The sequence below is a fragment of the Pogona vitticeps genome, chromosome 9 (assembly GCF_051106095.1).
Source record: "Pogona vitticeps strain Pit_001003342236 chromosome 9, PviZW2.1, whole genome shotgun sequence".
NCBI classification, from domain to species: Eukaryota; Metazoa; Chordata; class Lepidosauria; order Squamata; family Agamidae; genus Pogona; species Pogona vitticeps.
The window spans coordinates 17,563,235-17,618,804 of NC_135791.1; the positions used below are offsets into that span (position 1 = coordinate 17,563,235).

The 55,570-nt window shown below is 44.1% G+C and overlaps 1 protein-coding gene across 2 annotated transcripts; it reads right to left on the minus strand.

Moving 5' to 3' along the window:
• Positions 1-15,054: 15,054 nt before the first annotated feature.
• On the minus strand, positions 15,055-42,228 carry TYROBP (transmembrane immune signaling adaptor TYROBP). 2 transcript variants are annotated; one of them, XM_020777415.3, is made up of 5 exons: positions 41,636-42,228; positions 31,637-31,657; positions 21,276-21,413; positions 17,982-18,016; positions 15,055-16,160 (listed from the first exon to the last, which is right to left on the minus strand). In XM_020777415.3, the coding sequence occupies exons 1-5, from the start codon at positions 41,694-41,696 to the stop codon at positions 16,095-16,097; spliced, it is 321 nt and encodes a 106-aa protein (XP_020633074.1). In that variant the 5' UTR covers positions 41,697-42,228; the 3' UTR covers positions 15,055-16,094. The 2 variants fall into 2 exon arrangements, with proteins under 2 accessions (XP_020633074.1, XP_020633075.1); XM_020777416.3 differs by lacking the exon at positions 31,637-31,657.
• Between the last annotated feature and the right edge of the window lie 13,342 nt (positions 42,229-55,570).

Consider the following 55,570-nt stretch of genomic DNA (forward strand, 5'->3'; position numbering starts at 1 on the left):
TCATCTTCTATCAATTTTGCAAGCCCATCTCTTTTACCTATCATTGCAGGGGCACCATCAGTAGCTATGCCAGATATGTTAGCAAATGACAAAGAAAATCGCTGTAATGTATTTTTCACAGCTTCATATAAATCTCTTGCTTTAGTTGTGTCTTTCAGTGGAACTAAAGCAGCCATTTCTTCAGTGATATTATATTTGTCATCAATGCCACAAATAAAAATTGCCAATTGAGCTGTATCTGTAGCATCTGTCCTTTCATCTATTGCCATAGCATAAAATTTAAAATGAGCAGCAATACTCTTCTCAACTTTTTTGATGGATTTTCCTATATCTTGAATTCGCCTGGCAAATTTCTCAGCATGTCTTGTCATGTAATGCCTTTTCAAATTGTAGTCTTTGAAAACTGGCGCTATTTCTTTGCAAATTAAGCAAATTAAGCAGGTTGCCTTACTATTGGACTCAATAAAAAAAGTATTCATCTGTCCACTTTTCTTGGAACACTTTCCCATCATCTATAATTTTTCTTTCTTTCTTTCTTTCTTTCTTTCTTTCTTTCTTTCTTTCTTTCTTTCTTTCTTTCTTTCTTTCTTTCTTTCTTGACATTTCAGGAGCCATGCTGGAATGTAAAAAAAGGACTTTTAGAAAGCTTGTTTTAATAATCAATGTGATTACTGCATTGTGCAGCAACCAGAAGATGACATGACTGTGAAAGAATACAGCCCCCCACAGCTGGGTCCCTTGGCTAGGGGTTATTTTTTAAAACCTGGATGACCCATCCTGGGTTATTTAAGATCCCTTATTAACTCGCACAAACATCTGGGAGGTTAGAACACACTGAGTTGTGCCAAAACGTAGCAACCAACCCAGAATAAAAGAAACCCTTTCTTTCATTTGCTTTCTTGCAGCATCAGGCCCCCTCCGTGAGAAAAATAAAATATATTTTTAAAATATATATTATTATATTGCAATCTTATCCTCTTTGGGGGAGGGTAGCAAAACCAAGGTCAAACAAAAATCTGCCGCACATAGCAGGTTTTTGCATTGTGTTCCCCTAAAATACGGGGCTGGGGGGTGAAAGACGTTTTCCAAATCGAAAACTGGCCCTAGATTATCGGGTGTGTGTGTGTGTGGAATGACAGTGCAATTAAGCAACCTGGCTAACAAAACTAGGCATAGATCCCAGACAGCGTCCAGCCGCATCCATAGGTCCGATCCAGAACCCAGCTACGCCAGAACGCGTCGATCGCTCTACTAACCTCACTGCCCCCCCCGGCTTCAGCTCATCCGGGATCGCGCTGCGCAGCCCACACGCGCTTCGCTGCCCCTCCTCCTCCTCCACAACCCCAATCAATTCCACCTGCACAACTTGGGATGGGGGGCAATTCACGCGCGGGGGTTGGAAAGGAGGGAGGCAAACTGGCTTGCACATTTTTAAAACAGCGCCATTTGCCATCCAAGCCAGCGAAAAGGAAACAAACAAATGGGGGGGGGGGGGAAGGCCAAGGTTTTGCAAACACCTTCTATGGGGCTTCTGCGGCTCCGCACCCACGGCCTCTCAACTCTGGACCCTGCCCTGTTTTGCAAAGAGGTCAAACCTTTTCCTCCCCCCTCCCGCAAAAGGAATAAGCGAGGTGCGTGCTTGCATGGGGGGGGGCAGCCCTAGCCGTCCTCCACAGCCCTGCTCCAAGCGCGTTTAGCGGCAACTGCGATCTCAGATAGCAGAGGCTGCTAGCTTCGACTCCGGAGGCTTTATGGGGCCGGGAGGGGGTCCACCTATTGACGGGGATGGCAGAATGTAGTCACGCAGCCCCCCTGACACCTCCCCTCCCACTCCTTCCTTCCCTCTCTCCCTCTCTACTGTTGTGACATGCCCCAGCCACATTTTGGCCGCAAGCGCCGGCAGTGTAACTTGAAACTTTGGAATTTCTTTAAAAATAAAAAATTGCACTGGGCCGCATTACGAGCCGACCTGGGCCGTATGCGGGCTGCGGGCCATGGGTTGGACAAGCCTGGCTTAGAGAGTTAGGCATCTGACTATGGAGGCAGCGGTCGGGCATTCAGTGTGCCTGCTGAGAGAAGAGTCAGCCTGTGTAACTTTGGGCAAAGCTGCACAGTCCAAGGGTGCTCCTAGAAGAAGGGGAATAGTAAACCATTTCTGTGTACTGTACTTTATACCTAGAAAACTCTGGAACATGTCACCATAAACCACAATTGACTTGACTACATGTAAGTATCATTGTTATGGGGCCTATACCTGCAAATCACTAAAACAAAACATTAAGCTTGCAGACAATTTACATTCAGTAATTCATGTTTATGCATGCACATTTGGAAGTAGTGGCTGTAACTTGAACTGAAATACAATAGCTCACCATAATGGAGAATATGAACATGTCAGGTGTGTGCATGTTTGGCCTGGCTAAGGTGAAGAATCAGAGAGAGAGAGAGAGAGAGAGTTAGGACACAAAGATGAAGACCAACAGAACCAGAGGAACGATGGGACTTTGTATTTCTGGCTAACAGCCCTCGTGAGAAATTCAACTCTTGAACTGAACGTTTTGAACGATGCTTTCAATAAGTTGACCAAAAAACATCTGCTGCTAATTGAGAGAGTGGAGCAAACTCGGGGGGGGGGGGGGTTAAGAAGACCCTGGTACAAGGAGCCTCCCGAGCAAGCAGATTCCACACCTGTCCACAAAGGGATGGAAGACACATGAAGCATTTCATACTTCACAATAAGTGATAAGGGCCATATATCTAGGGGAGAACAAAGAAACATCTAATGTGCATGCCCAGCTAGCAGCCTGCCTAAAAGGAATATAAAAAGAGGGGTCTGGGCAACCGTAATTTGTCTGCTGAGACCAAAAGGCTTTTGGAATTAACTACTTTCTTTGGAACTTGGACAATGCAAATAAAGAATTCTTCTCTCCTCGGTGAGTATGTATGTGGTGTGAATGTGCTGAATTAATGAAACCCCTTTATTTAGAATTGTAATCAATAGGTAATAAAGTACAGTGGTGCCTCGCAAGACGAGCACTTCGTATAACGACGAAATCACATCACGAAGAAGTTTTTGCAATCGCAAAAGCGATCGCAAAACGATGTTTCCTATGAGCTTGCTTGGCTTTGCGATGATCAGTTCCCTGTTTCGCTAACCGATTATCGCAAAACGAAGATTTTTGCACAGCTGATCGGCGGTTTCAAAATGGCCACCGGGTAAAAAATGGCCACCCGCTGTTTTCTGGGATGGATTCCTCGCTGCATGGGCAGCGAAAATGGCTGCGCTATGGAGGATCTTCGCTGGACGGTGAGTTTTAAGCCCATAGGGACGCATTGAAAGGGTTTCAATGTGTTTCTATGGGCTTTTAAAAATCGCTTTACGATGTTTTCGTTCTACAGTGATTTTGCTGGAACGAATTAACATCATAATGCGAGGCACCACTGTATATTCATTTCGCATTTTTAAATGTGTCTTGTGAGGTCCTTTGCTGTCTAATATTGTTCTTCTTGCGATACAAAAGATCCAGTAGTCACCCTTTTGTGACAAACAGGTCCCCTACGTACCTGGACAGCTGAGTTTGCTGTCCAGATGTTAATGGTGATGGGCAATTTACCTTTCAGACAGAGGCAGGATGGGCAACCACATGTTTTTTGAACCTACAACTCTCTTTGGCTCTCAGTAGCATAACCTATGAGGAAGGATTATGGGAGCTGCAGTCCTAAAACATCTGGAGGGCTGTAGTAGCCGGGACCCAGAACAGAAGGTGTGTTCAAACTGAGGACTGCTCTTGTTAAAAACAGAACACCTGGCCATCCTACAGATAAGTTTTGGGGTGAGCTGATTGGCAAGTGAAAGGGAACAATAGGAGAATTTGGTAAGACTATGGCTGGAATCTGATTAGTTCAGTACTGAGAACAAACACACGTGCAAATATAATTGCAACAGTAGGTCAGTCCCTAAGTTTATTGGCTTTCGAGACCTCCTGGTCTAGTGACGTGAGGGAATGCAACTGTACTTGTCAGACTAGTGAAGGAACCGCTAGTTAGCAATTGTGGGGGTGGGTGTAGTGGTGAGGAGACTGTAGAGCAATGCCTAGATGCTTCTCCTTGCTATTGCTATTTTGCTTGGAGCTGTAATGTAAAAGAAAAAAAATTACAATATGTGTCTATTATTATGGATAAGATGTTCAATTTCTTGGAATACAGATTCCATAATCCAGAAAGAAAGCTCCCAGCTAGCACCAAGGCAGGAACAGGAAACTTGGGTGAAACTAGGCCTAGCTAAACCTCAAGGTTTTCTAATTTAGGCCTTTTCTCCCAAGTGAGCTACATTTGTTGTTGTTTAGTCGTTGTGTCCGTGACCCCATGGACCAGAGCACACCAGGCCCTCGTGTCTTCCACTGTCTACTGGAATTTGATCAAATTCATGGCAATGGTGCGGCTAAAAATATTGTAAATAAATAAAAATATTGTAAATAAATAAATGTTGGTAGCTTTGGTGACACTGTCCATCCATCTCCTCCTCTTGCCTTCACACTTTCCCAACATCAGGGTCTTTTCCAGGGTGTCTTCTCTTCTCATGAGATGGCCAAAGTACTGGCGCCTCAGCTTCAGGATCTGTCCTTCCAGTGAGCACTCAGGGTTGATTTCCTTTAGAATTGATAGGTTTGTTCTCCTTGCAGTCCAGGGGACTCTCAAGAGCCTCCTCCAGCACCACAATTCAAAAGCCTCAGTTCTTCGGCGGTCAGCCTTCTTTATGGTTCAGCTCTCACTTCCATACATCATTACAGGAAAAACCATAGCTTTGACTATGTGGACCTTTGTCAGCAAGGTGATGTCCACCTGGAGCAGGAACTGGCAAGCCACTCCAGTATCTTTGCCAAGAAAATCCAAAGGACAGAGCCACATTTAGGTGTCTGTAAATCAGGTAGAGCACTGGTTCTTAACCTTGGGTTACTCAGGAGTTTTGGACTACAACTCCCAGAAGCCTTCACCACCAACTGTGCTGGCTGGGGTTTCTGGAAGTTGCAGTTCAAAAACATCCGAGTAACAAAGGTTAAGAACCACTGAGGTAGAGCTGCTAGAGTGGGAGATTATGGGATTTGTTCTCCAGAAAATAAAAAATAAAAAAAATCTGAAAAACCCATTCCTACCTATTACTGAAAAGATTCCCATGATGTGTACCTGATGTGCACAGGGTATTTTAAGTTGAAATACAAACATCTGCCTTAGGCCAGGGCCTATATCAGCACCTGTCATGATGTGGCAAATGGCAGGGCTTCTCACAGGCTGTTGTTAGCATGAGGTAATCAATTGAGATAGTTTCAGGATTTAAGAATGGACCAGTCACATCCAATCAAATGAGGAAGAAAAGAGAAGCATCTTACTGAGTTTGGACAGCTCAGTGATGATTTAGGCATCTGGCTACAGAACCAGAGGTTAGGTGTTCAATTCCGCACTGTGCCTCCTGGACAGGGGCTGATTCATTGGGACTCTTCCAGTTCTGCAGTTCTAAGCTTAACCTAAAGTGAAAAGGTATTAGGGTCAAGAGCAGGTAGGCCTCACTATGGACACCATTGACAAGGTGGGAAGGCCATCCTCAGAAAGCTGGCAACTTCCAAAGTAGGGGCTACTCCGGTCAAAACCGTGGGAGTCCATACCTGTACAAAAGCTTGAATCTTGCCTTACTTACAGTACTTGCAGAAATGTTCAGATCCCAGTGATGCTTACTGATAAAAGGTTCAAATCTTGTCAGTACAGTACTTAGTACAATAAAGGATTAGCTCCTACGGTCACCTCCTTGTGTTCCGGTCCTGCTCCCATCCTCTCCTGGTCAAGACGATGACCACCATGGAACCACAGCCTCCTCCCACTTCCCCAAAGGTAGGCTTATTGGGGGTTGTTTCAGGGGTTGAGTGATATTAACCAAGGTGGGACTCTTATGTGGTATAAGCCATATTTTGGAACACCTCCACCATAGGGTTGGAGGGGTGGCACAAACTACAGGTTGATATAAATAAACAGTCTGATTGGATAGCTGTCTTTTTCTCTTGTGACTGAGCCAAAGATCATGGAATCATAGAATCAAAGGGTAGTGAAGCTGGAAGGGGGCCTATAAGGCCATCAAGTCCAACCCCCTACTCGAGGCAGGAATTCAAGGCAAAGGATACCTGCCAGGTGGTTGTCTAGGTTTCTCTTGAAGGCCTCCAGTATTGGAGCACTCACCACCTCTCAAGGTAATTAGTTTCACTGTCTTACTGCTGTAACAGTTACCATGTTTTTCCTGATATCCAATCAATATCTGGCTTCTTGTAACTTGAGTTTTGCGTCCTGCACTCTGGGATGATCGAGAACAGATTCTGTCCCTCCTCTGTATGACAGCCCTTCAAATATTTGAAAAGTATTATCATATCTCCCCTCAAGTCTTCTTTTCTCGAGGTTAAACACGACCAGTTCTTTCAGTCTTTCCTCACAGGGCTTGGTTTCCAGCCCCCTGATCATCCTTGTTGCCCCCCCTCTGTTCCAATTTGTTGGCATCCTTCTTGACGTGTGGTGTCCAGAATTGGACGCAATACTCAAGGTAAGGCCTAACCGGTGCTGAATGAAAGGGAACTAGCACCTCACGGGATTTGGAAACTATACCAGTACTAAGACTTGTACTTCTGTTAATGCAGTCTAAAATAGCATTTGCATTTTTTGTAGCCACCATCACACTGTTGGCTCATATTCAGCTTGTGATCTACAACAATTCCAAGATCCTTCTCACTTGTGGTATTGCTGAGCCAGGTATCCCTCATTTTGTAACTCTGCAATTGTTTTCTTTTTCCGAGGTGCAGTACTTTGCACTTATCCCTGTTGAATTTCACTCTGTTGCTTTCGGCCCAGTGCTCCATCCTATCAAGGACATTTTGAATTTTGTTTCTGTCTTCTAGGGCAGTGGTTCTTAACGTGGGGAATAATGCCCCCCCAGGGGGCGATTTCATTTTTCAGGGGGTGGTAGAACGAAAAGGGGCGGTGTGGGGGCGGCAGAACAGAAGGGGGGCGGTAGGGGGTGCTGGAGTGAGCCAAACCTGTGAAGGCGACTGCAGCCGCAGTGCTGGCAGTAGATCCGGTGCTGCTGCTGCCGCCAGATGATCCAGCTCTTTCTACCTGCCACATCTCGCCTTTCTCCTTTATGGGAGCACTGAGTGTGGATCGGGTGGAAGGAAAGGGTCTCTTGGGTCCTCATCCTCGCCCCGTGAAGCGCTGCCTCGCACACGGGTGGGGAGGGAGACAAGGTAGGTAGGTTGGTGGGCAGGCAGGCAGGCAGTCAGGTAGGTAGGTAGGTAGGAAGGAAGGAAGGAAGGAAGGAAGGAAGGAAGGAAGGAAGGAAGGATATCATCACCTCAAGGAGGGGGCGATGATAACTTCCTCAATGGCTCAAGGGGGCGTTTCTTTCAAAAAGGTTAAGAACCACTGTTCTAGGGAACTATTCCACCCAGTTTGATGACATTTGCAAATCTGACAAGCTTTCCCTGCCCTCCTTCATCCACGTCATTAATAAAAATGTTGAAGAGCACTGGGCCCAGGAGTGAGCTTTGGGGTACCCCACTTGTTACCTCCTCCCAGGTGGAGAAAGAGCCATTAATCATCATCCTCTGAGTATGATTCAGCAGCTGATTGTGTATCCACCTGACACTTGATCTATCCAGCCCACACCTAGTTAGCTTGCTAATCAGGATATCATGGGGCACTTTGTCAAAAGCTTTGCTGATGTCCAGATATACTACATCTACAGCATTCCCTCTGTCTATCAGGGAGGTTACCTGATCAAAAAATGAGATCAGTCTGGCAGGATTCGTTCTTGACAAATCCATGTTGGCTTCTAGTTAGTGCTTTGTTTTCTAGGTGCTTGCACAATGACGGCTTAAAGATATGTTCCAGAATTTTGCCTGGGATTGATGTCAGGCAGATTGGCCTGTATTTCCCAGGTTCCTCCTTTTTGCCCTTTTTGAAGAAAGGGACAACATTGGCCCTCCTCCAATCCTCTGGCACCTCACCCGTTTCCCATGATTTCAAGAAAATAAGGGATAGAAGTTCTGAGAGTTCTTCAGCCAGTACTCTTGGATGCAGTCCATCCGGCCCTGGAGATTTGAACTTGTTCAAGGAGGTAAGGTGTTCCTTGACTATTTGTTTATCCGTCTCTAGCTGCAATTGTGTCCCCTCCACGTGCACTTAACGATTGCCTGGAGGGTCATAGTGTGTCCTGTGGGAAAAGACGGAGCTAAAAGAGGAATTGAGCACCTTTGCCTTTTCTTTGTCATCTGTTATCATTTTCCCATTTTCATTGAGTAGCTGTGCCACTGTTCCTTTTCTTAGCCTTTTCCTTCACACATACCTGAATACTGCTTTTTAAAATTGCTTTTAGATGCAATTCTACAACTACAGGAGCAAGGGAACAATAACTCCTTAATAGAAAGCCAATGTGGTATAGTAGTTACAAGAGTTGGACTATGACTCAGTATACTCTGGTTCAAATCCCCATGTGGCCATGAAAACTTGCTGGGTGGCCTTGGCCAATTCCAATCTTTCACTGTCTCTCAGCTTGACTACCTCAAAGGGTTGCTGTGAGGATAAAGTAGAGGGATGTATGCCACCTTGACTGCATTGAGGGAAACTGTAGATATAAGAGAACAAGTAATAAAGATAGAGGGGGCTTCCAGACAAGATGGTCATTGTGTTTTTGCCTTGCCACAAACATGGAATGTTACAATGGATCCATACATTGCCATCCTCCTGGTGATCTATAAAGCCCTGGATGGTTTAGGATCTCACTACCTATCACCTCAAACCTCCCAGGCTGTGATATTGTGAGTGGCCACCCCGAGGGAGGCCAGGAGGACTATAATTAGGAGTCAGGTCTACTCTGTGGTGGCAACCTCTTTATGAAATGCTCTACTTGTGGAGGTGTGCCACTCCCCTTCCCTCCTAATATTCAGAAAGCACATATAAACATTGCTTTTCAGGAAGGCATTTCAGTATATCTTCCCTTCAAACCTTAGCCTGCCCCCCCAACCATTATACTGTATTTTGTATTTTGTATCTTGTCTATTGGGTTTTTGGGCATGTTGTTCTTTTATATTATATTTTTATATTTGTGGGTTGGTGGGATTTGGCTGTGTTCTTTATGTTTGTCCTACTGTTGGAAACCACCCAGAGTAGTGCCAAGGCACCTAAATGGCATTGTATGTATGTACGTATGTATGTATGATATGAATGAATGAATGAATGAATGAATGAATGAATGAATGAATGAATGAATGAATAAATAAATAAATAAATAAATTTCATTCATTCATTCATTCATTCATTTATTCATTCATTCCTCTTATAACTCACTCATGTTTTCTTAGTATTTCTTTATCATGTTTTTAACTGCTACCTTGCTATCCATTAGGAAGAAAAGATGGTATCCATACACAATGTGAGGACTGGATCACCTGGAAGCACCTGTTGTTTGTAAAGACAATGTTGGTGGCAATTGCCTATCATTAATATACTTGATCTGTTCCCAGACTGATTGTAAGTCTGTTTTGGAGTCCTGTTATAGACAAAAAGATAAATGCAACATAATAGTGACTTCTGACTCAGGGGAAAAATGTCTCACTTGGTGATCAGATATTTAGCAAACACTGTCCAGTTGATTCACAGTCTTGTCTTTCTCAGTGGCCTCAGAGAGTAAGTGGCCTTCTGGGTTGGATAAGGAAGAGTGTTAGCAATTGGTTGGTTTGTGTGTGAAAGAGACAAGACGGAAAAGACGGAAACTTCTCACACACACACACACAAAATCCGATGGTTTGTTGAGTCACTTTGCATGCTGGTCAACTGTCTGCAGCTTCGATGGAGACTGTGCTGTGGATTGCGCCATGTTTGGAGAACAGAAAGGAAATGTAGTAATTCTGGAGATGATGCGTGACACAGAACGAAGGCCAAACTGCATTCCTGGGGCCTCAAGAGGGCACTGCAATACTGGATGTTGCATAGTTCATAGTGGCTTCTGATGTTAGAACCCAACTGAAGACTTCTACATAGGGGACACATCCTACTGCTTGCTCCACCTTCTCTGCTCCTGGGAGCAGCCCAAGCTCTCGTACTGCTTGAGAAGGAAAGCATAGCGCTGCCTTCCTGTTTTATACTCCCACTGTGGCAGGAAGAGGAGGGTGAACACTTGGCAACAGCAACCAATGCTTCATACATCTTGGTCCGGAAAGAAAGCAGAGTAGCTGTGAACATGAACCCTCATGCTCTGGATATAAAAAAAGTCATGCCATGGCCTTTATCGCTTGCCCCACCACAGAAGAAGAAGCTGTCTTCTTTTTTCTCAAGAACAGTTCTTTCAGTCTTTCCTTACACGGCTTGTTTTCCAGCTCCATGATCATCCTTCTTGCCCTCCTCTGAACTTGCTCCAGTTTGTCAGCATCCTTCTCAAAGTGTGGGGTAAAGAACTGGATACAGTACTCGAGATGAGGCTTAGCCAGTATCAAAAAGCGAGGAGTTACATGTTCCGAAATGCTCATGTTTGTTAAATGGCAGGATCTTTTCCACTTTTTCCTGTGACCACCCCCATTTTTTGCGTCCTCTTCTAGCACTGGTAAGTGGGGGCCACTCATGTTGAAAATGTTTGACTTCCACTGAGCAAATAGCATTTTGATCAGAATAGTGACACTCTAGAGAAAATGGTTCTCCAGAATCTTTTCTTATTGCCTTCCCCAGCAAATGATGGCTTTAAAGTGTTTTCTTCTTTTTATCTTTAAAGGGCCTAAGACTTCAAGGTCTGCTTAATATAATGAAACTGGAATCTGGAAACATTTTTCTATGGCCTCTCCATTGATGGCACCACAGCTATGGGATTCTGTTTTCTAAAGGAGATCTACCAAGCCACTGATTTCCCCATTTTTACATGGGCTGAGAGGACATTTTTCTTTCAGTCTGGAGGCTTTTGTGGATTGAATTTAAAAATGACTTGAGGATTGTTTTTTGACTGTTGTGTTTTGGTTTATTTGTTTTAGACTGTTTTATGCCATATTTTGATGTCACTTCTTGCAGGTCCTCCTGCTTCACATAATTGGTCACAGCCAGCCTTGGCATAACAGCCACATTCAATTCTACTAATTGGAGAGCATGGCTATTTTTGTAGAATGGGAAGGAAAAAAACATGACTTTCCTCCTCTAGTCCAACACTTCTAGCAGCAAGAGGGCAGGAAGTGATCTGTGGTCTTGCATTCATTGTGTGCATTCCTGAAAAATATCAGATTAAAAACCAAGCATACTCAGAACTATTGCCCAGCCGTTTTATCCCATCATCTTCAGGAACAGACTGTGTAACCCATTTTTAAGCTGAACATCTCCTATTCTCCTTAGGGGATTACTAAATGTTGCCCGGTCTTAAGCTTTGTCCTCCAGACTTAAGCTTTGGGGTCCATTCTCCAGATCTCAGGCTTTGGACATGATGTTCAAGGAAGTGGAGTGCAGCCATCTTGGCAACTGTAGATTTGGGGGGTTATTCTCATGGCTTCCGGACATGGTTGTTTAGGTATGCTCAGACGCACCCTTGTCTTTTTTCCATTCTTTTGGAAGTTCCAGAGCTGGTCTTGGAATTCAGACTTTTGCCTTCCAATCAATGAGTTGGTCCATCAAACACTAGTCTTCAAATCGTTCTGGATATTACAAAGGACCTGCCATCAGGTCTTTGGCCATGAAAACTCAGGGAACAGATTCTGCTGACTTGGCCATCTTACTGTCAACAAAAGTGGGTGGAGGAAGAGAATACAGCAGAGCCTAACGTTTGCCCATGCTATTTGGTTTAGGTCTCCGGTTGCGGAACCAGAAACTGGGAGTTTGATTCCTCATTGTGCCTCCAGGCGGAAGAGCCAGCCTGTGTGGCCTTGGGCAAGCTGTACAGTCCCAGGATGCCTACAGAAGAAGGGAATGGGAAAGCATTTTTGTGAGTATTCTCTACCGGGAACACATTGAAAAGGGTCACCATTAAGTCAGAATTAACTTGACGGTAAGGTAAAGGTTCCCCTTGACAATTTTTCAGTTGTGTCCAACTCTAGTGGGCCCATCCCTGTTTCCAAGCCGTAGAGCCAGTGTTTATCCGAAGATAGTTCCCATGGTCACGTGGCCAGCGTGACTAGGCACGGAACACCGTTACCTTCCTACTGTAGTGGTACCTATTTATCCACTTGCATTTTTACATGCTTTCAAACTGCTAGGTTGGCATGATGATTATTAATTTATATGGGCTCAGGCACATGTTTTAAAGAGAGAGACTTCTCTTAAGTATAGAAATCCCCGCCCTCATTGTAAGTTAAACTGTGCACCTGCGGCCAAGAGCTGATGAATGATCCCGAAGCCCTGCCTTTGTGCTTAGGCATGGTATAGAAACAGCTTCTCTTTATTGACCCTCACACAGGGAACTTTATGAGCCAGCCAGATGTAATGTATTTTTAACCACATCAAAACTGATTTGTGCATCTTCCTTCCTCTTAGGCAACTTGTGTCACCTCTTATGTGCAAGTATATTACTCCTCTACTCTGATGCTTCGCCTCTTCCTCTTCTAGCTTGGCCTCTGTAATTCCTATTCTACTGTTACATATTCAGGCATAAGGATGTGAAGAAACCGGGCAAACGTCATTAGTTCTGGGCACAGACAAGAAGCTGGTTGCCACTCCAGACTTTGCAACAAACCACCACAACACTCTTGTGAGGTATAAAACCACCAGTCTGGTCTTGCAGCGCCTCACAGCAAACTTCACCTACCTCTGAAATGTTGTCAAGCCAAAGTTTGGCCAAACAAAACATGTTATTTTCAAGGTGCCACAAGGCCCTGTTGTGTCTTTTTGCTGCAATTGGCTACAGAGTAACACAGCTACCCTTCTGAAAATGTCATTGAAAGAAAAATATCTCATGGAAGATGAGAAACAACACACATTTATATGTAAAACACCTCAGTCATAAAAAGGGGTAAATGCCATAATCCTCAACAGGGTGGATTTAATTCAAATTTAAACTCATAATTTAAATCACTAGTACGGTGCATAAAATCAAGGATTTTTTAAAAAAGAAAAAAGAACTTTTAATATTTAAATGGGATTTTAATTTTTATTAAAAAATCATTGATTTTTATTCACCCTGCTAGTGATTTAAATCAAACAAACATAATCTTCAAATGCTAAAGTTAAAGCAAAGGGCACAATCCTCCAGTACAATCTTCCCCTTTCCCCCTCACCACTCTGGAATTAGTAACAATTGTGCAACAGGGCAAAATCTCAGTTGTACAGCATCGACTGCAGAAGTCCACCGGTTCAATTTCCATCAACTCCCAGAAGCCTTCACCACCACCTCTGCTGTCCAGGATTTTTGGGACTTGAAGTCCAATAACACCTGGAGGCCCAAGGTTGGGGACCACTGGTCTAGGGTATCTGCAAAGCTCTCCTCTAGCATTGCCTTTCAAATCAATCAATACATACATGGTGATCATCAGAAAGACATGAGGGTGGATGATCTTGGTCTTGGTGTCTAGAGATACATCCTGAGACTTGATGATCTTTTCCAAGCAGACAAGCTTCAGCACTATTAATTCTAATTAATGTATGTGTCATGAGTGTAGCTGAAGACCTGGAACCAGAAGGGTTAACTGAGGCCAAGGAGAATGCTGAGCAATCGGAAACACCTGAATTGCCTCCAGATTCTCCTTCCCCAGCAGACAAGCTTCGGGCCAGGTTTCGGGGAAGACTTATGGCAAAAAGGTCAGAGGATCGCTGGAAGGCTGTCCACAGAAACATCTGTTCAAGTAGCCCTGAGTATTGACAGGGTGATCATCAGAAAGACATGAGGGTGGATGATCTTGGTCTTGGTGTCTAGAGATACATCCTGAGACTTGATGATCTTTTCCAAGCAGACAAGCTTCAGCACCATTAATTCTAATTAATGTATGTGTCATGAGTGTAGCTGAAGACCTGGAACCAGAAGGGTTAACTGAGGCCAAGGAGAATGCTGAGCAATCGGAAACACCTGAATTGCCTCCAGATTCTCCTTCCCCAGCAGACAAGCTTCGGGCCAGGTTTCGGGGAAGACTTATGGCGAAAAGGTCAGAGGATCGCTCGAAGGCTGTCCACAGAAACATCTGTTCAAGTAGCCCTGAGTATTGACAGGATGAAAAGGTTTCCAGCAGCTCAAGGGACTGTTTTACTATAAAAACAGCTCCTAGTCAGCTAGAATTTCTGTGGAAGCAACAAGTCAAAACTCCTGGCTTGCATCCACACTCCTACAACCTTGATCTGTGTTCCTGACTCTGGACTCTGACCTTGGATTACTTTGTGTGACTCTGACCTTGAACTATGTTCTGTAAGTTGGTTCGGTAATTCGATATCGGCTTTGCATTCTTGGTATTCCTGACCTTGGACTGGTTTATCGGACTTTGGCTGTTGTAACCCCCAGGGACGTGACAGTATGAGAAATCTGAATGGAACACCTTGGGTTGTGGGCTTAGAAGGGACATAGTGTGGCCCATCTTTTTTTTTATTTGTGGTGCTTTATGATTCAGATTTAACCATCCCTCTGCATGATGTAACTTGGGTTTCAGCACAACCGTGGCTGTGGTTAAGCCCATATACACTGGGGGACAGGGCTCCTGCTTGTTAAAAAAAACCCTACACAAATTTAATAATGAAAGAACTGAATTCATCTCCTTCCCCAAGAACTTTTCATTTTCTTGCATCCAGAGAAACATGCCTTTTGTGGCCTCTTCTAGCACTGGTAAGTGGAGGCCACATGTTGAAAATGTTTGGCTTCCATTGGGCAAATAGCATTTTGATCAGAATAGTGACACTCTAGAGAAAATGGTTCTCCAAAATCTCTAGCTTTATTCCTCTAACATTGCTTCTACATTCCATATGCAGAACAATAATTCGAAGTTGTTGAAAATATAAAAAAAATCCTACAGCTATGAAAAAAGCGGTATGCACAAATATTTATAAATATGTATAAAAACTAATCTTAAGTCACAGGCAAATATTTAAGTCAGATTTTAATTCAAAATACAGGAGCATAAAAGGTACAATATAATACTAAAAAGAATGTTTTAATTAAATTTGAAAAATACAAGAGCTTATAGCTTAAAAAGACACATTTAAAAAAGAGAATGCATGTCTAAAACAGATTAAAAAGTAAAAAATATATAGTTTTAAGTAATCTTTAGCCTTTCAGCATATTATAATAACACACAGGTAATTATTCAAAGTGCTCCCCCCAGCCAAACCAATTTGAATCTATGGAGGAAAATCCATGTTGTCCTTGTTTGCTTCCATTGCTTTTGCTATACGATGCCTGACGCTCCCTGGTATTAATATTGTTGGCATCCAGTGTGGCATTGCATGTTGTGTTGCATTGTTGTTTGCATCTGCTGCCTCTCTATATTTATATTGATATTCCTCTCAGTTGTTAACATTTCTCTTCAAATGTAAACAACTGACTTTTGTTGGTGAAGCAGCTTACAGGGGCTTGTTCTAGAGTTAGAACATTTATAATGAAAATTTCTATTGCTTTCACAACTCCTGTAAAATACTAGTCCTGTAAATAAGAGTCTAGCAAGCTGTCATTGTGGCGATAAGCATTATTATTTTAAACAACACTTGCTAAACCAGCAGGTTTCATTGGGTCTAACATACTGCGTCTAGTAAAATAAGGTAGAACAAGTTACTGGATCTGCAAATGCCACCTACTGGTCATGTTAACAGATTGCAATGTTTTACATATGACAAATCATTTATTTGAATACCATTTCAATTCGTGTTCGTTTGGGTTTTTATTATTTGTAAACATGTTCAACTGTCAGGTGTGAAATATTTTTTATAAGGTAGTTATTGAACAGTGACTTCGCTTCCAGACTTGGCCCGACCTGGCTAATTATTTTGCAGTGACTTTTAATAAATTGCTGTTCAAACTTCACTTAAATAATACAGGATACATTTTCAGGACTGCTTTTTAAAACACCTCCCCTTAATTATTTTTGTACTCTGTACATTTAAAATTCCACATCTAGACAGGATGACTATTTGTAAGTAGTTTCAGAACCCCTTATAGCACTGTAAACATCCAGTCTGGGCCCTTGGAGTTCCTGTGAAGTAAGCAAGAAGCAGAGTGTCAAGGCATATTTATGTTGTTTACTGCTTTCACAGTTGTTCCATCTCCCCGAGGGATCTTGGAAAAAGATCCTTCCACTATATGAGACATCTACTCCTAAACTCTCTACCCAGCTATGTTCAGATGCCTTCAGGAAGTCTACAATCAGGGCGACTGCCATACTTCATTGAGCCCTTAGCATGGTGTGCCAATTGGCATTTGCCTTATTCTAACCTGCCTGCCCTGGTGCTCCTGTAGCCCTTTGTAGGGTTTGGAGAAGTTACATTTCTGGACTATCTCTACCAGGATCCTCCAAGAATTGTAGTTTGAAAATGATAGTCCAAACAAACGGCTCCTTCAGAATTTGGGCCCCATTGTCATCATAGCCCTTATGTTCTGTGGATGCTGGAGGCCATCACCAGATATGAACATCACACCCTTCCTTCTGCAGATATATTTATCTGGGCAAGCTAGAGCTATATTCTTGGGCCCTTTTGGTAGCCATCATGTTCTATCCCCCTAGATGCAGTGCCTGCAGTTTTTGTTAGACCCTTGATTGAGGAGAATCTGACACGGCAGCTGCTAGCCTCAGAACTGCTTCCTGTCTGGCTGGGAAGAAGAAATTCTGTGTTAAGCAGATGTGGCTGCACCCATCCATTAGTTGGAGGAGTCAGTGGCTGCAATGTATGCCTCCTGAGCCTGGAGTTCCTAGTGGTAAAGAATGTAGTTACTGTAAATACAGTAGGACCCCTATATCCATTGAGGATAGGTTCTGAGCCCCCTGCACATACTGAAAACCACAGATAACAATGAGCACTATACAGTGGTGCCTCGCTTAACGATTGCCTCGCTTAATGAGGAAATCGCTTGACAATTACGTTTTTGCGATCGCAAAACGATGGTTTAAATGGGAAAAATCCGCTTCAAGATGATCGGTTCCTTGCCTCGGGAACCGATTTTCGCATTATAACAATCTAAAAACAGCTGATTGTCGGGTTTCAAAATGGCCGCCCAGTGTACAAAATGGCTCCCCGCTGTTTTTAGGAGCCATTTTTCACTATACAGGCATCCAAAAATGGCCGCCCCTATGGAGGATCTTCGCTGGACGGTGAGTTTTAAGTCCCTAGGAACGCATTAATCAGGTTTTAATGTGTTTCTATGGGCTTTTTAATATCGCATAGCGACGTTTTCGTTCAACAGCGATTTTTGCGGAACGAGTTAACGCAATGCGAGGCACCACTGTACATTGCATTAGCTGCACAAAATAACAATGTTAACCTGACTTTCCAAAAGTAATGAATAACACGCTAAGTTCCTTTTAAAAAGTAGCATTCAAAATTGTGGACAAGAGGCTATTCTTAATGTTCTCGTCCAATTGGTTTCCAGGATTTTTGGGTGGTGGGGAAGAGAGCCTTGAATGATAAATTGGTATAAACAGGTGTAAATAGGTAAGTAAGAGAGATACTTTTAGGTCAATCTTACAACAGTGGTTCCCATCCTTGGGTGACCCAGGTGTTCTTGGACTGCAACTCCCAGAAACCCCTGCCAGCACAGCTGGTGGTGAAGGTTTCTGAGAACTGCAGCTGAGGAACACCTTGGCTACTCAAGATTAGGACCCACTGCTCTATATCAAGTTGGAGGTTCAGTGAAGATTTTTTTAAAAAAACAACCCATATTTATCTTAACAGGAAAAATGTATCCCATTGATAACAATGGTGACCTCATTCCTCCATCATGGCAAACACTTTCGTAGCCCCAACCCACCCTTTCAGGGGGTTGCATGGACAAAGGTTAGCAGCCACATTAATCTACTCACCTCATAGGGGGACTCATGCTCAGTCTTCTTTAGTTCTGCAAGGAAAAAAAGAAAGAAAAGAGGGAGGATGAGGAAAAGGAAAACCTTAGGCTTCCTATCGCAATAGATTGGGGGAGACGAATACTCATGTACGGATAGCGGGGTGGTGGAGGAAGTAGTGTCTATTTTTACAATTGTTTCTGTTCTTCTTTTGTGTGTATGTTAGAGTTGTTGGACTTAATGTGGACTTTGCAGGTCAGAGATGGGCCCTTCAGACCCCATCCTCCTTATGCTGGCCAAATCAAGGGGAGCCCAACAAAATTCAGTTCACCTGGAAGGCCACACCTTTCCTCACCATGACACAGTTGCAATCAAATGATAGGTGAGATGGTGGCCACCATCAGACCAGTGTCAACATTGGCTGGCTCTGTCTTCAGAGACCTCTGCGGGCAGGTGAACTCGTGGCTGCCAAGAAGACTTCTTAGATCAGTGGTTCCAGACCATGGTCCTCAGATGTTCTTGGACTGTAACTCCCAGAAATCCTGGACAGCACAGCTGGGCTGAAGGCTTCTTGGGAGTTTTAGTCCAAGAACATCAGGGACACAAGGTCGGGAACCACTGTCGTGGAGTCAAACTAAATGGGGCGCTAAACTATTTAAAGTGACTTTTAAAAAATGTAATACCTTTCCCATGCTCTTACTTTTCATAAGTGCAATGGGTTTTTCTATCTCTCTTTTTTATTTTAAAAAACCTTTTGTGACACACTTGGGTCCTCACAAAAACAAATGGGAACTGTTTGTCTCAAAGAGGAAACTCCCACAAGAGCCTTTGGCTGCTTGCCTTCTTAGTGAACAGGGGGCCATTTTCTTTGGGACCACAGTCAAGGCCAGGCAAGTTGACCTTTCCCTGCTGCATTGGGTCCGAGTGAAAACCAGGGCTGTCCCCAAAGCAGTTGCTTTGGGCAGGAGCAGCATCAGGACCTCAGAGACACTGAACCCATTCAAGTGTCAATACGGTGTGTGTGTGTTACTTCACATATGATGAGGCAAGCAAGCTCTTCCCTGCTCTCTGCTGTAAGTTACATAATAGTGATTGTCTGAGTGGAGGGGTGTGCTGTAACAAAAGAAGTTCTCTTTGAGAGCCAGAAATCTCACATGTCTCCCACATTGTGGCTCACGTGGAAAACCTCCACGGTTACATCAGGGTTTCCTGTTCAGTCATTTTATGTGAGGAAAGCAGGGACAAAGGGAGGCAGAATAAACTCACCTCCCTCATTATTATGATCATTCTATCCAATCTGAAGTTAGAAAAGATTTAGGTCAAGCTTTTGCATAATGGCCAAACTGGACATAATCTAAGTGCTATATAAGTTCCCTCTTTATATGTAAAGCATGGGATGGGTTATGTGTGTCTTTAACAGTAAAACAAATACAGAAGAAGGATCTTATGCCTTCACCTGCATGCTCTTATTGGTCATGGCCTTGATAGAGGAGTCCACCAGTGAGCCAGAACCCCCTAAACCTGGCACAGGGGAGCAAGTGTCAGATCCTACAGATCCTGGGACCTCAGGAGGCTAAACCTTCAGAATAACCCACATCAGTGCTTGAGTCAGAGAAACAGTCTGGGGAAGCCACAGATGAAAAACACAAGCTTGTCTAGAAGCCCTCTGTCAGGAACTGTTAGATAGCTCAGTGGGTTGGGTTTCTGGCTGTAGAGTCAGACGTTGGGAGTTCAATTCCCCACTGTGCTTCCCTGACACGGGCTGGATGTGATGATCCATAGGGTCCCTTCTTGCTCTGCAGTTGTAAAATTTTGTTGTTATTAATAGCCCAGCTAGAAGAAAAGGCTTCTTGTGAGAAAGAATTCTCCTTGAGATTAGGATAGCTCTTTCTCCTGGGCAAATCAGTGGCCAAATCCTGCAGCTGAGTTTCTTTTGCACCTCAGATTGTCAAGACCCTGCTTTTGGGGCCAGCCTGCCTGGGAGCACGTCATGATCTCATCAGAGACAGTTGGCTTCCTTTCCCTTTCTGAAGATGGGAGAGGAGAAAAATGACGGGGTGTAACAGGCTTTGAATGGATGGTACATGGAAGGCTCGAGACCCTTTCCCCAAGTTTTATTTTTAATTGTCGAAGGAAGAATTCACCAGGCTTGTTTTACACAAGAATGGGGCAGAAGTGAGAAAAGCAGCACAGTTTCCCTGAAGGCTTAATTTAGGTTTTTCTCTCCAAGGGGGTGGGGTTTGCTATCTTTATGCCTGTTTTTTTAAAAAACTTTTTTTAGTCATTCAGCAAAATTCAGTGTCTCCTGAAACACACCAAGACCTTTCCTTGCTTTCCCTGTTTTGCCCTCAGTTTTACTGATGCTCACTGCTTGTTTTTTTCCCCTATAATAAGGGAGGACATTCTGTTACATTACAGCTTAGTTACAGATGGATGTAACATATGCCTTCTTTAAAACAAAACAAAGAAACACAACCTCTCAAGCTCATGAAGGGAGTGATAAGATGCATTTATTTATTTATCTATTTATTAATTATATCTCTATGCTGCTCCTTATACCTAATATTTTAGTTTTGTCCCACTCCATCTAGTGGCATTGCCACTACTCTGGGCAGTTTCCAAAAATGAAATAAACATCAAGAACACAATCACAACCAAAATCAAATGAGAGAATCTGTGAACTAAGGCAGAGCTTGCAGTTGTTTGAGTAAACAGATTCTCCTGTAGGAGAAAAAGTAAAAAATAAACCAGAATATATATATGTTCTGGTTTCCAACCCATTGGCTACATTGAACTGGTGCATGTGTGCTGCCTTAATGTTCTTAGACTACAACTCCCATCTTCCTTAGCTGGCACAGCCATTGATGAAAGATCTTGGCAGCTGTGTTTCAACACCTTTCCACCCTTATAATGCATGGGGAATAATCTGGCATGTTGCTTTTTGCAATAAGGATGCTGTTTGTACATCACAGAGGTTGGAAGTACAGTTGGACTCCCTTATCCACAGGATCAGTATCCACTGATTCACTTATTCATGGTGTGAAAAAAAAATTAAAAGAAAAAAATCAGAAAAAGTATTACCAGAACCGGCCACTAGAGGGAGTCAGAGACCATTCCAGGAATACATGTTAGTGAAGAATACATAGCATGGCCCTCTAGTGGCGAGGTTGGTAATTCACGTGTGTGCTATATATACCTCTTTGTGGCACATGTACAAGTTCCTACTGTCCCTAAATGGCAAGCATGCAATATCACTGTTGACATATCTTAGAGGGAAATACTCAAGGAGGTCATCAACAGTTCCTTTCTCCTCACCCTTGCTGGCCAATTTACGTTGATAGATGCAGCTGGCAACGTAGTACACAGCCAAGGCTATCAGCAAAGTCAAGATCAGGTCGCCCAGGACTACACCGAAAATGGCTCCCGTACTGAGATGATAGCAGTTGCCACAATCTAGGAAGAAACAGGGAGATACATAGTCATGAGAATCCCAGATGAGCTGCCCCTAGGGTTGCAAATAGTTGAGTAGGGCCGGCCCTACTGTTGGCCAGAAGGAGGCGTTTGCATCAGATTTGGGCATCAGGTTACGTGGGCGAAGCCTGCTTCTGTGCAAGGAGGCTTTTGCATGAGGCTGAACCTCTGTGAGGGTTCCATCACTGCCACTTGGTATGATTCCCAATTTCCCTATACATGTCGTTCTAACCTCGCGTGATACCAAAATGTGTTCTTCTCCTCTGCTAATATCAAGACTGTGATCCTGTTCCATGTTTCTCTGCTGGAAGCCTGCAAAACGTATGGCAATGGGCAGATTTTTGGGAGAAAAAGGACACTTCAAACTGACAACTTTGTTAACAGTCTCATGTAGGCTTCTCAACTCCAGTTTCAGTTTCAGAAACCTTTATTAGGCATGTACAGAATAACAAATTAACAGGTAAGTCAAAATTAAGATTAGGCAAAATATAAATGAGATCTTTGTTCCATTATATAATTGTTTCTGAGTAGCTCCGCTTTTATGTGCATTTTCTATTTGGTCGATTAACTCCCTGGTAGCTCAGTCGTGAATTTAAACCTTGTTGTATGTAGTCTCGTCGGATTTTGCTCTTTTCCTCATTAGGACACCGTTAAGAAAGAGCGCCACCCTAGTGGTAGTCTCTGTGTCCGTTGACGACAACAGATAGAACAAAATGTTATTCAGGCTAACTCCTGGGGGCCCCATGAGTAATGGAGTAATATAATTTGCCCTCAGGTCCTTGTAACTAGGGCAGCTGCATATTAGGTGCTCCAAGGTTTCAGGGGTGTTCCAAGTACAGTCTCGGCACCAGGTTGAGCTTACATTGTGAGAAAATGAAGCAGCCAGCTCTTGTGTTGGCATGATGTTGCATCTTGCTAGAGTAAAAGCTTGTCGCAGCTGGGGATTTTCCAGGAAAGCCAAGTACCTGGGCATCTGTCCAATTGTAAACGGTAGTTCGAAAAAAAGAGGAGAGCGTGTTCTGGTGGCAGCTGCAATGTGGTTTTGTCTTTCAGTGTCCATCAGCCGTAGTACCAATAGTTTACAGGCATTATCAAGGTTAGCATTGCCCAAGCATTCGGGGGAGAGACCTATAGACTGGGTTTTTTTGTAAAAAAGGCAGAGAGCTGAGCAAATGAACGAATCATTTAGCAGGGCTTCAATAAAAGGGGAGTGATCGGCCTTGAAAAGAATAACAAGCCAAAACTTGCAGAATCTGACCCAAGCCACATACTCTAGGCTCAGCTGGCCTGCTTCTAACTGCAGAGTGGCATAAGCTACACAGTGAACTATGGCAAAACGTTTGTATAGGAACACCGATAGAATGTGTTCCACCTCATAATTGAGGGCTGCCATCCAAAGTTGAATGGCGTAAAGAAGATGTGGGGTGACCTGGGTGTTAAAAACTTTTAACGCTGCGGGTATATAGGAATTGCCTTGTACTAAGGTGAATCGAAGAATGGATTGAGCCAGAAGTTTGGCTGATTTGATAACTTTCGAACGTTGCTGTGTGCAGGTGAGTCTGTAGGAAAAGGTCAAGCCTAGGTAGTTAAAGAATTTGACTTGTTGGATAGGCTTGACATTAAATGACCAGAATCGAGGTGTCCACCTTTTCTCGAAAACCAAGATTTTTGATTTGTCGAAATTTAGTTGTAGTAGATTGGACTCCAAGTACTCTGTGGTAGCAAGTACCAGACGTCTTAAGCCTGTTTTTGTTCTAGAAATCAGGACCATGTCATCTGCATAGAGGAGCAAGTAGACTGGGGTGTTGTTAAGTTTAGGGCAATGGGAGTCAATGTCAGCCAGATGATAGGTCATTCAAGCACGCAACCCTGTTTTACTCCCCTGGTAGTGGTAATATTTTCAGTAAGATTGCCTTGATCATCATACCTAACTTGGCAGGATGTGGTCGCATATAGACGTTGGATCAAGAAAAGAAGTTTGTTGTCGATTCCCAGCTTAATGAGTTTTGCCCAAAGAAGGTTTCTGTTTATGAGATCAAAAGCTGCTCTAAGGTCCAGAAATGCAGTAAATAGTCGTGAGTGGGGGCTGGCCAGCTGTTTCTCGGCAAGATGAAATAATATCAGGCATTGTTCCAGGGTGGATCTCCTGGCTCTAAATCCAGCTTGCTCTGGACCTAGGATATTGTTATCATCAATCCACGAGGTCAGCTTAGTTAGAAGGTGTGATGCATAGAGTTTGCCCGGGATAGAGAGAAGGCTGATTGGTCTGAAGTTGTTTGGATTCAATTTATCACCATTTTTATAGATTGGCTCTATGTGAGATTGTGTCCAATATTTGGGTACTTGCCCCTGGGAGTTCACTTTGGTGAACAATTCAGCTAAGAAAGGCGCCCAGCACTGTGGAGCGTATTTTATCAAGTTGGATGGAATAAAATCGGGCCCGGCGGCTTTGCCGGACTTAAGACGAGCAATGAGGGTCAGGATTTCCTCTTGAGAAACCGGTGGCCATATGGGCAAGGCCGCTATCCCTGGATGGTCAATGGTAGTTTGATGGTCAGCATGATCATTGAACAGTTTCCCAAAGTGAGCTTCCCAAGAGGCTGCGGGAATTAGAGGAGCGGATGAATAGCTCGCACGGGTTGGGGTGGCATTGATGATTTTCCAGAAGAGTTTATGGTTGTTAGTTTTGGTTGCCATGATTAAGGAGCCCCATCGCTCAGAGATGATCTGCTGTTTGTTAAATTTGCTGGCCTGGGCAAGCTGGGCTTTAATGTTGAAGTACACTGGGGGAAGTCTGGAGCTTCCATTGTCCTTGTAGTCCTTGTAAATTTGACGAAGGTTATGTTTGAGATTCTGACAATGGTTGTCAAACTGTGTGGCTGTCTCGCGGCGGGTTTTTCACCTTGGGATAGTTGTGATGTCCAAGTTTGTTCAGCAAAACGCCGATTAGTAAATTGTAGCTATCCAGAATGTACCCAACGGCCAGCGGATCAGTTAGCATGGTATAAGAAGTCGGGCTAGCCTTCGATATCAGATCGAAAAATAGATGCATGATCTTATGGTTCCATTTGATAGACAGAGGGCCAGAGGGAGGTTTATAAAATAATGGAGGTGAAATAGGGGGAGGATTAATAGTTCCAATTAATAATGAACAGCTGAGAGGGAGATGATCACTAAGAAGTGGGGGGTCAATCTGGAAACTGTCATCTGTAGCGCAGCTACTGGGACAATAATTTAATCAATTACACTTGCCCCCTGTGGCACTACAAAGGTGAATTCCCCTTCTTTCTCTCCATCTAGCAAACCATTAAGCCAAGTAAGTCCAAAGGTCACACATAAGTTGGCTAAGGCAATGCCATTGTTGTTAGTTGTTAGATCTTTAGAGCTCCTGTGCAGGTAGCTGAGGTCGGGCAAGAGAAGGTCGTCAGCCCGTTGTCCAAAGATGTCGACGCCCGATCCCACACGGGCATTAAAATCCCCAGCAAGTAGGAACCAATCCGCCTGACACTCGGCTATGGTATCCATCAGAACTTGTGACAAATTGTCCCATTGTTTCTCTCTGCAGAGCTTGTCAGAGTTGGGTGGTATGTATACATTGAAGATGACCAAGGTTCCTGGAAGCACTTGCACCATACAAAGGCTGTCTGCCATGAACATTAGGACAGGTGTTAGGTGGGTCTTAGACAGAAAAGTTAGGCCTCCAGCAGGGCGGCCCTTACCCTTAAGTTTATGGGCTGGTAGGGATATGGAGTTATAGCCCTCAAATTTTAGTGGAGTGACCATCCAGGTTTCTTGTAGTAAGATGACCTCAAAGTTCCTGAGATAAGCATGAAAGTCAGGATCTTTAGCCTTGTTGCGCCATCCACCTACATTCCAAGAAAGCAACTTCAAACCAGGTTGGGGGGATGCAACATCAGGGGTAGGTACGGTAAGTCAATCCGAAATAACTGAACTCTCTGAGTGTGCGTTCACTGGGGGCTTGTCAGGTACAGGGCTACCAAAAGGGTGTCATCTGGAGGAGCAGGCGTATTTGTGGAAGTAACTGCAGAATTAGTTGGGGCTGTTGCCACAAGTTTTAGCTTGGAGGTTATAGTATTGGCAAACATGGGGGAATTAATTTGTGTCTGGTCAGCCACTAGGGTAAACTCTTCTGTCGGAGATCGCTTTTCTGTAGTGCATGTTGAGAGAAGGACTGGGTACGGAGCGTTATGAACAGAAATGGATTGGGGATGAGACTGTGGCTGGGGGACCGTATCGTGTTCCTCTGGAGGCCCTGGACTTTCATCATGATTTTTGCTACTGGCGTGCTCTATCGATTCATTGAGGGGACTCCGAGCTGCCAAGCAGTCCTCTAGTTGGCTAGGTTGATTGTCAGCCAGTGTCCTGGTACTGTTGGTCAGCATATCGGGCTTAGTTGCCTGGACCATCGTCTTTAGTGAGGGGGAGCTCTTGCCTTTAAATAAATTTTCAATTAGATTGTCCTTGAATACCCGGGAAAAGGTAAGGCCGTAATTCCACAGATGTCCCGCTGCCCTAAAGATCCTCCTTGGCCAATCCGGAGTTTGGAAAGATAAAAACACTCTTTCATATACGTTGAGGGACGGTAGAAAGAAGAAGTATTTAAGGTCGAAGGGAGGGATAGTACAGTCTAAAATTGCGGATAAGGAAGTCGTGATCCTTCTTTTGCTGCTCCAAAAACATGCGTCAAGGGCTGGGATATTTATGATCATGTTTTGACGTTGAAAGACCCTTCCCACTGGCTGCAGCTTTCTTGGGGGGAAGGCAGATTTCCTTTGAGTAATCCTGGAAGAGTCGGTAGACGTTGAGTCTCTACCAGGCAAAGGGAGGGCTTCCGAAGACAAGGATGTTTGGGGGTGCAGAGGAGTGGGAGATTTATTCAGTGGGGATTTCTTGACTTTGGGGCACGCCTTAAACTGTAACTTTTCCTTATTGGAAGGCAGCACAGACGTTATGCGGTTGAGCAATTGTTGTACATCCAGGGCAATAGAGGAAACCTGTTGTAAAAGTTGTAAGAGTACGTTCATTGCACTGGGGATCGTTTCTCTAGGGTGCTTGTTTGTCTGGTCTGCTATAAGATCTTGTATCAGTGCTTTAGTGGTCAGGGAAACACATGATAGATCAGCTTAAATCCTGTGGGACAAAGGAAAGATCAATCTGGAGGTCCTCTGAAGGGGTATGAAGGGCGTCATCCGAGCCTTGAGGGATAGGTTGCAATATACTGTAGTTTCATCCACCCTAGAAGAATTTCAAGAGCAAGTAGCATTTAAGCTAGGGTGCTTCTCAGGAGGTTACAAGCTGGAGATTTCCTCATTCAGCAGAGAGGAATTAACAGTTTGAGGGGGTGAGTTATACAAGTCACTCACCTTCGAAGAATCCCTCCAGGTCAGATGGCTAGAGGGGGGGAGAAAGAAAAGTTTCAATAGTAGCTCGAAACTTGTTGTCCTTGGATTTCTTTGCTCTTTTCTTCCCAATCTTCCCTGAGATAGGATGGCTGAGGATGGTAGCTGATATGGGAGTATTATTGAGACAAGCTCTCTTCCTCCTGGCTCTGGTTAACATCCTTGCGACACAAGGAGGGAAGCTTCCAAGCCGGACGTGACCAGAGCGGTAGCAAGCAAACAGCTCAAGCCCGGGGATTAAAGTCCAAAAAATGCCCCACACGGAGCCAGGTATTCGACAGCCAAACTCCGCAGATAAATCCAGATAAACCCAGGGTCGCTAGGAAGCTTTCCCAGGCAGGGAGAGAGTGAGGTAGCAGATTTGTGTTGTTAAATTGCTGAGATGACCAAAGATAGATTAGGATGCTTTCATAAGGATCCTCCCCAGCAGTCGGCAAAGTTAAAACGCCCAGGCCGGTTCCTTCAAGCAGTCTTGCCAAATACAGAGCTCTACGATGGCTTCTCAATAAAGGGCTAATCTTAACTAGTAAGATAAAAGCAAGTTAAAATAAAAGCTTTTTTAAAAAAAAGCTTTTAAACTTTTTAGTGATCCAATAAAGTTAATCCTCCAACCCTGAAATATGTTGCTTATGCCCAAGTAAAAATTGTTAGTTAGTTGGACATCTGCCCTCAAGGACACACACCCATTAGAAAGAAACCTAGTTTGGCGGTGGACGAAATTGGCAACTATAGGCCCGTCGCCAATGTTTCTTTCTTAAGCAAGGTGGTCGAGAGGGTGGTGGCCGATCAGCTCCAGGCACTCTTGGATGAAACAGAGGCCCTGGATCCATTTCAGTCGGGCTTCAGGCCGCGCCATGGTACAGAAACGGCATTGGTCGCCCTGTGTGATGACCTGTTGAGGGAGGCTGACAGGGGCAAAGTGTCTCTGGTGGTTCTCCTCGATATCTCAGCGGCCTTTGATACCATTGACCATGGATTCCTCCTGGGGAGGCTCTCTGAGCTGGGAATTGGTGGCCTGGCTTTGGCCTGGCTCCGTTCCTTCTTGGAGGACCGCCCCCAGAGAGTGTAGCTTGGGGAGAGTGTCTCGGCCCCGTGGAGTCTCAATTGTGGGGTTCCACAGGGGTCGATTATCTCCCCAATGCTGTTCAACATCTACATGAGGCCGCTGGGTGGGGTCATCAGGGGGTGTGGAGCCTTGTGTCATCAGCATGCCGATGACACTCAGCTCTACATCTCCTTTTCACCAACTGCAGGAGATGCCGTTCTGTCCCTTCAGTGCTGCTTGGGGACTGTACTGCAATGGATGCAGGAGAACGGGCTGAGGCTGAACCCAGACAAGAAGGAGGTACTGAGGGTGGGCGCCCCCACAGTTGGGGATTTGGGAAACTCCCTCTCTTTTTTGGGGGGGTGACTCTGCCCGCCAGTGATGGGGTCCGCAGCTGCGGATCCATCTGGACCCGGCGCTTACTATGGAATCTCAGGTGGCGTCGGTGGTCCGCACTGCCTTTTTTCATCTTAGGCGGATAGCCCAGCTGCGGTCCTACCTTGATGTTGGGGCGCTCACTACCTTAGTGCATGCGCTCGTAATCTCAAGATTAGACTACTGTAATGTGCTCTACGTGGGGCTACCTTTGAGGCTGTCGTGGAAACTACAGGTAGTGCAGAATGCGGCGGTCAGACTACTTAGTGGAGTGAAAAAATCCCAACATATTTCACCCACTCTGGCCGCATTGCATTGGCTGCCCATCCGGTTCCGCATCAACTTCAAAGTGTTGATGCTTACGTACAAAGCCCTAAACTGTTTAGGGCCTCGATATCTGGCGGAACGCCTACTCCCACCAAGATCTACCCGTGTCACTCGTGCGAGCCAGGAGGTGAGGCTGAGGAACCTAATGCCGAGGGAGGCCCGGAAGGAAAAGACAAGAAATTGGGCCTTCTCGGTGTTGGCTCCTCGCCTCTGGAACAACCTACCTCCTGAGATTTGCATGGCTCCCTCGCTGGGTATCTTTAAAAATCAATTAAAAACATGGATGTTTCAGCAGGCCTTCCCATCAGATAATTCCTGATGCCCTTTTCTTTCCCTCTCCTATTGTTTCTCCCATCTTGTTTAATGCTTCTGCTATGTAAGCATTGTTTTATATATATTTATTGCACTATTTTATGTTGTTAGCCGCCTAGAGTAGTCCTAATCCGACCAGATAGGCGGGATATAAATAAAATAAATAAAATAATAATAATAATTTGTTGTCATTTAATTTTTACTGCTAGGAATGGGTAGAATGTTCAGGGCCTTTTCAGCTTTACATGCCCAGCAATGGCTTTAGGTGCTATGCAGCTTGGCTTGGGGTGGAAAGGGAATACCATTTATACTCTGCCTCAGCCTGCAAAATATCTTGGGCTGAGCCTGATCTTGATAAAAGGTGTCTCTAGTCTGGTAGTTCCTAATATGATCCAATCATTGCTTTTCTGCTGTTATCATATACTCGGCTGCAATGACTATTCCACACCATTAAACATTTTGACTTTTGGAATTTTCATGAGTGGACTAAAAGCGATGGTATGTATCTGATGAGGTTCTGGTAGGGCACCACCAGATGACACATGATCAGCTGCTCATCAGAGCATGGACACAGCTTCCACAAATGGAGCTCTATGGGGGTGCAGTGGTGCCTCGCTAGGCAGTTACCCCGCATGACAGTTTTTTTCACTAGACATTGGCTTTTTGCGACCGCTATAGCGATTCGCAAAACAGAGATCCCTATGGGGGAATTTCGCTGGACAATGTTTGGTCCCTGCTTCGCAAACCAATTTTCGCTAGACGACGATTTTGACAGCTCCCTCCGCACTCGCAAAAACGGGTGTTTTGGGGATCTAAGCTTCGCAAGACAGCTATTTAAACAGCTGATTGGCGGTTCGCAAAGCGGCTTTCCTACAGCCGATCTTCGCTAGACAACGACGATTCTTCCCCATTGGAGTGCATTAAACAGGTTTCAATGCATTCCAATGGGGAAACGCTTTTCGCTAGACAATGATTTCGCTAAACAGCTATTTCAGTGGAAGGGATTATCATTGTCTAGCGAGGCACCACTGTAAATTCCAAAGAGGTACGGGCCATAATGTGTGAACACCCTGCAGTCTTCCTTCCATATCGGTGGCTGGAATGTTGTCATTTAAGATAATCTGTCTGGACAGGGAACACCAGAAGGATAGTATTATTGAATGGGGAGCAGGTGTGGATCTGGTTAGTAATATGGAAGACGACAGGAGTTCCATGTGAGGACCAGATATACACATAGGAAATGACATTTTAAAAAACCTAATATATTTGAGCTCAGTGGTTTTGGTATTTGAGTGCGAAGCCACATGTTGGGAGTTCAATTCCCCACTGTGCCGTCTAGGGGAAAAGCCAGCCTGTCTTGCTCCAGGCAAACTGCACAGTCTCTGCAGGGAGGCTTTTGCATGTGGCCCTCAAGGTAAACCACTTCTGAGTATTATCGACTTAGAAAACCCTGGAAAGAGTTGCCACAAGTCAGAACTAACTTAACGGCATGCAGTTATTCATATATTTGAGTGTTTTGATAGTAACCGAAAATAGGAACCCAAGTATTATACATTTTTTTTAAAAAAATAGCGAAGGAACAGCAAGCCAGGAATTGAAACCTCAAACAGCTGGCGTCTCACTTTAAATCGGTAAGTAACAGCTGTGCAGCCGAAACAGAAACTTCTCCATTGCTTCTTTCCATTTTTGGTTGGTCTCCTTTTTACAACAGGGGTGGGCACAAAGCAGATCTGACTCCACCGCGAAATTTCTGGACGATGGCAACAGTTCTAGTTGGTGCTTCCAATTATCTGACATTTTCAGCAATAAAACCCTTTCTCTCCCAACCTAAATTACTCTGCTCACTAAATAAAGAATGAGGTAATTAGGAGCCAGGGTGACACCCTCACATCACAAGCCATCTATGCTAAGAGGAATTTTTTATGTGTTCCATTCAGATTTGGTGCAAATAGCGAGACAGAGAGAGAGACTCAGAATTATTTTATTCTGAGCCTATGCTATTGAACTCTAGAGCTCTAACACAATATTCTTTTACTTTTCAGAATTACGTCCTATCTTTCTCTCAAAATAAGCTTCAAGGTGGCTTGTGGCAATGTTAAACAAAAGAGTGGATTTTAAGCTGGAACCAAAGTAAGTGACTAAAATGGAAATAAACAAAAAGAACAAATTAAAGCTATTTAAGAACACAGTTGTAAAAATGAGCACTAGGTGAAATAGCCCCAAATGATAACAAGCTCCATCTTCAGTAGCCAGTCAATTTCCAAAATACATACAGTAGAACCCCTTGCTCCCATATCAGCAGAATCAGTATCCACAGTTTCACTTACGGTATCTGTGGTTTGCATTATTTATTTATTTAAACTATTTCAACTCCAGCTTTCTCCTTAAAAGGACCAAAGTCAGCATCTCAATATGCAAAATACCAGGGTGCCCCCTTGTTGCCTTTGTCCCACCCCTTGTATATTGCATATAGGGTTCCCTTATGTCCACGGATTCAGGCATCCATCCATCCATCCATCCATCCATCCACATATATTCTTTACTTTCATTGGAAAATAAGAAGGAAGGGGCTAGCTGAGCTTCTCGTGGCAGAGGCTGCCAGAGTTTATGAGCAGCCACTAAGAAATCTACAAAGTACCACCTGAAAATCTTGGGTTCACCCACCCACCCCCATTTATAAAGGTAGCAGTAGTAAACTTTGCAAAGGAGTTAATGTGGGCTCTTACCTTTAAGTGACTGGGCAGTTCCTGCAAGAAAAACAAATGGGAGACTTGAGTCCATTCCTGAGTTGAAACATTTTGATTTGTTTTATGAAATTATATATTTTTTCTTCCACTGTTGGAGAAAAAGCAAGGAATCTTATAGCACTTTAAAGACCTGTAAGTTGTATTTGAACAGTTCAAGCCTTCAAAGTTTTGAAGTTTTTAGCTCCATTAAAAAAAGTAGCAACATCTGTGCTAAGGATGTTCTGTGCTGGGGGAGAAAAACAATTTATATATTGTCTTTGCAAATGTAAGGACTAGATACTGGTTGTATTTTTTAAACACTCTCCCCACTTGGCTGGATGCATCCAGGTTTCATACATTTTGTATTCAAAGGTTGCAATCCCATAAATTATGCCATGTAAATCTCATGATATCATCAGTTTTGGAATTTTTTCCCCCAGAAATAAAGGAATTTGGATCCTTCACAAACACACACACCACCCCCAACCCCGAAATGTCCCAAGGCTCCCATGGTGTCCCATCACTTGATGAGCTGCAGGATGGGGAAAATATTTAATTTGCAAAAATTGACATGGCTGGGATGAACTTACTGGCTGTGATGATTTTGGGAAATAAATGACTTCCCACCACCACTATTTGAAGATTCCCAATGGCTTATCCAACAATGAGAGGGACTCCCCAGGACCTTTGAGACCTTTGGCGGGTGGGGGGGAATACTTTTTTTTTTAAAAATCCAAATATTTGCTGTGGCTAATGATGTCAGCCTAATGTGGTGTTGCTGCATAAATTAAATTTCGGCCACAAGATGCATTTGCAGAATTACCAAACAGATTGTGTACATATCCTGCCTCCAACCTGCTAATCTTTGAAGTAGATGATATCAAAAAGAAACACTTGTAAACTTGGCTAAGATGCTGAAATTAATCTCTTCCTGTTTTGTGGTAAGAGCTGGAAAGCAGTGATGATGCTCACATGCAGATACTAGACTGAAAACTGATGCAGGAGATACAATGGCAGCAGAAAACATCTTCCAGTCAATTGCTGCTTTCCAGTTCATAATGTGGAAACTGGCGTCTGTAATTTTCAACTGGAATCTCTCCTTTAATTTCACTCAGTGAAGCTGCTGTAGTTCCAGTTTGGAAAAAGACATGCTCTCCTTTGTACATGGCTCTTCTGTGACTTGCTGTAGTTTCATTGAGTTAACAAGAAATACACCCCACAAAGAATGGCAAAGCTACATGTTACACATTATTCCCTAGAATTCTTGGCTTCATGTTCCTTGGATTACAACTGCCATCAGTGGCCTGACTGATCAGCACGAAGCACTCAGCATCGATATTGGATGGGCCAATATATCAGCCTTAAAGGTAAAGTTTCCCCTTGACATCTTTAGTCCAGTCGTGTCCGACTCTAAGGGGAGGTGCTCATCCCATTTTTCAAGCCGTAGAGCCAGCGCTTGTACGAAGACAGTTTCCGTTGTCACGTGGCCAGCGTGACTAGACACATAACGCTGTTACCTGTGGCCACCGTGATTAGGGAACGCCGTTTTACCTTCACACCGAGGTGGTACCTATTTATCTACTTGCATTTACATGCTTTCGAAGCAAAGGACAAAACATAGCGGCAAATCAGCAGATTTGTTTCAGAGTGTGCATTCACAAATCTGCATTTTGGGGCCCAAAAATACCAATATAGTTGAACTGTAACCATGAAAATCCACACTGAAGCAAACCTGTTAGCTTTGAAGATTTCACACCATTTTGTCTTTTGCTTTCTCCTTCTTGCTCTCTCTCTCTTTAACTTAGTTTTGTCAACTTATTTTTGGCCGAGTTCATGAAAAAAAAAATCTATTTTGGAATGTTCTCCTGGAACTAAAATGAACGCCCATAGCTACTTACCAAATACTGTACCAAGTTATACGTTTTGCTATTGAGTTACGGACTGATTGGGGGATAAATTTAGATCAGAGAAAGGGTAGGGAAGACAAGAATTGAACAACCTTCCTGAGCAGCAAGAGCCCTCCGGTCAGTCAAAAAACCAGGCACATGGCACTCTAGGAGAATTGCTGGCAAGTGAGGAAAGTCGGGAGATATAATCACAGATCTTGAGTGACACCGTTTGTTTCAGCCAGAAATAACTTCCAGGGTAGAGCTTGAGAAGAAAGATTATTTCCCTGATCTGTGCCTGAACTTGTGAGAGCCCTGACAGTTAAAAATGGAACCATTATCTAGAGCAGAACATGACTCTGATGATCAGATTTCTGGGGACAAACCACAGAGGGACAATTGGCGCCCTGTCGTGTCGTTGCTGTTGAGTCGGTGTGGCGTAGTGGTTGAAGCAAAGATGGGGGACCTGCTTCAGCACTGGGACTGAATAAAATTTCTGAGAATTTCTCTTGGGGGGTGGACAGCGCGGAAGATGAAAGCGGGACTCAAAGCAAGCAGTACAATTCAGCTTAAAGCTCTTACGGATGCTCACTAAAGTTGAATGGGGAACTAACCATTGACAAGTTTTCCTCCTCTACAGTCATATTCTTACTGATCTTCTGTTGGGCTGTGACTGCACGATCAAACACCATGAGATTTGCTCCACCTAAAATGGGTGAACTCGAAGGATTTTTTTAACGAGCCACATGACACAAAGGTTGATGCAAATCGGTGTGTGTATGTATGTATGTATGTATGTATGTATGTATGTATGTATGTATGTATGTATGTATGTATGTATGTATGTATGTATGTATGTATGTATGTATGTATGTATGTATGTATGTATGTATGTATGTATGTATGTGTGCTTCTACTTTTTCAAGCCAGAATGATTCAAACAGGCTTTTCCATTGTGGTTCTGACAGGTGTGGTACATTCTTGCGAAGATGGGGGGGGGCATGTCTGTAGGCGGTGTTTCAGTGATGTAAGCAGTTGGGATGTGATGTTCAGGACTGGGGGAGCATGCCCTCAGATTCTTCCCTCTACCCCAATTGGCCTTTGAATTGTTCTTTTTTTAAAAGTCTAACATATAATAGTAAATCATACTGGGCCATCATTATTTTTTCTTCCTCTATGTATGCTCCCATAGAGATCAGCAAAGGTGGTGGCAAAGGAAGGAAGGGTTGGCAGAAGCAAGAAGGAAGGAAGCAAGCAAGCAAGCTAGCTGTGGGTTGGAATGTGAATCACATCCAGTGTGAACAGTGAGCCCCCAAATCCATCTGCAGCCCCTGTGTGAGCCCTGACCACGATTTCCAATGAATCAAATTGCTACAAAGCCCGATTGCTCTGATTCCAATGCAGTCAGACTCTTAGTTAAAGAGAGGCATTTCAGTCTTTTAAAATGGAAGAAAAACTCACAAATGCAGGGAAATAATAGTATATGGCAAGGGAGGCATGCCGCTCTAGGACACTCCAAAAGGCTGGATTAGGATGTCAGAGGGCGAGATGTGACCTCAAGATTAGAGGATTGAGAAAGCTTTGAGGAAATTGAAGTTCTAGCCCTAAGTGAGCAAAGCAGCGAGTGGGGGGATGTACTTTAGGGTTCAGTCTCAAGCTCTTTTGGTGATGGGGCTCCGCGTCTTGAAGAACAAAAGTTCAAACTAAAACTTGGACTGGACGCACTGGTCTACTGACATTGAATCCACTCTTGATATTGGAAATTCACTGTGTGAACTTCGGCCACTCACTCTCTTTCAGCCTGGCCTACTGTACAGGCTTGTCATGTGGATAAAATGAGGAGCGGCTCCATGAATGTCAACATGACATTCTAAGGAGAGATGTCTGGCTATAAATGCAATAAGGGCATAATGTTCTGCTAGATTGTCATAGACTGATTTGGCTGGCCACTGCTGAGGACCAGAGGAGATGCTATGGAGGAAAGAAATAACGGCAGCTCTGTAATCATTTGACATGTGCTGCCTTGCCTTTCCTCACCCTTGGAGGAGAGAGTTGTTCTATGGTCCTCTAAAATACCCTGTTTTCTTCAGAGCGGCTGGACGACAATTGAGGCACGGCGGACGTTCTACCATAAGTCAATTCGGGTTGTTTCTATATGGAAATGTGAAAATATGCCATCTTGTACCGTGCCTCAAAAAGTCTTCTGCTGGCATTGCCTGGCATTAGTTTTTCTTTCATATTCTTACCAAAGAAAGGGAAATGGAATTTCTGTTCCTGTGTCACAAGAAGGAAGAAGATATTAATGATCTCAGGGTATGCCCTGCTTATTATTTACAGGTCATCAGCTGGACATTCACTGAGATATTAGGATCAAAACCTGAGACCGGGAGAGGCGGCTTCTCATGTTGCAGGAAGGTGGTTTAACAAAGGCACAATGTGTGCACATGGGTGTATGACAACACCAATGTCCTACATTATATCCGAAGCAAATATTATTTGAGCCCTTGTTGCTTTTTCTATTTTCTGTCTCTTCACCTGGACATGACTCTCCCCATCATGGGAATAAATATAGGGGATGGAGATTTGTATCCTTTGTATCCAAAGAAGTTGATGTAAATCTACAAAATGTCATCAATCAATCAATCAATCAATCAATAAGTTTGTTTGTTTGTTTGTTTGTTTAACTTATATGCTGCCCACTCTACCCAAAGGTCTCTGGGCGGCTTACAACAATTAAAATTCAATTAAAATACAACAAAAGATTAAATGACTTAAATACAATTAAAACTGCCATCAGGACCCACAGCTGATGTATTTCAATAAAAAGCCTTCTGGAAGAGGAAGGTTTTGACCTGGCGCCGAAATGTCATCAATGTCGGCGCCAGACGAATTTCACTTGGGAGGGCATTCCATAGTCTGGGGGCAGCTGCCAAAAAGGCCCTTTCTCTACAAGCCCTCCCTCTTATCTCCTTAAGGGACGGCTCTTTCAAAAGGGCCTCCTGGTTAGATCTTAACTGCCGGGTTGATTCATATGGAAGGAGACAGTTCTTCAGGTGTCCGGAGTCCAAGCCACTTAAGGCTTTATACATCAAAACAAGCACTTTGAATTGGGCCCAGGCAGCAACTGGTAACCAATGTAACTTAAACAGAATTGGCTTGATGTGCTCTCTAGGAGCCCCACCACTCACCATCCGCACAGCTCGATTCTGGACCAGTTGCAGTTGCCGGACTGTCTTCAAAGGCAGCCCCACGTAGAGCGCATTGCAATAATCTATACGAGATGTTACCAGTGTGTGTGTAACTGTCATGAGACTTTGCTCGTCCAGGTAGGGTCATAGCTGGTACAATTTCCGCAGCTGAAGGAAGGCGCCCCTGGCCACCGAATCCAGAGCTAGACTGGGGTCCAGGAGCACCCCCAGGCTGCGGACCCTGTCCCTTAGGGGGAGTGTAACCCCATTCAGAGCAGGGAAATGGCCCTCCAACCTGTCCGGCGAAGCACCCACTAACAGCACCTCCGTCTTGTCTGGATTGAGTTTCGATTTATTAACCCTCATCCAGTCCATTATCAAGTTCAGCACAGAAACCGCCTCACCTGGATTGGTAGACTAATAAATCCATTTGTCTTTAAACTACTGTGGTATGTTGCTCTTTTCTTGCCCTCTCTTTATTTTTCCCAATATTCAAAGTTTTTAGCTTGGACAATAAGATCCCCCATATTGGTGCCAACTGGCAAAGGAAAGGTACTGGGGCACTCAACGAGCATTAAAACCACGCAACACAATAAAATCAAATGTTCTCTTCTTCATAAAGACCCCCTTATCTTGACACTTGCCTTCCCACCTGGAGGCCTAGAGAAGCATAGCAATGCCTTAAGACTGGCTAGGGGACGTGGTGGCACTGCGGGTTAAACCGCAAAAAGCCTCTGGGCTGTAAGGTCGAAAGATCAGCAGTTCGAATCCACGCAGCAGTGGAGTGAGTTCCTGTCACTTATCCCAGCTCCTGCCAACCTAGCAGTTCAAAAGCATGTAAAGATGCGAGTAGATAAATAGGTACCACCACAGTGGGAAGGTCACGGCGTTCTGTGTCTAGTCGCGCGCTGGCCACGTGACCACGGAAACTGTCTACGGACAAGACACTGGCTCTATGGCTTGGAAACAGGGATGAGCACCGCCCCCTAGAGTTGGACATGACTAGACATTTGTCAAGGGGAACCTTTACCTTTACCTTTTAAAGACTTTGGCTAGCGCCCCAAAGGCCAAGGCAACGCTACTTTCACCAGCTATTAACATCAGTAATGTTCCCTTACACGGTGCATGTCTTTGTGCGTGTGTGTGTGTGTGTATACATGCTCATCTCTGTAGTTTGGTATACCGACATGGGCCAGGAAGAGATGAGCATGGTTTAGAAAATCAGCCCACTCTTATGGTCCTTGTGCATGAAAGGAGTGATACCTTTGCTTTTTGCTTCCACATTTCTGGCATTGCAAATGGCTGTGGTCAGCTCAAACTCTGCCCAAACCCCATTATTTGTGTCACCACAATTTGCTTCCCTGTCAGATGCTCTCTGTTATGTGCTGGAACAGGGAACAGTGGTGCTTTTTTAGCAACGAAAGGCTCAGCTGCACTGACAATAAAATCCATGTTCTGCTGCCAATAATAATAATAATAAAATACACATTTAATTGTACAAATAAGGTGCCTGCATATGTGGACTACTCTGCTGGGGGAGTGTCTTTTTCTGCCCCCCCACCAGAAGTCCATTTATTTTGAGGCAGAGTCCAATGAATTGATTCCACATATGTGAATGCTGCTGCTCCATGTTTCTTTGGTTTTTTGAGAGCTGCCAGCCAGCCAGCCAAGCCAAACCTGCCTTCCATTGCCTTTCAGCCCCTCCCACCTTCCTCACCTACTGCCCCCTTCCCTCAACCTCCCTCTTCTTATCACCCTCTCCAAATCCTTCCTGTTTTCTATTCCGTTCAGTCACCTGGCACCACCCTCAGCTGTTGCCCTCTCCACCCACTCTCTTTGCTGCACTCTTCTGCATTTCAAGTCCTTTCTTGTCCTGGTTGCAGCCTAGAGCCAACGTGATCTTTGTAGCACTGAGAGTTTTGGCATCTTCCTCTCCCTTCGCTGGTACTGAAAAACTGCTGTAGAGAGTTTCCCAGCCCTCAGGAGCAGTTTTTCAGGAAGTGTTGGCAAATGCCTTCTGTGGCTGATGAGGGTCGGGAAGAAAACACAGCAATTACTGGTCGGTGAAGCCAGCTTGAGAACTTGCTGTTAGTGCTGCTTCACTCTTTTGTTTCATCTCTCTTACACATGCGCACACACACACATTCACATAGAATGGGCCTGGAAGTTCAGCATAGCAGGATCTAGTGACTCTAATTTTTATGGAATGGCAGTGAATCCACTTGGGCTTTTAATCCGAACTATCCCAAAATAGGGCCAGCACCTTGGAGAGTTCCTTTGAAGTTCAGACTAGAGTCTGCAGTGGATTTCACCACCCCTGGGAAACTGACTTCCCAGACTCCAATGGGGGCAAAGACGTATTTGTCCTAATGGACTAACCACCATTAATTTTAGGGTTTTTAGATGCCAGAGGGCTGCTGCACAACTATAGGAAGGAGAAGGGATCGCACCTCCACTGGCCTTACATGCAAAAGCTGCTTATGTGAGAGCAATTATAGTGACGGGTATAATTTCTACTGGGTTGTGGTTAATTTCCCAATGAGCAAAATAAATCTGTGCATATTGTATATAATTTTTAACCCTCTGAATTAAAACAAAATGTACTGTGGTTTTCTATGTCTTGTATTTTCCCCAAATGCAGTACAAGCCTCAGAAGTGTCTGAATTTGGGCCGCAGGTTATGCTTTGCCCCACAGCGAGCCTCGTGGGGGGGGGGAGGCAGGTAGATGCCTTCCCAAACAGTGACAAGGCTAACAAACTCTTTTCCTTGTTTGCAGCCTTTTGAGGCAAATCCACCCAATGAAAGTAGTCATAGCAGTAGTATTTATTTTGTGGTCACAGACCCCATAGAACCCAGAGAAGAATGGACTGGGATGTTCTGCTAAGCAGGCTATATGCAGGCTCAACAGGCAGCAAACAACGATGGGAAAAGGTTTTGCGGGCCTTGTAGTTGTTTCGGACAGCAAGGAGGTAGAAAAATGCACATATATTTTGTTTTCTGATAAAGGAGACAACATCACAGAAGCTGAATACCTGTTAAGTAAAGATGACGCTTAGAGTGATAGAATTGTAGAAATGGAGGTGACTCCAAAGACCACCTAATCCAAAGTCATTTCCATGGCTAAAGCTTCTGTGACACAAGGCCATCTAACTTCCATTTAGAAACCTACCAAAAAGGGAAATTCACCTTAACTTGCTCCACTGCTGACCAGCCCCTGATCTCAGAAGTTCTCACCAATGTCTAGTCATTATCTCCTTTCTTGTAATTTGAATCTCTCAGTTCAGGCTCTTTTTTTCTGGAGCAGGAGAAGACAAATTTGCTCCATCTTTCATAAAACAGATCTATCAGAAGTTTTACTTCTGCAGGCTCAAAACTCCCTCAGCCCTCTCTCATTAAGCCTGGTTCCCTGAATCATTAAGGTTGCTTCGCTCTGACGATTTTTACATGGCTTGTTAAAATCCTTCTTGAAATCTTGCCCTGTCAGTTGGCACACCGGCCTCCCTACAGCCTGTTGAAGCAAAGCAAAGCTCTCTCCTAGAAACAGAACACTGTACTATGTAATTTTTTAATTTAAAAATCTCACCATTGAAAAGTGGTCTTAATTTTCCCAATCTGGTTCAGCAACAACAACAAAAAAAGCTCACATTTGCTAAACTATACTACCATAATTAGGTTTGGATAGCCTCCAGTCATCTGTCACCCTTTGGAAATGCTGGATTATAATCCCTACTTTACTCAAAAAACTGAGGAATTGTAGGGGTTGTAGCCTGACACATTCAATTGGTGCCGGTTCGAGAAAGCTTAGAGTGCTTTGCTTAATACACTGTAATGGCATCCCCTAAGAATTGGAACCATCTTTTTACTGTTCAGTTTACTGACGGCCAGCTGTACCTGTTGAAGGGGAACGGGGACTGATCTTCCCCTTACCATGTGAGACTTTGCATTTCTCTAAGAACACCATAATTGTTGGTTGTTGTGGGTTTTTCAAGCTCTTTGGCCGTGTTCTGAAGGCTGTTCTTCCTAACGTTTCACCAGTCTCTGTGGCCGGCCTCTTCAGAGGACAGGAGTAGGAACTCAGTCCATGCTCTTTCTACTCCAGTCCTCTGATGATGCCGGCCACAGAGACTGGTGAAACATCAGGAAAAACAACCTTCAGAACACAGCCAAAGAGTCCGAAAAACCCAGAACAACCATCAGATCCCGGCCGTGAAAGCCTTCGCGAATACATTGAACACCATAATTGTTCCTATAGCTAGCTTTGTAACAGGACCAAAAAGGCACTCTGTAAATTGAGTGAAGACGGTCACCAAAGGGTCAGTCTTAAATGGAGATGAGGCCTAAGGAGCCATTTTGTAATAATGACTCAGTCCCTACAGCAATCATAGATCAGAGTCTGACAGGAAATTCTTTGGCAAATGTTACTCTTTAGTCCCGTAATGGGCGAGGAAGAAACTGCTGGTCTCTAATGATGGCAGTACCCTATGGGTTAGGACTATCTGCGGGTTGAGGGATGGAAAAGAAACGATTCAAAGACAGCAAAGTTCAAAATCTAGTCTATAAGGTAGGTCAGGGAGAACTACAAGAGATCTTGGACGCATCTCTACATTACGACAGTATATTCTGACCTCTGGCAAGAGCGAAGTCCATAGAAGTTACTTTTTTGGACTACAGCTTCCAGAATTCTCTAGCCAGTATGTTGGTTGGGGGATTAGCAGGGGCTGGCTAGAGGTTTCTAAGAACTGTAATACAGAAAAGTATCTTTTACAGGCTCTGGGCGAGAGAAATACGTAGCACAATAAAATGGCCCTGTGCTGCATTTGTCAAGGCGCGAACGGTCAAGGGATGATCCTCGCTGAGCAAGAGAGAATCATGGTAGGGTGGAGGACAGAAAGAGGAAGAGATAACAAGGGTTTGATTCAACTCACCCAGCTGCGCCCAAGCCAAACCCAGGAGAACATGGAAAACTGGAGATCCTAGTAGGTCCATAGCTGTCCAGTGTCTGAAGGTGGTGGATGCTCGCAATATTCGCTTGGGATGGGGAAGGACCTGATCCAGTGTCCCCAAGGGGGGCAGTCACTGGGACCCTTGAGACAGAAGCGGTATCTGCCCGAAGAACAAGAGCCGCTTAATTGCAATCGCTCTGGGCAGGAAACCTCAGAAAAGGGGAAGAGAGCTGTCATGGGGCGGGAGTCAGGCGGCGGACAGTGTCTGACTTCCCCAGTGGAAGGGAGTCTAGAGTCAGAAAATAAGAAGCGTTAATCTTGGACCACTTTTTGCCTTTCTAGCAATGGGGGAGCACTTGATTGGGTCCCCGATTTAGTCAGGACTTGCCAAAATCCACACATCTTGTCCACTAATTTGACAGAGAGATTTTTTTTTTTAAGAACACAGGAGAGAAGCAAAATAGCAAGATGATTCACCCATCCAGGCAGATGGTTTGGAACGCTTTGCTTTTAAAAGTCTGGGTTTCAATCTCTGTGCATTCAGCCGTAATTTGCAGTGCTGAAATAGATCTCTCACCGTTCTCCCCGTTCTGTAAAAGGATCACCATCTTTAGCAGTGACACGGGAGGTACACACGGCACGGTTATTTTTATCCTCAGGGAATACCTGCCCCAGTTGATTTTGGCTGTTGCAGATGTGGCATAAAATTGTTTGCCCCTCCCTTCTCCCACCCCATCAAGAACAGCTTGTCTTAAATCCCCGTGTTTCTTTAGAAATGGAATGAAAAGAACCTGAAGCTAATTTAAAGAAAAGAAAAATCAACTGTGGGAGAACATTGAATTCGCCCATCTCGACAGCTGCATTCTTCTCATTGTGATACCTTGTCTCTCCTTGTCACCCATTGTTCGGATATACTGCAGCAGGGATCCCTCTATCCCCATTTTATATCTATCCTGAATCATTCCAAGGCTGGCTGAGGTAAAGGATGAGATGGTGCCTGTCCTTCATTGTACAGAAAAAAAAGAAGAAGCTGAAGCCATAGGCAGGCAGGTGACTGTGTAGTTATAACTACCTGTTATTTGCAGCAATCATGGTGGCTACACACAAAGCAAGCCTTGATGCAATTCTAAAAATGGTGCTAATGCAGACTTTGAAAAAAGCCGCACTGGGCTTTCTATCACCAGTCATTCAGTGCTGGGAGGCTTCCTGGCTGCAGACCCTGAAACAAGTCCTCACCTGCTTGATGTGCCTCTGAAAGGGAGCCCTTCCAGCAAGAGCAGCATCACTGCTCAGTCGGTCGTGAGAGGCTTCCTGGATATCTTGGTGCTGGCTGGCGGGCGATACTGCTATTGTTGGGCAGCTGCTCTGTTTTTGCTGTGCCTTAGGCCAACGGAAGGGCTATGGCTGCTCCACATCCTGCATTAATGTGAAGACTTGCATTAAAACAGGACGTGCAAAACTGGTGGTTTTGTGCTTGTTAGCAGATAACCCACAGCAAAAAGCTTACTGGGTGTTATCTGAAATGTGTAGTTCCTGCCTCTGTGCACATGGGCTTTTACTACCCTGAAATGGCAAGAAGAGGCAACGTCTGTGCCTGTTGGGGACATGAGCTGCCTCTGAGTTGAACCTCACTTAAACACTGACAATGGGATAATTGGAGCTTGCAAAATTACTTTTTGGGGCCGTACAGTATGTCTAGGGTCAGTGTCTTACTAAACTTTCTCTGAAAGTGGAACTCTACATGCCTAGGATTTGTGTTTTTTGCAATGAGATACCGAGCGACTCTTCGTGCAGAGAGCTCTGACTATTGCCTGTGGCTTTGACCCAGCAGGATCCTGGCTGAGGAGCTGTCATTCCAAACGAGCAAATTTTCTGAGCTCTGAGCACCACAAGTTACTTTAGAGACACGAGGCAGGTCAGAAGACACATGAGATGCAATCTGCAACCTTTCCTGCTTCGGGGACCTGCCTCGATCTGCCAAATGATATGAGTGGCTTCTTGCAGGAGTGGGGCTGATGGCCTAATAATCAGGGAATTCTTAAATCCAAGGTGGGTGATATATGGCTTTTTTGTTGTTTAGTCAAGTCATGTCTGACTCTTCGTGACCCCATGGACCAGAGCACGCCAGGCCCTCCTGTCTTCCACTGCCTCCCAGAGTTTGGTCAAATTCCGTTGGTAGCTTCAATGACACTGTCCAACCATCTCGCCCTCTGCCATCCCCTTCTCCTCTTGCTGTCACACTTTCCCAACATCAGGGTCTTTTCCAGGGAGTCTTCTCTTCTCATGAGATGGCCAAAGTACTGGAGCCTCAGCTTCAGGATCTGTCCTTCCAGTGAGCACTCAGGGTTGATTTCCTTCAGAATGGATAGGTTTGTTCTCCTTGCAGTCCAGGGGACTCTCAAGAGTCTCTTCCAGCAACACAATTCAAAAGGATCAATTCTTCAGCAGTCAGCCTTCTTTATGGTCCAGCTCTTACTTCCATACATTGCTACTGGAAAAACCATAGCTTTGACTATGCGGACCTTTGTCAGCAAGGTGATGTCTCTGCTTTTTAAGATGCTGTCTAGGTTTGTCATCGCTTTCCTCCCAAGAAGCAGGCATCTTTTAATTTAATGGCTGCTGTCACCATCTGCAGTGATCATGGAGCCCAAGAAAGTAAGATCTGTTATTGCCTCCATATCATCTCCTTCTATTTGCCAGGAGGTGATGGGACCAGTGGCCATGATCTTAGTTTTTTTGATGTTGAGTTTCAGGCCGTTTTTTTACATTCTCCTCTTTCACCCTCATTACAAGTTTCTTTAATTCCTCCTCACTTTCTGCCATCAGAGTGGTATCATCTGCATATCTGAGATTGTTGATATTTCTTCCGGCAATCTTAATGCCGGCTTGGGTTTCATCCTGTCCTGCCTTTCACATGATGTATTCTGCATATAAGTTAAATAAGCCGGGGGACAATATACAGCCTTGTAATACTCCTTTCCCAATTTTGAACCAATCAGTTGTTCCTATCTAGTTCTAACTGTTGCTTCCTGTCCTACATATAGATTACTCAGGAGATAGTTAAGGTGGTCAGGCACTCCCATTTCTCTAAGAATTTGCAATAGTTTGCTGTGGTCCTCACAGTCAAAGGCTTTTGCATAGTCAATGAATCAGAAGTAGTTGTTTTTTCTGGAATTCTCTGGCTTTCTCCATAATCCAGCACATGTTAGCAATTTGGTCTCTAGTTCTTCTGCCCCTTCGAAATCCAGCTTGTACTTCTGGGAGTTCTCGGTCCACATACTGCTGAAGCCTACCTTGTAGGATTTTGAGCATAACCTTGTGCAGTAGTTGGAACATTCTTTGGGATTGGGATGTAGACTGATCTTTTCCAGTCCCCTGGCCACTGCTGAGTAATACTTGCTAGCATATTGAGTGTAGCACCTTAACAGTGTCATCTTTTAAGATTTTAAATAGTTCCACTGGAATGCCATCACCTCCACCGGCCTTGTTGCTAGCCATGCTTTCTAAGGCCCACTTTACTTCCACCTTAAAAAGGTAAAGGTAAAGGTTCCCCTTGACAATTTTTGTCCAGTCATGTCCGACTCTAGGGGGCGGCGCTCATCCCGCTCTTCAAGCCATAGAGCCAGCGTTTTGTCCGAAGACAATCTTTCCATGGTCACATGGCCAGTGTGATTTAGACACGGAACGCTGTTTACCTTCCCACTGAGATGGTCCCTATTTATCTACTCGCATTTGCATGCTTTCGAACCGCTAGGTTGGCGGGAGCTGGGACAAGCGACGGGTGCTCATTCCGTTGCGTGGATTCGATCTTACGACTGCCGGATCTTCTGACCTGCAGCACAGGCTTCTGCAGTTTAGCCCACAGCGCCACCACGTCCCTTTTACTTCCACCTTACAGGCACCCAAATATGGCTTATTTGGGAGAAAAACCTAAACTGGGAGGAGTTGAGGCATATAGCTAGGCCTGGTTCCACTCAAGCTTCCTGTTCTTGCCGCAGTGCTACTTGGGAGTTTTCTTCTGAACATGAAGCTAGGCAGAGCAAGGTCTAGTTAGACCTCAACACCTTCCAGTTTAGGCCTTTAGTTCCAAGAAACATACATTTGGATATCCGTAAGGTGCGTAAGTCAGTTAGAATTCCCAGAAGGGAAAATTATGGGATCTGTGGCCCAGCAAATTAAAAAATCCCATCTTTGGCACAGAACTGACCCCTCTCCCATTTAATTTTGTTCATTGGATAATATCAGAGCAATAATGAACACTAATTTGGAAGGAACCTTTCTCCACCAGCCAACCCTGATGTCTCCAGAAACAGGAAGAAGTCTTGTGGACTGAAAGTGTTATCGATCTATATTGAGTACAGTCAAGTACGGCCTAGTATAGTGGTGCCTCGCTTAACGAGTGCTTCGTTTAACGAAGAATCCGCATAGCGATGATTTTTTTGCGATCGCAAAAGCGATTGCGTTGCGATGTTTCTAATGGTAAAACATCGCTTTGCGATGATCGGTACACTGTTTTGCTTACCGATTTCCGCATAATGTTTTTCCAACAGCTGATTGGTGGTTCCAAAATGGCCGCTGGGTAAAAAAAATGGCCACCTGCTGTGTTTTCGCGCCCATTCCTCATTTATCGGGCAGCGAAAATGGCGGCTGTATGGAGGATTTTCGCATAACGGTGAGTTTTTTGCCCATAGGAACGCATTAAACGTGTTTTAATGCATTCCTATGGGCTTTTTTGTTCCACATAGCGACGAATCCGTATAGCGACGATTTTTCCGGAACGGATTATCGTCGCTATGCGGGGCACCACTGTACTCCTTGACTGAAACAACCTTCACAACCTGCTTGGGCCTGAATATTTTGTGAGGTACTCTGCAACTTGGGAGATCCCGGCTGCTTTCCCACATCCTTGCTTAAACAGCCAGAGAGATTGCACAGCAAGTCAGACCAGTGTTGAATTGGAAGGCCAGTTTCTTTAAGCAGGGGGAAAAACCAACAACACTTGGGCTCATGATAGGAGTGACATCCTTTCTCGGGGAATGTCAACTTTACAGCTCAGGGAGGGCTGAAGGTCAGCCGAGTCCCATTCCTTGAGGTTGCAGAGTCAATTCTTGGGATGGCAGACCAGGCCCTTGTGAGGTCAGTGGCAGTGGACACATGAGCAACGATTGCAACATTATGTGCAGGGTAGCAGACAAAGTGGAGATACTGTGGCTGAAATTTTGTTGCTTAGCAAGTCCGTCTAGAGTAGGCCCACTAAATCAGTGGGGATTTGGTGAGTCAACTCCTCAGTAAATTCCACTGAAGTGGGAGTGGCATCTAGGGCAGGTCCATTGAATCAATGGAATTTTCAGAGGAGTTGATTCACTAAATCCCCACTGATTCAGTGGGCCTACTCTAGAGCTACTTACAACACTAAGCAGAAGGATTTCGGCTTGTGGTTTATTTAAAGGCCAATGCGTGAATTCCTCTAGCAGCAGCCACTGAAGCATGAACGATAATGAAAAAGATTAGATTGCTTCTGAGCATGTCTACATGACACATCCTGGGTCTGTAGGCAGGAACCCTCAAATTTAGGACTGGCAGCATCTCATTTCCTGAGATTTCAAAAGCAAAGTTTGAGATTTGAGAGTCTTGGCAGCGAGATGGGCAGCATAAAAAAATGAATGAATGAATGAAAATCCTGAATCTCAGGGTTAACATTTGAGACTTGGTAACCCCAGCTGGAGAAGAGAATATAAAGGTAGTGAAAAATGATCTCAATTTAGGTGAACTATGAATATGCTAAAAACAAAACAAAATACCCCTTATTAAATAATGTTTACATTGAAAATAGGGTTAAGCCTGGCTTCTCAGCTGAGACCTTTCTGGCTTGGGAGACCGTTCAGCATCGCTCCCAGCCTCACTGAACTGCGGAAGCCCCTCTGCCTCAGCAAGGCCTGTGCGCATGGAGGGGTTGTTGTTGTTGTTTAGTTGTTGTTTAGTTTATTGATTATCCTGGCAACAGTCTCCTGTACCTAACTCAGCAATGAAAAACACTGATGCAAAAAAGAAACCCTATTTATTTATTTATTTATTTATTTATTTATTTATTTATTTATTTATTTATTTATTTATTTATTTATTTATTTATTTATTTATTTATTTATTTATTTAATATGCCGCCCACTCTACCCAAAGGTCTCTGGGCAATTGAAATTGCCCAATGAGATTAGAACATGTTCAGATTAATCAATAATGGCTTATAATACGCGAATGCATCTCACAGCCGGAACCATATATGGTTCCTTGTATTCTCTTTGAATGCTGACTTACTGAAATTGATCCCATTCAGATATTAAGATTGACTTCAGGGTTTCCTAGCCACACTTACAAGTACCTGCTGGTGGGCTAAGGATACAGTCTACTTGGGCCTAAAAATTGTTCTCAGGTCTGAGTGTGATCAGGTGGGTGTATAGCTGTGCATTGTCAGTGACACACTCAAAATGCATCTTTGGTTAATTTAGAAATCAGAAGACAGTACAATATGTATTGGAAGATTTAGCCTACTGCACCCTCTGGAGGATAAGAATAACGTTGCAGAAGCCCAGTAAAGGTACCTCATGGCTCAGTACTGACTACAGTGGTACCTCGACTTACGAACTTAATCCGTTTTGGAATGGCATTCGTACGTCAAAAAGTTCGTAAGTCGAAGTACTATTTTCCATCGAAATGCATGGGAACGGAATTAATCCGTTCCAGCATTTCAAAAAGGTCTCAAACGGCTTCCTCCGATGTCGGGGGGGGAAAGCCCTTTGAGACCTCCAAAGGTGCTGATCACGATGGCGGGGACCCCTAGGGAGGTCTCCCAGGGCTTTCCCACCACCAAGGGAGATTTCCCTGGGGGTCCCTGTCACCGCGATCGGTACCTTCGGAGGTCCCAAAGGGCTTTCCCCCTGACATCGGATGAAGCCGTTTGAGACGTCTGAAGGCAGGGAGAAAGGGTGGGAAATTCGAATTTCCAGCCCTTTCTCCCTGCCTTTTTGCCTTTGGAGGTCTCAAACAGCTTCCTCTGATGTCGGGGGGAAAGCCCTTTGAGACCTCCGAAGCCGCCAATTGCTCCTTTCGCAAAAAAATGGCATTGACTTGCGAACAGAGCCTTGACCTCGTTCGTAGGTCGAGGCTCCGTTCGCGATGCCAATTTTTGTGAACGGAGCCGTTCGTAAATCGAAAAGTTTGTATGTAGGGACGTTTGTAAGTTGAGGTCCCACTGTAGATAGCTCAGTGGCTTAGCTACCTGGCTGCAGAGCCAAGGATTGGGTCTTCCATTCCTTACTGTGCCTCCAGGGAGAAAAGCCAGCCTGTGTGGCTTTGGATAAGCTGCACAGTCCCAAAAGCGTCCCCAAGAAGAAAGGACCTCGGAGTATTTTCTACATGGAAGACCCTGAAAAGGGTTCCCATAAGTCAGAACTGACTTGATGGCACATTGTTATTATGATATGGATATCAGATAAAAGATTCCAAAATGGTTTGAAATTAACATAGTTTTCGGTGGTTGTAATATAAAGCTGTCTTCTGTTCCCTTATAGGAAACTGAACAATGGCACTCAAAGCAAGCTGCACATGGCTACAGTTAATTTCCTTATTCATTAATTTTTCTCACTTTCTTACATGTCTCAGTATTATCTATGTTTGAACCAGACATAAGGCATTGCTTCAAACCGAAGACTCTCCTCTTTAAAGCAAGGCGTATTTCCATCTCCTTTGAGCGTATAAGATTATAGAACCTTGATTCCCCCCCCCCCATGTCAAGATAAGTGTACGTCATAAGGGTGATGTTCTTATAGAGGTCACATTCCTTTCAGTTTCCACATCACGGCTTATCTTTCAATGCTAAATAATTTCACAAGATAAGCTTTCTTAGAGGCCTCTACAAATATATCTTTCTTTTATATGCAAGAACCAGTTTTTACCCCCGTTGGTGTGTCAAAATAGTAAAAGGCAGTAAAACCACTTTTTTAAAACATAAAAAGCACAAAACCAGCACGTAGGGGATCATATTTGGTAGCTCCATCTGTGTTGGTTTCATTGTAGGGCTGTGTACCGGTGTTGGCAAACTGTCATTGGTTTTGTGCCTTTATTGTGAGTGCCATCGCAGCAAAAACAATTTCTAGTTTACATTTAGGATTGAAAGCTTTCTGGCATGCTGTGCATCAAACATTAGGGGTGAGCAAATCTATCCGTTTTGGTCCTTCTCGGTGCCTCCCCCAACCTGTAAATTCATTCTGTTCATATTTTAAAGCCCATGTGGAAATGACATGCATTTCCATACTTAATTTCTAAGGGGTGCAGTAAAGTAGGCATCAGTACACACATTTTTCCAATCTATACTTTTGAAACAAGCAATTTCCCTTCAATTAATGCATTTTTAAATTTAAAATTTTTATTCCAATTGTTGCCTGCATATTTTTTTCCACTGAAGAATTATCATGCAAATACCTGCGAAACCGCCATTTGATTATCAGTCTCCATATTAGGTTGTCTGCTGCACATTAAGTAGGTCTGTATGGAAATTAAGACTAATACAGAGAACAGATGTAGCACAATGGTTAGGCTCTCTGTTTGGGACTTGTGAGCCTCTGCTAAGCCATGAAGCTGATTAAACTGACTTTAATGTTTTAATAGTTGCATCTGTTTTTATCTGCAACTTTTATTCTGTTATGATACGATATAATGAAGCTGGAAAGCTACTTTGTTGTGGAAAGGTGAGGTAAAAATGTAATACATCAACTCATGAGGTGACCTGCAGCTGGTCACTGTTCTTTCCAGTTTGGCCTACCTCCCAGGGTTATGGTGAAGACAAAGTTTGGGGGACATCGAGCCCTGTATGGCATGCTGAGGTCATTTAGAATATCGACATTTTTAATGAGCCCGTTTCTAAACAAATGTTGGCAAAAGCAGAAGGGGAGAAAGACAAAATATTATAGCACTTTCAAGACTAGCAGATCTATTGAGTAGTGGCCAAAATCTTGTTGCTTCACTTAGTAAATGGCACTAGAGTAGGCCTATTGGATCAAGAGGGATTTGGGGAGTCAATTTCTCCGGAGGTTCCATTGATCCAAATCGGGGGAATTGCAGCTGAGATTTAGTCTGTGGTCAGATGGGGATTTGTCTGCTGTTTGGTCTGGAGATGGGCTTGTTTGCTGCTTTGAACGACAATCACACAGCATAATTGTTGGAGTGAGCCAGCTCATCCCCAGGGCATTCCTACTGCACCTTTCTTGGTCCCTGTAAGGGTCTACTACTTTTTGGTGCAGGTAAGATCACTCCACTTTGGTTTGTTTTTAGTGCTTGTGATTGCGGAAAATGAACCAAAGCAAGCTTGCCGCGGTCAACTTCCCTTTTCAGTTTCTCATACTGTGATGTGGCTTAGTCACTTCACAATATTGGGAAATTAAACATTTCCTCTGTTCCATAGAGGGACAGAGGAAGTAAGAGTTTGTTGTTTTTTTTAAAAAAAACTGTATTAGGATAGTGGTAATGTATCATGTTAAAAATAATAATAATTGAAAACATCTTCCTGGAAGCAGAAAGAGAAAGGACGGGGCAAGGATTTTTTTTTTTAATTGTAGTTTTCAAAAGACAGATAAAATATGATTGCTTGAGGTGCATACGCCGTTTGGGTGGAAGGACTGCATTAAATGGTATACTGGACCTCTACCCAAATGGAAGTGACCCTGTTTATCCCCAGCCAGTCTCCTCCAAATGAGCCTGTGTAGACAAGCTTTAGTACATCAGGCAAAATCCAAAGAAACAAAATGAAATGACAAAAACATGTGGCATGTTAAAAACCTTAGCACAGTAAGTCACAACTAGAATAGGCCCATTACAACCGATGAAACTTTAGGAACTGACTCACTAAATCCCTGTTGACTCAATCCCTGTTGACTCTTGAACTACAGTGGTGCCCCGCATATGTGAAAACTTCGCTAAATGGAACGGGGAAGCCCATTGGAAAGCATTAAACATTGTTTAATGCGTTCCAAATGGGCACAAAACTCACCGTTTAGCGAAGTTTCCGGGGTCCGGCAGCCATTTTCGCGCCCTCGGTAAGCGAGGGGAGGGCGCGAAATCACCATTTTGGGCGTCCGGCGGCCATTCTGAAACCGCCGAACAGCTGATCTGCGGGCGTCGCAAAGCGAAGATCGGTAAGCTTACCGATCTTCGCTATGCGAGTTTTGCCCATTGGGGCCGACGCTATGCCTCCGCATTAGCGATCCCAAAAACGGGATCGCTATGCAGATTCGTCGTTATACGGTGCGCTCGTTAAGTGAGGCACCACTGTACTCTAGTGTGTTTTACTATGCTAAGCAACAGGATTTTGGCCTCTTACATTTATTCCATGCTGGCTGGATAGCCCAGTGAGTGAGGTATTGAACTGTATAGCCAAAGGTTGGGAGCTCAATTCCCCACTGCGCTTCCAGGAAGAAAAACCAGCCTGTGTGGCCTTGGGCAAGCTGCACAGTCCCAGAATGTCCCCCAAAGAAGAGAATGGTAAACCACGCTTGAGTATTATCTACCTAGAAAACCATGAAAAGAGTCACCACCAATCAGAATTTATTTGACAGCACACAGTTAGTGAAATGCAATCAACACAGTTTAAAAGAATGACATCAATCAGCACACAGTTATTATGTATTTATTTGAGAGAGGCGAGATTAATGTCCAGGTGAGGATACAGAGGATAAACAAAGTAAGAATGGTCCACTCACACAGAAGTGAGTCTATCAAAATGTTATTTAGCAGATGCTAGCCAGGCTGCTAAGCTAGGTAGATGTGGCTTTCATAAGAATGTTAATAATTGTTTATGAGACATAAGTCAGAGTCTGTCACGGGAGATAGCTGTTTTATACACATATAATGTTAAAGGAATCTGGGTTATTATATGAAGTGCGCTAAGCAGGACAGAGATCTGACATCAGGAATGGCGAAAAAGAGAGACCAGATTCAGAACAGCTTCTCAGGAGAATCTGTTACAAATCTGAGTGGCCGTTGTAGAAAAAGGGAGTTATAAAGGGGGCTTGGGAGGGAGACAAGAGAAATTAGCTATATGAATAAGTCAGAGTGCATTCCTCAGGGCCTAAACAGAGGAGATTAAGACTACTAGACTGAGGGAGTCCTCTGAAACAGGTTTAGGAGGCACGGCAGACTGCAGGAGGGAAGTCAGATCACGTTGTCTGACAAAAGCATCAAGATAAAGAAGATGTATGATTGACACTGTTGGATTCTTGCTGTCATCCTCAGCCTAACACGGCACACGTATATCCATAACCAAGCATTCCAGGCAGATTTCATTGGGACCCCACTAAGCTGAAGGTCATATCAATCACACACATTTTATAGAAAAGAGCAAATAATGTTGTTGATCCTGTCTTTCTCCACAGCCATTGGGAAATGCAAATAACGTACTTCCCAGAGTGAAGTAAGCAGAGAAACAATGGATTGTGCAGCTTAGGCTATATAAAGGGATGAGCAAGCTCTGTAGTGGGAGCCGTAGAATCCTGTCTACCTCAGGTGAGTAAGGTGTGTTGAAGCATGGCAACGATGTTGGGTGAGTTTAAATATTAGGTAGTCTGTATATTCAATGTGAACATGACAGTGAATTGCCAGGGTAAGGCACCTTGTATATCAGGATGATTTGAGTGTGGCTACTGCAGTTATCTTAGAGAAGGTTCCAGGTTCATTTCCTGTTTAAAAGGAACAAAAGAAGAGAAATCCAGTAATAAGTCACAATGAAGCCCATTGGAGGAGCTGAGTCGCCAAATCCCCACTGATTCAGTGAGCACACTCCAGTTGTGACCTACCGATGGAATTCATCCCTTGAAAATACTTGAGCATCACACTGAACTGAAGGCAATATTGTTTCTAAGGATGCTCACAGACCTTCTCAAACTTTATGAGAAAAGTGTCAACCACTCCATGATATTTCACTCCTCCATCAAGAGAGAAAAAGACCATTTTTAAAGGCGCAGCGGGATTAACAAAAAGAGACTAAATTTTGTGTGAACTTTGTATTTTGCATAAAATGTATTTTGGCAATTGTAGTCCACACACATCTGGGATGTCTAGTGCAAGTGAGTGGCTTGTTTTAAACTATAGTTTCGAAGAATGGGGATATCCCCTGTATAGTCATCTAGAACCATGGTTATCAGAAGCAACCAGAAAGCATTTGCTTCTCTTCTGCTTAACCACCATCTGTTGCCTGGCTTGAACTGATAAACTGTAGTTAGTATTAACTATGGTTTGTTTGTAACAAGTCAATTGCAAATGAGGGGAGCTAGTTTGTTTCAATAAAACATAGTTTACATTAACAGTAGTGTAGGGTTCTGATGCAATGCTAAAAATAATATTTCTAAATTTTCACCTTACCTATGGATTGGTGTCTGCAATTTTTAAAAAAAGCAAATCAATGCCATATTTTGGTCTTGCATTTGTTTCTTGGACAATGCCTTGGGGCAACTTAGCACCGCTGTGGCCTAAGAATTTAATTAGTCACTAAGAAGCCACAGGACTGTTTTCACTTTTCTGTGACTATCATTCTTGTGAATTAAGTACTTCAGAACCATACAGATAGCAGCAGCCACCATACAGGTGTGGAATTATGGCAGACCTCCAAGTTTGCTTCAGACTTGTTGATGTGGCTCAAAGTGTATCCAAGAGAGTCATCTTAAGTGGTCCCTTTCTCATCTTTTTCTGTAGCCATGAGGTGGGTAAGAGTCTTCCTTTTCCTCTTCTGGATCTGGAACTCAGCATCATGGGGTGAGTATGAACACACATGTACAACCATATTTCTTTTCTCTCTAAGGGCAGGGTGAAATTGCTCTTGCCCCAGTTTAAGAATGTTTGGAAGCCGGAAAAAGAGTTATGAGTCTTTCTCTTTTAAGATTTATTTTAGTTTATTGAAAATATTTTTATCCCACCTTTCTCCTTAAGAAGGATACAAGGCAGGTTACATTATCAAAACACACAGTTGAAAAGTAGAAATAGTAAGTATACAAATACTAAAAAAGATCAAACAGATACCATACTAAAAGACACCAAACAAAGACAGAATCAAAAATGTATTCAAAGCTATGAAGTACAACCATCCATAAACAAAACAAAACAGAACAAAAAACCAACACTCAGGCTGCCAGTCAATGAGAGAATGCTTGCCTGAAGAGAAAGGCCTTTGCCTGCTTGTGGAAAGACAGCAAAGACAGGGCCAGTTTGGCCTCCAGTGGGAGGGAGTTCCAAAGTCTGGGACCAGCAACTGAAAAGGCTCTCTCCCATGCACCTGTGAGGGTGGTGGGAATAAGAGAAAGGCCTCTCCAGCTGGGCAGGCTCGTAAAGGAAGATGTGACCCTTGAGATACGTTGGACTCAAGTTGTTCAAATTTTTTGAGAAGGTTAGCTTCAGTCTTGTCCTTCTCACAGGCAAGGAGATTGGCGGACTTCTCCAGTGGCCTCTCCAAGCCTGGGAAAGGACTCCCTTCTATAGGAGGCAATGTTGGCTCTCCCAACAGAGAGAAATTTCCTTTTTCTGAGTTCCCGGAATCACCCTCCACTTGCTTGGCTATCTTTTGGGGTTATACAACATATAGAAAAAACAGAGATGGACATGAACCATGAACATGGACTGAAAAAAAAAACCCACCCATGAACTGAGCAGGTTCATGGTTCAGTCTGCGGTTTATTTCGTGCAACAGGTTTTGTGGAAATGAAATGAAGTACTGAACGTTTCTCCTGTTAGTGTTTCATTTTCCTTTGGCAAAACGAATGCCCATCCACCTCCTTCCCACTGCCCCACCGCCTCCCTACCTGGTCTTGTTGCCTCCTCCTCTTCCTCCTCCACCATCACCACTGCCATCTTCAAAGACAGCTGCCTGACTTCCCTTCCAGC

What these genes read in the sequence shown, in the direction of transcription:
- TYROBP (XM_020777415.3), bottom strand. Translation starts at nt 41,696, where the DNA reads ATGGACCTACTAGGATCTCCAGTTTTCCATGTTCTCCTGGGTTTGGCT. An exon ending in TTTGGCTTGGGCGCAGCTGG is followed by an intron (nt 31,658 to 41,635) that starts GTGAGTTGAATC and finishes TTTTTCTTGCAG; the next exon opens with GAACTGCCCAGTCACTTAAA. An exon ending in AGCATGAGTCCCCCTATGAG is followed by an intron (nt 16,161 to 17,981) that starts GTGAGTAGATTA and finishes CTTACTTCACAG; the next exon opens with GAACTCCAAGGGCCCAGACT.